We start from the raw sequence: 72,089 nt of genomic DNA, 5'->3' as shown, positions 1-72,089 counted from the left end.
CACACACACACACACACACACACACACACACACACACACACACACACACACACACACACACACACACACACACACACACACACACACAGTTTAACAATGTATTTATGTTCACACACAGGGAAAGCGTACAGGGACACAAATATTTTAGGTGCAGTAAAGGACACAAACTCATGGATATGCCCTCATCATACAACACGCATGTCACTCAGCACTCCAAGTAGCGGCGGCTCCGCCACATATGGCAGCAGAGACAGCACAATACTTTGCCAGCCTATCTGCATCGTCTTTGGGCATCCCAAGTTGTTTGAAACCCTCCAACAACCAGTCCATGGGTATAATGGCCTTGGCTGGATCACCAGAGGAAACAAACTTGCACTGCTGCTTGGTGTTAAAGCGCCCTCTGTAGTTGTTCTCATGGGCCTGGAAGTCCACCCGTTGCTATTCCGACAGCGGACGGACATACCGCTGGAAGGCCGCCGGGTATATTGTAGTCTCGCGTTACCAGACTGTTGCCTCCCACAATTTTCAAATGTTTCCGGCATACAGTCTGGGACTCGGAAGCTCTGATCATGCATGATTTATAAACCGGATGTGGAGCCTCCTCTCCATTTCCGTTTCGTCTTTACAGTCGCGCAAATGTATCCTAATATAAATACAAATCATCTAAGTATACATAGCTTGCTGCTTAGCAGAAATGGAAATGAAAAAGTAAAGTGTAAAGATATCTTAAAATATATTTTCGTGAACGGAAGTGCCAGTTTCCTCTCTCGGATTTTGGGAGTTGTAGTTCCAGACTCTATATAGCATTCAGAGATTGTGGAATAGTTGTCTGGCTACGCGAGACTAGGTCTATTGCCTCTCTTCCCGGTAGCTGTTCACGGGAAGGATGGGCCGTCAGGTAGCGTCGGCTGTTGGTAGATTCCACCGGTGAGAAGTGCCTTCTTGTATGCAAGCTACATAGTCCACAGAAATTGCAAATGCATCCACTGCACCTACTACATTGACGATGGTAGTTACAACGGGGCGGTTTAACGTCATGCCCAGGACACACACACACACACACGCGCGCGCGCACACACGCACGCCCTCACGCGCACACACACACATGCAACTCAGTAGTAAGTGAAACATATAAATGAATTAGGTGAGCAACAGCTAATCAAACCGGTGGTGTCAATTCAGAAAGAAGTATGTAGGTATGGCAAGGTCACCTGAAGGCATCAATACCAATGGCCAACAAACACACATTTCAATGGGCTTTACATAAAGGCTCAAATGTAACATGACAAATGTGTATAAATGCCTTGAGACAACTTAACCACTTGAACCCCAGCATCCATATTCTGGCCGGAGCATTAGCCAAAAATAGCCAGACAACGTGTTGTCAGCTTGTAGATTGGCTATTTTTGTCAAAGAGATTTGGTGTAGAGGGGAAAAAAAGTGATTAGAATACAACTCATGTCCGTTTGAGCCAACTCATGTCCGTTTTACGGAGCCAACTCATGTCCGTTTTACCAAGTATCCAGGGTTTAGGTGGTTAAGCTGTCAAATGCAGTCTCATATCCCTCTGCTGTGAATAGTTCATACATGATGTTGGCCTGCACAGTGTGTTGATCAATATTGTCCTTTTCTCTGACATGCGCCGTTCCGTTTTCAGCACCACGGACAGAGAGCTGCAGGGTCAGAGAGCAGAAGAGAGAAATAAGCCACGGATCTTTGTGGGTTTAATCATTCTGATGAATCTATCATTCTGATGGATTTATCATTCTGATGAATTTATCATTCTGATGAATGATAAAGTCATTCATCAGATGCGATGCCCGTTTCAGTTGAAATGAATGAAACATATCAAGGGCTGCCTGTCTTGACAATTAAGCAACTTAATTGCTTTGACTGATTCCTCTCATTCACCATGCAACGACAATATCACATTAACAGACTAGATCACCAGGTTAAAACGCCACAAATAGAAACTGAAGAGCATAATAAGCCCCAGTAGTAACCGAGGGCCTATAGGTTACTACTGGGGCTTATGCTCTTCAGTTTCTATTTGTTGCGTTTTAACCTGGTGATCTTGTCTGTTAGGCCTCTGTTAGGCCTATAGGACCTAGGCCTACTAATGCCTAAAAAACACAAGACGACACCTGGAGGAAACTTCGCATCACGACACATCTCTATGCCTATATACTCCGTGGTACGACGGAGTTGCTTGACAAAAAGAACACATACAACCTTCATTGTATTGTTCCTTTTCATTTTCAATCTTTCATATCGTTACTGTCGGGCAGAAACCTCTTATCTCCATAATTATTCTAACTTTCTGTTTATTTTTTGTTGTAAATTAACGTCCTACTTGATCATATTACAGCGTAACACAAAAGCATCAAAAGTAGCAGATCCACAAGCTTGTAGATCTGCTACTTTTGCTTTTTTTTTCATTTGAATCCTGAAAAGTAACAGTTTTGGACATATGAGGTTTCCATCCGACAGAGAAGATATACAAGCATTTTTTTGTTATTTCGCAATAATTTAATAACACAATAATCAATACAGATTATTGAATTACATTTTTGACCAGGAAGCCAAGGTATGGCAGCAGCCATACCTTGCCGTACCCAATTGACGCCCTTGAATCAAACTAATCAATTTGCTGTTGCCACATAATCATTGATAATCATTTGTGGTGTGGTCCATTCAGGCGATGTGTGATGAGGACCAGCCCACACCACTGATGGAGGCCTGCCAGAACGACCACATAGAGACAGCTGTAGCCAGCTCCACACACAGGGTAAGGAAGGTCTTTAACTTCACTGTCCAACAACTATATACTCTTAAATGGATTCATTATTGGAAATATGTATAATAAATATATTTCAAGGCAGCTAGAGTAGTTTAGAACAAATAATCAATTTCACAGAAGTTTGTGTTTTTATGGATACAACTTTAGTGAGGTTTCCTATGATTTGTTTTCCTCAGGATGTAGAACTGAGCATGTGTCTCCACCTAGAGGCAAAGTGTAGTCATTAAAACATTGTTGAGAACCTTCTTTCTGGACTGGTAGAGCTGATGCTCCACTGCTCTGTCATTGACCCATGTGACAGAGCTCCAAATGAGATTAGAATGCACACTAAAACATTTCATTGAGGTATCTAAAGAGCACAGATTAAGTTTCTGACTTTGTATGACGTGCCTCTTGGAGCACTAGGGTTCATGTGGTTAATTTGGGTTGTTGTTGTTGTTGTGATGTCTCCAGGAGGAGGCAGTGTTTGGTGACAGTGGTGACATGGCACGGTGGCTCCTGGATGCACGTTGTGACCTTCAGGCCACCGTCCACGGTGACTTTCCTCTTCACATCGCTGCACCAGAGGATAGGCTGGAATGTGTCATCATGTGAGTGCTGGATATTGGGACACACACACACACACACACACACACACACACACACTCACTCACTCACTCACTCACTCACTCACTCACTCACTCACTCACTCACTCACTCACTCACTCACTCACTCACTCACTCACTTTAGGGAATTAACAGACACTTTTATCCAGAGCGATTTATACAGTACGTGTAAGAACAGAGTCAATTACATGAACCCTAGTATCAACAAATGACAGGGTAAATGATCACTCAAATAAAGTCAAGTGCAACGAACAATTAAGAGCTTCAAAGTAACTAGTAAAGAGTAAAGAGGGTCATTTTAAGTGGGCGAGTTTCTCCTTTTGTTTTCAGGCTCTTCTTGTCTGGCGGTTTGGACGTCAACCTGAAGAACGGAGTGTTAGCGACGCCTCCAGACTCCACCGTCTGGTGGGCCGTCCTGCAAGCTAACCGGAGGGAGAGGGAAGCCAAGTACCTCACGTGCCCTAAGAATGCAGAGAGACTCCTTCACAGGTCAGTTTTATGTTTAACTGTCCAGGAGTGTGTATCAGAGAAACAGGAAGTTGAGTGTATAGAATGGCAAGGCTATTACAGGTCTCTCTGGTCGATATCGAACCCGGGATGTTGCAGTCGCGTGGTCGAACCGCTTCCTTTGATAACCGTTTGGTGCTTTTGCAGTTTGGTCTAATTTGTGCTTCTGTTTCCTTTATACAGAGACATAGCTCGGGGGCAGGAGAGAGTTCCAGTCCCCTGTGTCAACTCTGTGGACAACGACAGTTATCCAGACGACTACCAATATATCTCTGAGTGTTGTGTCACGTCCCCCATAAATATCGATAGAGACATCACTCACTTACAGGTGAGTGGAGTAGGACACATCACAACTGTGTCCATGCAGGGAAACTAACTGCTTGTGAATTTGTGTTGTTGACATTTGTGCAGCGAGATAGAGTATCGTATTGCCTTTAACAGAGATAAAATGTAACTCAGTTCAAATTCTCAGTTATAAAGGGATAGTTCACCCAAAACATTATTTTTTTTCCTATCGATTAGTCACCCCATGGAGACTTGAATTTGTGGATACTTTTTAGTTTTTGTCCCATTCCTAAGCCAATAATTTGATGACCAGCGGTTCCGGTAGGAGACACAAAGGAGACTCTTTGTGTCTCCTACCGGAACCGCTGCCGGTCATCAAATCATTAGCTTAGGAATGCGGGGAAAAAAGAAATAAATCCATAAATTCTAAGTCTCCATGGGGTGACTAATCAATAGAAAAAAAGTAATTTTGGGGGTGAACTACCTCTTTAAGGTACAACGATATCGTACGCTGAAAATAATCGATGCCTTGTAAGCTTGTAGATTGGCTATTTTCGGTGTGCAACACTGTTTAAAATCCATAGCAGCGTGAGATTAACGTTTTATTTATTTCTTTGGCCCACAGCACTGTGTGTGTGAAGAAAACTGCTCAGCTAGTATCTGTTTGTATGATGAAGAAATCAGTCTACGGTGTTGGTACGACAAGGTAAGGCTTGTGTGCTCAGAAAATAAATGAAAAAGTGAACTGTTGTGTAGTGTCGGTTTTGCAGAGATCAAGTATATGAGGAAATGATTCAAATGTTTGTTATTGTTTCTCATTATGTATGTATTTTATATGTTGTTATCAGGGCGACCTTGAAAAAGAGAGCTTGCTCTCAATGGGCTTCCCTGAATAAATAAAGGAAAAAGAAAAGAAAGAAATGAATGTTTTTCTGTTGTTATTTGCCCCTCAGGGAGGGCGCTTGCTACCAGAGTTCTACCTTGAAGACCCTCCGTTCGTCTTCGAGTGTAACCATGCCTGTTCCTGTGGGAGGGGCTGTAAGAACCGTGTAGTGCAACATGGACTAAGGTAACTGCATCATGATGTGGTTCTTAATGGCACTGGTTCTCACAGTGTGGTCTGTGGACCCGCAGGGGTCCTTCAGGGGGTGCCAGGGGGTCCACAGCTTATTTAATATAGCATCAAAATTTAGTTTAACCACTTTAACCCTACATACATCCGCCATTTGCGCCAAAATAGCCAATCTCTTTTAAACAACTTGGAATATTACTTAAATATTGTAACAACACAAATCTTGTCGGTCCCTGGCACAAAATCTTTTTAGATGGTGGGGTCCGCATGTCGTTGACATGGAAATTTGAGAACCACTGCTCAATGGAATCCAAAGATCAACCCCGTCTTCTAACTCCAAATCTTACAACTTTGATTTGGAGCAAGATGCAAGAATAATCTTTGGCTTCCATCCCATGTTATTTGCCATACTTTTACCATACTTACCTAATGCACTTTGTGTATTCCTGAGTATTCCTTTGCTGGTACACACTTGCCGGTGAGCAAGGATTGGACATCACAAACTACACAACGACATTCAGATGTGTCGTAAAAATCAACATACATTTGATGTAATGGTTACAACTCCTAGTGGTCTGAGGCTGGATCAGGATGTGACAGATTTCACTGACGGTGATTTACTTTAAATTTGTGCAGATTTTGAATATTTAGTCATCATGGTCAAAATAGGGTTATGATTTAAATTAGGTTTAAAATCTTCATGCGTGTCCTCTGTATTATCTAAGACTAGATACTTTGGCGTCTGTTGTTTATTTGTGACCTTAGAAAACAAATGATATACAATGAGACTACTCATATATCATATAATACTAATGAGAATGTTCATCCTCAGGACCAGACTTCAGCTCTTCAAGACCAATACGAAGGGCTGGGGTGTTCGAGCATTGGAAGACATACCCCAATGGACCTTTGTATGCCAGTAAGTACTAAATACATATTAGAAGACATACCCCAATGGACCTTTGTATGCCAGTAAGTACTAAATACGTATGTTTATTGTTAAGTTCAAGACTAGCGCGGAAAACGGTTTCATGTGTGACACAGATTCCTGGCAGTGTTTGTGTTCTGTCCAGCATTGGTCCTCCCTATTAGCATCCCTGCTCTTGGATGACCATGGCGAACAGAGGGAAATGACTGACCTTACAGAGTCAGACATTTGTCTTAATGAAAACATCATTTGTGGACCTTTAATATTTGTATTTGAGTACTCCTGCTCTAGTTCATATAAAGCTCAATGAAATAAACATACCAAAGCGCCGCTCATTTAACAGAAGATAATACAATTGCTTAAGATTTTTCTAATGGGAATTTGTGCCGAGTCTGTCAGATCGTTTTTCTTTCCTCGATACGTTTTAGAGCTAATTTGAAGCATTAAAAAAGTTGTAAGCCCTGTTGATAATCATGTCTTTGCATAGGTACGTGGGGGAGATCATCTCAGAGACAGAGGCATTGATGAGGGAAGATGATACCTACATTCTCAGCTTGGACTGTCATAGAGACCAGGTAATGCAGTGGTGTAACTAACTTTTACTCAAGTACTGTACATCAAAAAAGTGTTAGTTTTCAGGATTCAAATTAAAAAAAATATCAAAAGTAGCAGGTTGTTTTCTGCGGTGTTGCTTTTCGATGTGTACACTGTATAATTTTATAGAGGTATCTAAAGGGCACAAAGTATGTTTCTGAACGGCCAAAGTATCGCGAGACTGTCCACCATTTCCTGTCTGGCAGCCAAATCTCGCGATATCCCAGAGACAGAAACGATACCTGCCGCTGTTCAGATGCCTGTGCTTTGCACATCGAAAAGCAAGTGATTAGAAAACAACCTGTGACGTGTCTTCTTTTATATTCCTGAACCGATTATATGACAAAGGTCGCAATCGTTCAGAAATAATGGTTGTTCATGAGCTGGTCCAGCCGGCTCCATCCACTGCAATGTATTTCATCAAACTTCCGGTGTGAGGTTTGCCGCCCATGAGTGTCATCTAGAGAACGGACGGACGGAACGTCTTATACTTTCAAAACTTTCCTTGATTCCATTCTTACAATGGGAGTCTATGCTATAGTGTCGTCACTCTCATACTAGATCTCGTTGCTTCTTCCCCCCTCTCTCTCTCTCTCTCTCTCTCTCTCTCTCTCTCTCTCTCTCTCTCTCTCTCTCTCTCAGCTGGAGGAGTCGTACTGCGTCGACTCTCTTTTCTACGGCAACATCAGCCGATTCTTCAACCACATGTGTGAGGCCAACCTGTTTCCATGCAGAGTGTTCACCTCCCACCAGGACCTGCGCTTCCCTCACATCGCCTTCTTCACCTGCGACAACGTTAAGGCCGGGGAGGAGCTGGGGTACGTTAGGGATTCCTTTTTCCTGTTGTTGTTTTTTAAGAGACACACGCGCACGCACGCCCAAAATGGTGTCTTTCAATGATGAGTACTGTACATAATACTCTATGTTTGAATATGGTTTGAATATGTGCAGGTTTAAAAGCTTTTGGTTTAAAGGCTTTTATTTGGGGCCCGACACATAAAGGACGATGTAAGATCTTTGACTCAAATAAGAACAGCAAACTTTTAGTTACAACATGGTACATGAATCAAACCTAGGACGGGGCAATTAAAAACGTAATATATTATCATCACAATGTGATTGTCACAATATCGATATTGAGGTCTTTGGTAAAGAAATATTGTGATATTTGATTTTGTCCATAATGGGCCTAGCCCTAATAAAAGGTACATTTGAATGAAGGCTAACATAGTTTAGCAATCTAATCATTCCTCTTCCTCTCATCCTGCTGTGTTAGATTTGACTACGGCGATGCCTACTGGCAGGATAAAGGCAGATATTTCAGCTGTGAGTGCGGCTCCCCAAAGTGCAAGCATTCAGCGTCGGCCATGATGACCCAGCTACAGGCAGACAACACTCCAGAGGAATGACCCAGAATATTTGAATGATCTTTTTCTTTTTTTTATGTTTGCTACTAGAGAAGACTTGAGTTATCAGAATGAAATCTAATCTAATTTACTAATTCCAATCTGGTTTCAGAACATCCCACTCCACTGACACATGCCTCCTTTACCTGAACGACTATATCAAACAAGGAGTCTACAAGGGCAAATATTGCGGCATGGTCATGCTGGACCTCCAAAAGGCCTTTGACACCGTTAATCACCCAATTATGATCAATAAGCTAAAAGCAATAGGTTTTGATGATACGTCAGCGAGCTGGATGAGATCCTATCTGGAGGGGAGGGAACAAGTGGTTGAAGTAAACGGAACCCAGTCCCCCCCTCCCAGTGACTTGTGGAGTTCTGCAAGGAAGCATACTAGGACCTTTATTGTTCCTGATATATGTGAACGATATGTCTTCAGCTTGCAACTGCAAACTGTTCCCGTTCGCAGATGACTCAGCTCTGCTGGTCTCGGACAGGGACAAGCTGCAGGTTGAGAAAACTCTCAGCTCTGAACTCGACACGATCCGCATCTGGCTCGCTGACAAAAAAACTATCATTACACCTGGGAAAAACTGAATCCATTCTCTTTGGGTCTAGTGCTAACCTTAGCAAGGCTGAGAGCTTGAGACCTGGGTTCCATCTTGGAGGCAAACCTCTCCGGTGACAAAATGGCCGAAAGAGTGGTCAAAAAGGTCAACCCAAAGAACACACGTTTTGTATAGGATCTTCCCTCTAGTCAGTAAGAATACTTTGAAGATTCTTGCAGGGGCCCTCATACAAGGTCATTTCGATTATGTATGCTCCTCATGGTATCACAACACCACCAAGGCCTTAAAAACAAGGCTCCAAACATCCCAAAACAAACTAGTAAGGCTACTTCTTGGCCTCAACCGCACAACCCATCTAACCCTGCTCATTTTGCTAGGGTTGGATGGCTTAGGGTTGAGGACAGAGTACAGCAGTCTACAAGATACGACACAACATTGGGATACCCTAGTACCAGTGTCAAAATACTTAAAAAAAACGTAAATGAAGTCCTCGATCACAACACCAGAGCTCCACGGATCATGTTCAACCCAGATTTGGCAAAACAAAGGGAATGAACTTGTTCTCATGCTATACAACAACAATGTGGAATGCCCTTCCAAAAGGAGCACCCCCCCCCCCCCGAACTCTTTTCTTATACATATTTCTTATGTTTCATACCAGTAAGCTGTGAACTGATTGTATGACGTTCTGTACAGTAGTGTATATCTGTTCTCTTATATGTCATCATGATCATATGTGTCATGTGTGAGTTGGAACTCATTTTAAACAAGCTCAGTGCTTTACGAGTTATCCAATTTAGTAGACCTTGTATTGTGAATTGTACTTTCATGTACTGTTTCTCATGTCTTAATAAATAAAGTACATCAGTCAACTAGAGTTATCAGAATGAAACCTAGACTGTCTGCAGTGTATCAGACTCACCAGTAGATGGCATCACTACCTCAGGTCTTTGAATGAAAGACCACTATAACCTACATTTAAATGAGTCCTAAGCTTCTTTCATCAAATGAAAACAAACAGACATCTACCCTACACACACTATTATTATTATTATTATTATTATTATTATTATTATTATTATTATTATTATTATTATTATTATTATTATTATTATTATTATTATTATTATTTGCTAATAGAATAACATTACACTTCACATAAGTCAGATGTGGTATATGGACACCCATGTTTAAAAATATGTGTAATAACTGAATACCTACAGCAGGGGGCAACGTTTTACAGGCCAAGGACCCTTAGCTGAGAGACAGATGAAGCAGGGATCCCCACTGCATAGTGTAAAAAAAATGTGTTGTAGATTAAACTTTTTTCATAGACTCCATAGATTGTATTGTATTGAATTAATGCATTGAATTAATGTTTTTTTTGTGTGTGTTTTTTTAGACATTTAACCACTTTTAACAACTTGACCTTTGGCTAGATACTACTTGGTTTGCTATTCTGCTATTTTCAGCTATAATGTTCATTCATTTTCAGAGCATTTCAATAATCAATCAAATCAATTGTGTTCCAGCTTGGATCAATGGAACTAACGTGGTAAAAGTTCTTATTTATCGGTATCACAAGAAAAACTCAGATCGTTGTAGAGTTCACTACATGTCGCTATGTGACATGTTGTGAGCTTGTAGATCTGCTATTTTTGAAGCAAACATTTATCAAAATCTTGAACATTTTTGAAAGATTTGAAATAATTTCTAAACAAAATGTAATACAAATCTTCTCGTATGGGGTACCTGGTACACAATCTTTTCAGGTGGGGGTCCTCTGCCAAATGCATATCAATTTGGGGGTCCTTGACATGAATGTTTTTGAGAAGCACAGGTCTAGACTCTAGACTATAGTGGCCGTGGGCCCCCACCTGAAAATATGTTGTGCCAGGGACCCCCAGAAGCAAAGATTTGTGTTCAAAATGTTTGCCTTTTAAATAAAATATTTAAAGATTCTCACACGCTTTCAAGATTTTTCAAAAATAGCAGATCTACAAGCTTGTAGCGCAGCACTCGGTGCCGCGCTATGAGCTTGTAGATCTGCTATTTTTGAATAGCCAAAGTATAAAATATGGTAAAAGTGGTTAAAATGCTTGTGACGCTATATTGACTTATTTTGCTGGGACCCCCTGGTCCCCCCCCCCCCCCCCCCCCAAGGACCCCACTTTGAGAACCAATGCTCTAGACTAGTACGCCTGGCCAGGGTGACATCATGTAATGGGGAACCTGACACAGGTAGTGTCATATCAGATGGAGCGTGTTCAGGAAGGTGTCACCAAGATTAACTCCAAACCCTGTCACTAGTCACTAGTCACCCTTCAAGTCAGACGAAAGTGTGTGGACTTGATACCTAGGCAGCCAGGTTCTGAAGAGGACTCCAGATGACCTATATCTGGAGTCCTCTTCAGAACCATGGCTGCCCGCCACCAGAGCCACAATCGGCAAACCAGAACTGGCACTCTGACTTCTTTTTATTGAGTGGAGTAAAAGTAAAAGTATTTAAAATTGGAAATACTCAAGTAAAGTAAAAAATTATATCTCAAATATGTACTTAAGTACAGTACTTGAGTAAATGTACTATAGTTACTTGCCACCACTGAGGATAGGGGTTCTCAAACATGTTCCGGTCATGACCTTTGACCTACCTGTGTGGGTACTTTTGACCTATAGGACCCAGCAAATATTCTGTGCAGTAAAATAAGTGATAGATTATACCATGTAAAAAAGATGCAACAGACAAGGCATGTCAAGATACTGTATTTTAATACAAATAATTTACAATAACAGAATATATAGTGCTTTAACCTTTTAACAAAAGAAAAACAAATATTTTGACGAAAAAATAACCCTATATCCTTTAATGTAACCTTTTGAAAAAAACAGCATGCCCTCTCTGTCGGGTGGAAACCTCAGGTCCAAAACAGTTACTTTTCAGGATTCAAATTATAAAAAAGTAGCAGATTCTGCCCGACAACAACGATAGGCAGATTATAAGGAAGAAAATCACACAAAGGCTCTGGTTTAGGTGCCCTCTGAGGTCTTGGGCCCCTTGGCCTGGGCCTGGGGCCCTAGCTGGGCCCGGTTGGCCAGTTCGGTATTCCACCCCTGAAAAACAGGTACTTATTCATAAAGAATGTTCCCAACCAGGTGTAATGTGTACATAACCAAAAATAGCTTTAAAAAAGCCGATTTTGTTGCTGTCGGATGGAAAGCTATTATGTCAAATGCTGTTACTTTTCAGGGTTCAAATAAAAAAATAGCAAAGAATAGCCGATCTACAAGCTCTTTGAGCTCTTTGAGCTTGTAGATCTGCTAGTATCTGAAATACTTTTGTGTGACACTGTTTTATGATCAAGTATGGCATTAATTTACGAAGAAACATGAAAAGTAAAAATTTGGAGCCTTTCACTATTTTTTCACTGTTTTTGAAAAAAACATTTGAAAACAAATGTTCGCCATGCCCACTGACAGGTGACCTGCCCAAAATAGGGACTCCGAGTCCCAACACTTGTAAATGCTTGTAGTGTAATGGCCCTGAGGGCCTGTGGATGTGAGCAGGTGCTGCCAGTGGGGGGGGGGGCACAGATGTTGATTGATTACCATCAACTGTCATAATAGCTGTGATTTTTCTCACCCCTTACCCCCTCCCCCCTCTTTCTGTCTCTCTCAATTCAATTCAATGGGCCTTCATTGGCACGAGAATCAATGTATGTACAATTAAATGGGAATAAATAAATGTGTAAACAGACCTGTGTTACATTGCAACTTAGACGGAAGACTATCTTGATATGTTGAAATGTTTGCATTTTCTATCAGAAATATATATATATATATATATATATATATATATTGTAAAAAAGGTAAAAGACCTTCAAGGAAGGGACTGCACGCTCCAGGGAACAGATGGACAACTTACTACTGCATTATAGTATTTTATTAGCACGACGCGTTTCGCCGTGAGCTTGTCAGGTGCTATACAAAATACAAAATACACTTTTGTATAGCACCTGACGAAGCTCACGGCGAAACGCGTCGTGCTAATAAAATACTATAATGCAGTAGTAAGTTGTCCATCTGTTCCCTGGAGCGTGCAGTCCCTTCCTTGAAGGTCTTTTACCTTTTTTACAATTTATATGCCTGCTGACTAGACTTGCACCTCCAACAGGGTTTTTTGGATGTGCAGGAGTCCCCCTTTTTCGTTATATATATATATATATATATATATATATATCCATACACAGTAGGAAAGGTTAGCTTCGGATACACTTTTGAAACAGCTGACAGCAGTATTTCCGTGTTTTGCACTTTGATTGATTGATTGAATACTTTATTAACAGTTTACAAATGGTACGATTATGCAATGATGCTAAAAAGGTTAACACAAAAAGCCCTAAGGGCTTGTTTCCATTGTGGTCCTGTGTATTCAATTCATCAATTCACTTGGTATAAAACCTTTGCGACAAACAGCAGCAATTTATTCAAATGTAATTAAAGGTAGGTCTCTCTCTCTCTCTCTCTCTCTCTCTCTCTCTCTCTCTCTCTCTGTGTGTGTGTGTGTGTGTGTGTGTGTGTGTGTGTGTGTGTGTGTGTGTGTGTGTGTGTGTGTGTCTCTCTCTCTCTCTCTCTCTCTCTCTCTCTCTCTCTCTCTCTCTCTCTCTCTCTCTCTCTCTCTCTCTCTCCCTCTCTCGGTGTGTCTTCAGTTACAACATTATAAAAGTGAACACACAGTGATATGCTGATACTGTAGCATATACATCATTTTTACATGCAGACACTGATGGGTAATCACAGCTGAAGGTAATAATAACATTAATTGAGGGCGTGTTCATTTAGGAGTTACTGTGTGCCAGCATGGATAGATAGATAGCTTCTCTACAGTACACTTCATCATGTAGGCACACAGAAACACCTAAAGGAAACTCAATTAATGTCATGACCTTTACAGATTTACTACTTAAAGGGATATTTCACTTTAAAAAAAACGTATCATCTACTCAGGCCTTTGTGAGCCCCCCAGACAGTTTTTAAGTTGCTCGATTCAGTATTTATATATTTGATATTAATTTTATCAGACACGCCCCCTTCCTATACAAACCCATTGTAACTTCAAACTCCATTTTAACCAGGTTAGATTCGTCGAAAACACCCGTCCTTGGTTCTGGTGACTCACCGGGCCATCCTAATGCGTGGGGGGGGGGCGTGTTTTTCCGATAATCTTTTTTTTATTTTTTTATTATATATATTTTTTTATTATCAAAAATAAATGAAATAAATGAAAAAAGTAATTGAAAAAACACGGCCCCTCGCGTATTAGGGGGGCAGGGTGAGTCACCAGAACCAAGGACGGGTGTTTTTGATGAATCTAACCTGGTTAAAATGGAGTTTGAAGTTACAATGGGTTTGTATAGGAAGGGGGCGTGTCTGATAAAATGAATATCAAATATCTAAATACTGAATCAAGCAACTTAAAAACTGTCTGGGGGGCTCACAAAGGCCTGAGTAGACGATAAAATGACCAAACGTTTTTTTGAAAGTGAAATATCCCTTTAAGTTCTATTTCATACTTTGCTATATTTTTACATTTTTATAAATGTGGACTATTTTTGGACAACCTTTTGGCTGTAATGACATGCCTAAAATAGGGATGCCAGGTTGAAAGTGGCATGTCTGCTGTGAAAAGGGTCCATTAACCATAAACTTAACAGAAATGGGAATTAAATGGAGACACTTTGACACTGCTGATGTGAATTTCAGTTAATTGTTGATGATCATCATAGTCTATAGAGCCGAGAACTCCCCTTTCTGTCTATTTCAGCCATTCTGCTCCTATACCATACATGGGCAACTGACGGCCCGGGGGCCACATGCGGCCCCCACCTTCACTTAATGCGGCCGGCAGGTTAATATGGGAATACTGATATATTATTGATTTCAGCTGTTACAATTCCAAACATGCAAACATGACCCGCTTTAATTACTTCAGTAGCTCAATGACTATAGTATTAAAATTCTATTGTCTTTTTTATGTCCAATGTATTTGTATTTAAGTTCACATAAGTATAACTAAATGCATTTGAAATTAAAAAAAAATGTAACTTTTCAGGATTCCAATTCAAAAATAGCAAAAATAGCAGATCTACAAGCTCTCGCAGTGCGACGCGTTTTGAGCTTGTAGGTCGGCTATTTTTGCTACTTTTGTGTGACATAGAATGGCGACATACGCATTCATTTACAAAAAAAGTTAAAATACGGAGCTAAGAGGTTTCTGTACAGTGTATGCAATGTGGCCCTCTGGAGTGAGAGTGGAAATATAGTGGCCCTCTCCATCATCAAAGTTGCCCACCCCTGTCCTACACATTTCCCATCATGCATTATATCACAGGCATAAGCATTGGCATGGGACACACATGCCACACAGTCCATGGCCGCCATTACATAATCTAAATCATAAGTGATGTGATCGCTATGTTGCCGAAAACGGCGAACAAGGATGATGTCACTTCCACTGACGGTACAGCCGCTAAGAATCAGGAAGTAGTAAGGATTGTAGTTTTAACACTCACAGATTTGACTCCAATAACATCACTGTTGTTGTAAACCTTTCAGCACAACTTCAGCAGCGTTTCAGAGACACAGAAAAGACTGTCCATCAAGTCTTCTAATGGTAGCCTACAATATAGTCCTACAAGAATCACATCGAGAAGAAAATAACTTCATGTTCTGTACTAAAACATTAGCATTTTGAAACAAATAAGAGTGTACAATGAAAGGCCTTTACGCTGGAGTATGACGATCAATCAGAAAACGAATAATTTTCATCAATCTGTTCAGCATAATGTTGATGCCTCATTTATACAGGTTGATGCTTTTATTTGCAGTGAAAAATTTGCCAGTTTTTTTTTTTATTATTATTATTACGTCACTTTATCACTGTGTGGACACAAACAGAAGTTTAAAATGAAAAATATATATATTTTCAGGCGAATTAATCTTAAAAAAAGCTCCTGGTGTGTAAGAACCTGTCCTGTTATTTTCACCAGAAGATCAGACAGAAGACCATTTAAAATCCCCAGGAAGGTGTAGGCTACTTTCCACTCTCCTTTAAGTCTCCAGCTGCCCCTGGGAATGAATTAAGAGCTGTCAGCTGTGCCCGGCCTGCTCAGTCGGTAGGACCGCTGCAGGTCCTGCATGGGTTCGATCCCGGGCATGCACCGCCAACTCAGCGAATCAATCAGTATACAACGTTCAGTAAGTACGGAGAGCTGATGGTATAGGTGTGGCGCTCCACCTCAGCAATCCATCAGCCAGGGGTCTAATGCATCGTAAAAAAATAGACGGCCTCGTTGCTCGATTGATACTGACAATAAACCATTCAGACCTATACTTACTTACTTAGTTTGATTAAGAAAAACATCTACCCTGCCATGTCCCACTCTCTCTCCACACTTCTGCAGCCCTGCAATGGTTCAAGCATTCGCGCAAAAAAAAACATCTAGGAAAACTGGCTGAAAAAGACTCGCTCGCTGCATAGAAATTAAGGAAAACTCTCTAGACAGACTTAAGAAAATATAATGTCTTTATTTTAAATGCTCATAATGTGCTCTGTGCTCATAGTGAGGGGTGAATTAAAATGAATTTATGTTTTTTTTAAATTCACCCCTCACTATGAGCACAGAGCACATTATGAGCATTGAAAATAAAGAAATTATATTTTCTCATGTCTCTGTCGAAGGAGTCTTCCTTAATTTCTATGCAGCGAGCGAGTCTTTTTCTGCCAGTTTTCCTTTATGTTTTTGAGACCACCGCAACCTGGCTGCAGTCAACCGTGACTAAAGGACAAAAAAAGGTGCAACAGTTTTCCCTGTTCTTCAAAAAAAAAACATCTAAAAATAAAAATAAAAAGTGTAGCCAGGTGGACAAACACTCCTTTGAGAAAGCGTTGGTGCCGTCCGTCAGTCTGTCTCTACTTCCAGCTGGCTCGAATGTGAGTCTTCTTACAACTACTACACCTGCTTCACCCCCCCCCCCCCCCCCCGCCCCCCCCCCCCCCTCCACCACCACCACCACACCCACCCACGTTAGCCCCTCAGTCTGACCTCCTCTCACCTCCCCCGCCTCCCCCCCTTCCCTTCCCTCCTCCTCTCTCCTCAACAACTGCCTGCCAACCCTCATCCATTTACATTTTAGGCGTTGTGCAGACGGACTCTTCTCTGCTCTGCAGCGACTAACAACAAGTGCTTAAAAGTAGCTTACCACTCTGGCACCCCCCACACTCCCTTTCACACACACACACACACACACACACACACACACACACACACACACACACACACGCACACGCACACGCACACGCACACGCACACGCACACACACACACACACACACACACACACACACACACACACACACACACATTCTCTACTTCGCTCTACTCCTTACCCCCACCTTTACTCTCTCTCTCTCTCTCTCTCTCTCTTTCTAACCCGTCTCAATTTCTCTCTACTCCTCTTACGGAGTGCCCCCCCCCCTCTTACGGCGTGCCAGTGCCCCCCACCCCCCCACCTTCTTACAGTGTCCCCCCCGTCCCACCTCCTCTTACGGAGTGTCCCACACCCCCCACCCCGACTCCTTACGGAGTGCCAGTACCCCCCCACCCCCACCCTTACGGAGTGCGTAGTGCGAGTGCCCCCACCACACACCCACCCCCTTCTTACAGTGTGTCCCCTGTCCCACCTCCTCTTACGGAGTGTCCCACACCCCCCACCCCGACTCCTTACGGAGTGCGTAGTGCGAGTGCCCCCACCGCACACCCACCCCCTTCTTACAGTGTGTCCCCTGTCCCACCTCCTCTTACGGAGCTGCGGAGTCCCCATGACCCTAGATGGGTTAAGCTGGTTGACACATTTTGTGTGTCTTCAGATTCAGAATCACTTCATTTGTCAACTTCCCTCTATGCACATATTCATAAAGAATATGAAATACCGTTCCCCCTGTGGAAGAAATGGCTGCTTATATCTAACCTTTATATTTTACCATCACTATTTTACCATAATACTTCTACAATACATCATGATATTTGGCTTGTAAGAGCCTAGATGTCTCCACTATAGGCCTAATAGCTATTGTTGGTACAGCCTATCTTGTTATGGTTCAGTTTGTCCTTGAAGCAGCTACAGTATAACTATGATCTCTGCCCTGTGCTGCATGGCAGAACTACCGTACCAATGACATGAGTGTTATTGTACTTTTCCCCCCATGATATCATAAAGCATTAATCATCACCACCTAGAATATTGTCTCGACTCCTACATACTGTAGGAGTCGAGACAATATTCTAGGTGGTGATGATTAATGCTTTATGATATCATGGGGGGAAAAGTACAATAACACTCATGTCTCATCTCATCGATTGCTGATTGATCCAGAATTCCACAACACCCCTCAGCCACTTGCAGTGCAACATAAAACAGTGGTGTGGTGTAGAGTACATTTACTCAAGTACTGTACTTAAGTACAATTTTGAGGTACTTTTACTTTACTGGAGTATTTCCAATTGTCTATACTTTTACTTCTACTCCACTACATCTCAGAGGCAAATATTGTACTTTTACTCCGCTACAACTATTTTAACACTTTAGTTTGCAGATATACATTATTATATTGTAAAACATACATTAACCACTTTAGCCCTATAGCCGATCTACAAGCTCACAACACGTCGCATCGCAACGTGTTGTGAGCGTGTAGATCTGCTATTTTCAAACATCTTAGTACTTTTACTTTTGGTACTTTAAGTATATTTTGATGCCAATACTTTTGTACTTTTACTCAAGTAACATTTTGAACACAGGCCTTGTAACCGAGTATTTCTATATTGCAGTTTCTACTTAAGTAGAAAATGTGAGTACTTTTTCCACCACTGCCTAGAATATTGTCTCTACTCATATGTGCCTCATCGATTGCTGATTGATCCAGAATTCCACAACACCCCTCAGCCACTTGCAGTGCAACATAAAACATCAAACCATCGAAGAAACATAAAAAGACCGAAGCTAAAACACAAACATGTTCTCTTTTTACTCTGAGAAAAAAAATGGCGTTTTGCTTTGTTAGATAGTAGAGTTACAAGGAAACAGAGGTCAGAGAGAGGAGAAGGGAGACATCGGCGGGAGTCGGATTCGAACTCGGGTTCAAAGTGCACTCTAACTGGCTGAGTCACCATGCAGGCACCCAGTTGATTAGAGACTGTTAATGTCACACATGGTTCCTCTACGAATTTCATTTGTTTTTTTCATCCAAACAACAAACTGTGGCAAATGGCTCCTGAATATCTACAGAGGTGCACTTCCATTGATTTATATAAAATATGATTTGATGTTTAAGATCTTAAATCCTTAGCCTACCCGGCCTACCCTATACCCTCCTTTAACACCGCAGTAATTGAATCCTGACTGATTCTTTATGTTACAATATAAAAAGAATGTGGGTCCTGTAGCATATTGAACATCTTCATTTCTCTCCTCCTGCATGTGTGAAACCTCCTTAACAGCAATTAGGCTCTTTAACTGCAGGACCAGCCACTGGGCCTATGAACTGGACTAATGGTCTTAGTTTTAGATATTTATGGGTCTATGTGCAATGACAAAGGATTATTATTATTCCCAGTGACACCTTTTTAATGCTTTTTAGGCTTATTCATAATATAATTTATAATATAATTTGTCTTCTCTTAGTTTTAACCTGTGCCCCCCCCCCCTCTTTTTGTGATGTGTTTTTAACTAACCTTGTTGTATGCCACCGAGGATCTCACTGAGTGTGTGCCCATGTAGATGGCTGATTTCCCCTATACAGTTCTCAACTACAGTATATTTTTCATTCATTTTAATTTCAGATAATTGTTGTTTTGTTTAGTTTTTTTGCACAAATTTTCTCAGCTTTTTTCTTGCTTTCTAGTACATATTGTCTCGATTTCTTTCATGTTTATCTCATATCCTGTCTTTAGCCAAATCATTTGCACCGCAAAATCCTGATTGTCAATCAGATTGTAAACATGGTGTAGTGACAACTCTAGCCACTTGACAGGAGACCCCCCATGGGCTGTATATTAGCAGTGGTGGAAAGTAACTAAGTACATGTACTCAAGTAGGCTACTGTACTTAAGTACAATTTTGAGGTATTTGTACTTTACTTTAGTATTTCCAATTTCAAGTACTTTTACTTCTACTCCACTACATCTCAGAGGCAAAAATTTTACTTTTACTCCACTACAATTATTTGAAAACTTGAGTTAGTTACTTTGTAGATTTTGATTATTATTACGAAACATACATTAACCACTTCAGCCCTATCGGCCAAAATAACCGATCTACAAGGTCACAATGCGTTGCATTGTGAGCTTGTGGATCTGCTATTTTCAAAAGATTCTAATACATTTGAAAACTTGAAATGGGACATTCTGCATAATGAGTACTTTTACTTTTGGTACTGTAAGTACATTTTGATGCCAATACTTCTGTACTCAAGTACATTTTGAATTCCGGACGTTTACTTGTAACAGAGTATTTCTACGTTGCAGAATCTCTTCTCCGAAAAGGGCCAATCTACAGGCTTATAGATCAGCAATTTTTTTTGCTGAACCCCATGAATTGGGACGCTGGGATTCAAGTAACTTTTGCTGTTGATTAACAGAGTTGCTAATAATCACACTTTGACTTTGCAGATATTCATCAGCTGTCTCTCTCACTCTTGTTTTGCCTCTATAGAAAACATGAATTTGCATGTTGTGTCACTATTACCCCATATGTCACTGGTTCAACACCTCTGTCTCTCTCTTCCTCAGTCAGTCCCTCCCTCTCCTCTCTCTCTCTCTCTCTCTGTGAACATGTGTCATCGTCACTTCCTTGGAGTTTATTCTGAGCTGCCTTGCACCTCCCTCGCCCCTCACGCCCCAAGTTAGGAACCAACACACACCTACACACACACACACACACACACACACACACACACACACACACACACACACTCCCACAAACATATGCTGTTATACATGCTGTATTTTCGTCTTTGTCTCTGCCTGTCTGCCTCTCTCTCTCCCTCTCTCCCTCTCTCTCTCTCTCTCTCTCTCTCTCTCTCTCTCTCTCTTTCTCTCTCTCTCTCTCATGCACACACACACACACACACACACACACACACACACACACACACACACACACACACACACACACACACACACACACACACACACACACACACACACACACACACACACACACACACACACACACACACACACGCTCCCATCCACCACTCCAGTTAAATTTAATCTGTCTGCCTCACAGATACAGTTTCAGTAGTTGGCCATGTTTCTTTTAATGATTATTTTCCCACCTTATTCATAATCATACTCATACATGACACGTTTACTATGATCAGAATTTTGCACTTTAGTCAATGTCCCTTTCTGCAATAAAGGCATTGGAAAGAAAAATGCCAGAATACCAGGATTAACTCTGAATGGATTTGTAATGGTTGCATAATAAACAACGGCATTGATTAGTTAATAAAAAAAAAGACATTCCACCCTACAAAATGCCCATGCATGGTCAAATATATTTTTGCAAGCCTTTGGCAAAATTGTAAGGAATGGCATTGTAATGTATTTTGGGTCCAATATTGCACTATTAAAATATTACAATAGTCTTGTATCACTGCTTTCTTTCATGGCTTTATAAGTGCCATTAATGTCAGCCTTGTGAATTTAATTAAATCACGTGATGATATTAACATTTTTTTAAATTATTTTTTAAAATAAATTTGCTTTCATAATCATGTGCACAAAAATGTGTTTCTGAAATTACATTTCACTTCCTGTGTATTTGTGAACCTGCCTGCAGTGGTGTAAAGTAACGAAGTACATTTACTGTATGTGAGTAAAAGTATTTTTACTTTACTGGAGTATTTCCAATTTTCAGTACTTTTACTTCTACTCCACTACATCTCTGAGGCAAATATTATACTTTTACTCCACTACAATTGTTTGATAACTTTAATTACTAGTTACTTTGTAGATTGTTATTATTATTACATAACATACATTACTCACTTCAGCCCTATATACATTTTGGCCATTTGAAAATCTACAAGTTCACAATGCATGCATTGTTAGCTTGTAGATCTGCTATTTTCAAAAGATTTGTATACATTTGAAAACTTGTGAAATGTGACATTCTGCACAATGAGTAATTTCTACTTTTGGTACTTTAAGTAGGCCTACTTTTGTACTTTTACTCAAGTAAATTTTTTATTCCGGACTTTTACTTGTAACAGAGTATTTTTTTACATTGCAGTATTGATACTTTCAGTTAAATAAAAAATGTGAGTGCTTTTTTCCACCACTGCCAGCCTGCCTGTTACTTTCTGTCTTAACCGATAAAACACTTTACGCACAGACCAACACGTCAATCAGTGACGTCCAGGCCAGGCTGGCCGGCTTGCCCTGCATGGAAGCGATGAGGGCAGCATATTGTCCCGGGTTTGAGGCTCGATGTGGGCCCGTTAAGCACCAAATCTACCCCCTCTATCTGTCCCTCCTCGGTACAAAGCTCCATATACGGCCCTCGAGGGGGGAACACCACCCCGACGAGGTGCAGGAGAGGGAGGGGGGGGGACACCAACACAGTACGCACACACACACGGAGAGGGAGGTCAAAGCGACAGTTCCATATATGGCGCGCGCTCGTCTCTCCCTCCTGGAGAGCCGGCGGGGTCTCGGGAGCGCGCAGCGTCCCCAGCTCTGTGTCTAACCTCTTCCGTCTCCCCCCGCCCCCCCAGATGTCGCCCCCAGACCTGTCAACGGCCTAATATGGCTTGAGGGCCGGGATGAGGGCCAGTGAATGGTAGGAGGTCGGGTATATAAGCCAGAGCAGGATTACTGAAGAACGTAGCTGGTTCAAGAATCAAGCAGCAGCACTACCTTGGGTCTTTTCTCCTCTCCTCGAGCAACAACAACCCCCTAAGGTAAGACTGAGACCACCAGAGACCACCACCAGGGACAAGCTAAACAGGATCCAGGGACCTATACACAGCTAATAGGAGCAGATAAGACCAGGACCAGGCAAGCTTTCCTCTGAAGCTATATGCAGGAGACCCATGGCATAGACTATGGAGCCAAACACTGAAGACTTCTAGCGGAGTCTGAAGTCTGAAGTTAGCCTGATATAAGAGTTGATCTGGGACCAGTTACCACTGGGAATAACACCGGGAACTCTTTGTGGAGGATATCACTGTGAAATGCTGAGTGTTCATTTAACTCTTTGAGTGTGCGCAAATGTAACCAAAATGTGTCCATTTGGTTACATTTGTGCAACATCTTGAGTTCCACATGGGTTTTTGGGTACATGTGGCTCCACGGGTCCATTTTTGGTCCATTTGTACATTTTCTGAGTGTACAAATGGACACACGTGGTTCCATTTGTACAACTCTCATCAGAGTTACATTGACACTCAGGAGTTCAGTGCTCTCTTTGGTCTGACAGTGTAGTTTGGATATACAGTAGATGCTGATGCTGGGAGACGCCATGCGCCCTCAGCCAAATAACTTTACCTAAAGAGCAGACTTAATATTATGTCTAATAGAGAGAGAATAATTTACCTAAAGAGCAGCCTTAATATTATTTATAGAGAGAATAGCTTTTACCTAAAGAGCAGCCTTGATATTCTCTCTGATAGAGAGATAATAATTTACCTAAAGAGCAGCCTTAATATTCTTTCTAGTAGAGAGAGAATAATTTACCTAAAGAGTAGCCTTAATATTCTTTATAGAGAGAATAGCTTTTACTTAAAGAGCAGCCTTAATGCTCTTTCTAATAGAGAACTTTACCTAAAGAGCAGACTTAATATTATTTCTAATAGAGAGAGAATAACTTAGAGCAGACTTCATATTCTTTCTAATAGAGAGAGAATAACTTTACCTAAAGAGCAGACTTCATATTATTTCTAATAGAGAGAGAATAACTTTACCTAAAGAGCAGACTTAATATAACTTTCTAATATAAAGAGAATAACAAAGAGCAGACTTAATATTATTTCTAATAGAGAGAGAATAACTTTACCTATAAAGAGCAGACTTAATATTCCTACTAATAGAGAAGATAGAGAGAACAACTTGTTTACTATTACATAATAATATTGTAATAATAATTATTGTTATTATATATTCATATTATAAATATAACAATGCAATCACCACTTAATTGGCATTTCGAGTGCATTAGAATAATGTAAGCTTTAGGCTTAAACTTCGGCAGATCAGATCCAGGTGATAAAGTAGCCTTTATAGGTTCGTTAACATGTTATTACATTTATAATAGATTGTCAAAGGAAAACGAATGAAATGCCCATTATTCCATGTTGAGTGATTTGTGTTGTGTAGGCCAGGCGATGTGTGACTGGCCACTGCCATGCGTAACGGCATGTTGTCAGTGGTTCATTCACCCAAACAAACCTAGACAAACGCTGAGATTAATTTGATTTTAACTACTACAACAGCTAAAAGCAAACGCGAGTGTATTTAAGACATGTGTAAAGTCAGAGTATAGGCTAGAAGAACAAACAGCAGGGCAAGTAGAGGTATCATCATCATCATTCTTGAGTGTCACTTTATGTCACCATTACGCATGCAGCGCTGACAACAGGTGACAGCTGATCTCATTGTTTGTTTCACCTCTTCTCCACCCATACAGAAGCCATCATGTGTGACGACGATGAAACTACCGCCCTTGTGTGCGACAACGGCTCCGGCCTTGTGAAGGCTGGCTTCGCCGGAGACGATGCCCCCAGGGCCGTCTTCCCTTCCATCGTTGGACGCCCCCGTCATCAGGTATAATAAACCCAAAGGATGAAAAGAAACACCGACATAGCCTATACATACATTACATAGAGGACATCTTTAGGAAAGAATAACTGCTTCCTCCAAGGATAAATAAACCTATAACTGGAACCATATTTGAGATAATATAGCGGGATCATTACCCGATATTGAATTAATATATATAAACTTCAATTCAAACTAATATTCGTTTGACCAAAATCGTTTGCTCCAAATTGACTATTTTTAGTGGACTGACAGTTCTCTGGAAACTATGCAGTTTATTGTTAGAATGTATCACACACTAGTATGCAGGCCTCCTGTATCTTATTCGGAGACATTACACAGCTATTACACAGTAATAGCTCTCCTTATAGTCTTAATTTAACTTTGAGCTCTCTTACGGGTCCATTTGGTTAAATCACTACTCTCTCGGAGTTAAATTGACACCCAGGACTTTACAGTCTGACTGTCAGTAATGCTTTGGTCTGTAATATATGGCCCTTTGACTCCCTCCTGTCATGTGTCACGATCTTTATGTGAGACGTTGGCAGCCGCACAATTTTTAGCTTCTCCTCCCAGATGCCTTCATGACATGCCAAGCATGTCCATGTCCTTTCTGACATAGAGATGACATAGATACATATTACGCAACCAAACAACGCGATGGTAAAGACTTTAAGCTCGGCTACAAGGTCACTTTTATCTGCGCGCTTTGGATTGTTGGCAGTGGTGTAAAATAACTAAGTACATTTACTCAAATATTGTACTTAAGTACAATGTTGAGGTATTTTTTTTTTACTTCTACTCCATACAAAATATTTTTATACAATTTATACCTTTGAAAACCTGTGAAATGGGACATTCTGCACATTGATTACTTTCAACTTTTGGTACTTTAAGTATACATTTTGATACCAATACTTTTGTACTTTTACTCGAGTAAATTTTGTATTCTGGACTTTTACTTGTAACAGAGTAGTTTTACATTGCAGTGTTGATACTTTCACTTAAGTAAAATATGTACTTTTTCCACCACCGATTGTTGGACATGCCTCGACTGACCACCTCTCTCTCTTCTCTCTCTTCCAGGGTGTCATGGTCGGTATGGGTCAGAAGGACTCCTATGTAGGAGACGAGGCCCAGAGCAAGAGAGGTATCCTGACTCTGAAGTACCCCATCGAGCACGGCATCATCACCAACTGGGATGATATGGAGAAGATCTGGCATCACACCTTCTACAACGAGCTGAGAGTGGCACCCGAGGAGCACCCTACCCTGCTCACTGAAGCCCCACTGAACCCCAAGGCCAACAGGGAGAAGATGACCCAGATCATGTTTGAGACCTTCAACGTCCCAGCCATGTATGTGGCCATCCAGGCTGTCCTGTCCCTGTACGCTTCCGGTCGTACCACCGGTGAGAAACTGACACACAACAACCACAACACGACAACACAACAACCCAACAACAACAACAACAACAACAACAACAACACCCGATAGAAACAATACAATATACTGACAAAACAAACAGATACAACTTACCCACAGAGGACTTAAACTTAAAACATAATCACATAAAAAAAACACAAGGGCTACAACTCACACATAGTCAGCAGATTTAGATGGCAAATGTTTTTGATTGAATATACTTTTGATTTAATACTTTATTAGCATTTTGCAACAAAAAAACAAGCACAGATTAGTACAGTTCAATACAAGGTCTGCTAAGAGGATTTTAAACCCAATTGGGTGTTTCCATTGGGGTCCTTTGTACTCAATTCATGGCAACATTTAATGACAGACAGACAAATATACAGATGAAAGAACAAAACTAGTATTGAGCTGATGTTACTAGAGCACTGATCTTTCATCATCCGTGCCAGCACAGAAGCTAATTGATTTAATGAATCAGATAAGCGCTGCGATGCATCATCATCACACATGTATTTTACGCACGAGTTTTACGCACAGATCTGAGTGACGCCGGGCCGCTGACATAACTCCATCCTTGCCTTGTTTCTCTCTCTCAGGTATTGTGCTGGATGCTGGTGATGGTGTCACCCACAACGTCCCAGTTTATGAGGGTTATGCTCTTCCCCATGCCATCATGCGTCTGGATCTGGCTGGTCGCGACTTGACCGATTACCTGATGAAGATCCTCACAGAGCGTGGCTACTCTTTCGTCACCACCGGTACGGGAATAATAACAATAATAATAATGACAATAATAATGACAATAATAATAGCAACAACAACAATAATAATAATAATAGATGACTGGATAACTGAATAAATAATAAATACACTGGCATCAAGTAGCCTACAACTCTGCAACACAGTTTATTGGGCACACAATTGTTGTTGATTATTACTATTAATTAAGTAATATAATTAGTAGTTTAGGCTATTGGTCTATAACAACATAGACACATTATTTGTCACCTTTATTATTATCTAAGATTTAACCACATATGGTCCAAGATAGGCTATAGCTATACTTTGATTACTGATTCTGTATTATGGCCTAATTGCATTCATAGTTTAAGTGTATACAGGCCTAATTAATTGGCCTAATCGACTTTTTAAGCAGATGTAGCTATTCGTGAAAAATACAATTTGTTTCAGAGCTTCACTTTATATTCCATCACGTTTGATAGGGTGTCGCGTTGTCGAGCTTGTATCTCTGATGTTCTTTTTTTGGAAATCAGGATTAAATCAGGCTTGGCTTCGCAGTCGCTGCTGAACTTGTCTAACTTGAACGCTAACTTGTCTCCAAACAGCTGAGCGTGAGATCGTGCGCGACATCAAGGAGAAGTTGTGCTATGTGGCTCTGGACTTCGAGAACGAGATGGCCACCGCTGCCTCCTCCAGCTCTCTGGAGAAGAGCTACGAGCTTCCCGACGGTCAGGTCATCACCATCGGAAACGAGAGATTCCGTTGCCCCGAGACCCTCTTCCAGCCTTCCTTCATTGGTACGAGAAAAAAAAAAGACAACAAAGCTATATTTACCCAAAACATGACACATTATTTCTGAAATGGAACATTATAATGAATGAATGCTTTGCTTTGCTTTACTCAATGATCTCTTGATCTTCTCACCTGACCAGGTATGGAGTCTGCTGGTATTCATGAGACTGCCTACAACAGCATCATGAAGTGCGACATTGATATCCGCAAGGACTTGTACGCCAACAATGTGCTTTCCGGTGGTACCACCATGTACCCTGGTATCGCTGACAGGATGCAGAAGGAAATCACTGCCCTGGCCCCATCCACCATGAAGATCAAGGTAAATATACAACCATCAAGAGGCTTCTCATAGTGATAGGCAATGAGTGGTCATAGAAGAAATACAGGAATCAAGTGGATCAACTAAATAATAACAATAATAATAACAACAACAATCATAATAATAATAATAATAATAATAGGATAATTATTAACTTTATGCAAAACATATCATAGCATTTTGAAACTCTAGATCACTGGTTCTCAAAGTGGGGTTCGGGGACCCCCAGGGGTCCTTGGGGGGGGGGGGGGGGGGTCCTAAGCTAAATGAGGAACAGTTAAGCCATCAGCTATTCAAAAATAGCTGATGGGCTTGTAGATCAGCTTTTTTTGAAAAATAGCTTTTTTGACAATTGTTCTCTTATGTGGGTCCCTCCCACAAATAATTTTCAAATTGGGGGTCCGCACCCAAATGCATATCAATTTCCGGGGTCCTTGACATGAACATATTTGAGAACCACTGTACTATTAGTACTGTCATAGACAGATATACTGTCATGCTGTGCCATTATGGAAGCTGATAGATGCCCAGGTGTTTTGCTGTATGAACCACCCCACTGATCCTCCTCCTCCTCCTCTCTAGATCATTGCTCCCCCTGAGAGGAAGTACTCTGTCTGGATCGGTGGCTCCATCCTGGCTTCCCTGTCCACCTTCCAGCAGATGTGGATCAGCAAGCAGGAATACGATGAGGCAGGCCCCAGCATTGTGCACAGGAAGTGCTTCTAAATACCACTTCACCTTCATCTTTCCCTCATCTCCAAATCCCATCTACCCAGCTATCCTGGAGATTCTTTTTATGGAGGACGACCCTTGCTGTGGCACAGCAACAACTTGCTTGTCAATGGACATTTTGCAATTTTTAAAATCTGCATAATTTATTTTATTGCTGCCATGTTGTCTGTGTTGCACTTGAGAACAAGCTGTGAATACCAACCTTGAACCATGCAACCAACCACAAAATATTTAATAAAAAAAGTTCAATAACATCGACATGTAGCCCAACACATGTGAATGTAAGTGTATATACATGACTATTAATAATTTATTAAAGTCCATTATTTGGTATTTTTCCATCCTGGTCTTGTCTTTATAATAGACTCGGGGGAAACATCATTAGCTCATAATGCTTAAACCTCAAGGAATTCTCACTGAGAAATGTCTCTTGGTCAAAAGGTGACCCTCAGTGGCCATCCTTAGCATAGCAGCATAACGGTCTAAATGTCACCTGAAGTGACAGTCAAATATAGACATTAGCCGACCACAAACCATGTCGTCATGACAGGTATGAGCTGAGGAGGGACATTGAATGTCTCTGGGGGAATAATTCCAATGCCAATATCAATTTGAAACATTTATCATCACCTATATAGGCCGGGATATGAGTGACTGGGGCTTTTAAGCCAAATTGTCATAGTGATAGGCCTATAGGCCTACATTTCTATCCTGACTCAACCCAGACAAAAGGAGATCTTAGGGAAATGTCAGGAGAGGTTGACAACCATCGGGATGTGAATGAATGGGTGGCCTCTCTGGCCTCTCGCATGCACCCGTCTGAGGGGTCTGAGAGGGTCTGAAGAAGACCCCCGCCCCCTTCCTCCATCAGCTGCTGGCCGCCTTCTCTCCCTCGGGTGGGGTGGGTGGGAGACGCTGTGAAAGGCGACCCGTCAAGCCCCCCCAACAGTTGAAGCTTGACTTGCCAGGAATGTGCCCCGGCAGCAACATGCTAGGTCTACTTTAGAACCGGCCGGGCTCAGTAGAGCACTGGACACCCGACACCCGGCTCTGAATCCCCGTTGAGCTCCCCTCCATGCCCGCCTGCCCTGCCCCTGCCCGGCTGCATTCAGCCTCCGGACCCCCCTACTACAACCCAACCCGCCACCAGACCATCTTTAGACAAAACCAGACCCCCATGTCACTGCGGGACATCTCAGTCAGTCAGCCTTGCCTTATATGCATGGGAATGGCCCGGGGGAACATATGATTGGCCTGGCGGTGGAGTTGTACACCATTAAACTCATGAAATGGCCTCAATTGGACGTATGTGGAGCGGCAGCCTGGTAGCCATACATATGTAGGCCCTAATAATGTTATAGGCCCTGTCTTGGCTTTGAATGTGAAAACAATTAACTTCATAATTGAACTTTATGATTGCATAAAGGGCCGGCGACCTTGTCTGCCAGTCTGATAGATAGGCCTACTTATTTTCTCCCAGACATTAAAGCAATTAATCCATCCAATTAGGCTATTATTGGCAAGTGAAGGCCCGTGCTCGTACTTGAAGATGATGAGAACCTTGATAGCATTTACAATTAAAAGTACAATATTAGTTTGTTCAATTAAAGGAAGCAACAAGTGAATATAGGCTGTGTGATCGACCACTGTAAATCAGTGGTTCTCAATGTGGGCACTGTGGACCCCTGGGGGGTCCTTAAGGGGGTTCCAGGGGGTCCCCAGCAAAATGAGGAACAGTTTAACCACATTAAACTAAAATTTATATACTTCGGCTATTCAAAAGTATCTCCAATTCGAAGCTTTGTGAGCTTGTAGATTGGCTATTTTCAAAAGGTTTTAGAAAAAGTTTTTTATCAACACAACACAAATCTTCTTTTATGGCAGTCCCTCCTGGCACAACATCTTGTTCAGGTGGGGGTTAATGGCCAAGAACGTCTCATCTTGATAGGCTAACTGTGAGGTGCTGATAGGAGCCATTGTGAAGCACATAATAAAACATCATCTGCCTCCTGTTAATGTAGTAGTCTGATTTCAATTATGTGCATTCCTCACGTCTCTCGACCTCCACTGTCTGCCGCCACCTGTCAGTGGTGTAAAGTAGCTAAGTACATTTACTGAAGTACATTTACTCAAGTACTGTAGCCTACTTAAGTACAATGTTGAGGTATTTTTTACTTTCTTCAGTATTTGCAATACTTTTTACTTCTACTACATCTCAGAGGCAAATATTGTACTTTTACTCCACTACAATTATTTGAAAATGGAATTACTTTAGTAAATTATTATTATTACAAAACTTACATTAACCACTTCAGCCCTGTATATAGCCTACTTGAGCTATTTGAAAATAGCCGATCTACAAGCTCACAATGCCTCGCTTTGCGACATATTGTGAGCTTGTAGATCTGCTATTTTCAAAGGATTTTTGTACATTTTATACATTTGAAAACTTTTTTGTATGTTAAGTATATTTTTATACCAATGCTTTTGTACTTTTACTCAAGTACATTTTTAATTCCGGACTTTTACTTGCAGAGTATTTCTACATTACAGTATTGATACTTTTACTTAAGTAAAAAAAAATTGAGTACTTCTTCCATTACTGACTGTCTGTCTGCTGCCACCTGTTGAGGGTATGTTGGGCTTTTTAAATATACTGTAGCCTACGTCCTGAGCGGGCGGAGCTAAGGAGAAGACAGCCGAGCTGGTGTAACGGTGTAAGTATTATTAATGTATTGTGTAGCCTATTAATTAATACTACACCAAATTATGAATATTGTTTCAGCCTCGGGCAAAGCTTGTACGAGTTTCTGTTGACATTTCTTGCAACTGTCAAAATAAATCCTAAATGAACGCGAGTTATAGATTGATAGATGCATCCACATTTTGAGGCGATGCATGTCAACTAGCCCTAAAACTGTCATATCATGACAGTCATGGATGAACTTCAACCTGGTGTTTACACTTTCTCCATTTACAAACCGTCTACATCTACATGAACGTTCATATTTCAAATATAAAGTGTTGAACCATGGCCACGGATGTTCCAATTATGTACGGGCCCTTAAAGGTACCCGTATCTTCCGTGTTGTTCAATAAAAAGCATTTTAATACGATCGGTGGCCATTTTCTCATAGAGTTATAACGTATCAGAGTGCAATACACCCCTCCAACCGATAGGGTCGCGTAGTTGAAAGCATGTGGAGGAAATACGAAGAAAATGGCCACCGATCGAATTACAATGCTTTTTATTGAACAATACGGAAGATACGGGTATTTCTGAGGGCTTGTACATAATTTTAACATCCGTGGCCATGAGGTAAGCACTTTATATTTGAAATTTGAACGTTTATGTAGATGTACGGGGCTGTAAATGGAAAAAGTGCAAACACTATGTTTAAGTTCATCCATCACGGTCGTGAGAAACTACCGTCGTATGATCCATGGTTGGCTAGTAGTCCACAGACCTCTGAAAATAAACATATAAACAGTCCACAGACCTGTAAACCTTTAAATACGGTAAACATACAAACAAACAAATAATTAGAGTACTAATAGGCTGTGTGTGACATGATATAGTATTTTATTGCGAGGCCATTTGTGTTGTTATGTCAACTGTTGACTATCCTCACTATTTCTGTAAGTGTTTAGTTCAAAACAAACATTATTATAGCCTATGTGTGCAATAGAAACATTATTACATGCTATAACGTGTATGGTGCTGATATTACCAGTCTACGATATGGTATTTAAACCAGATTTGTTTATTTATTGCAGTACAAATTTAACATGAGTATAATATAACGTTTCTCCTCCTAGATGCTAGAAACTAATGATGGAAGCCAATAAACCTGCGTCAGTCTGCAGTGTTGCCAGGTTTTTGTGAGAGAAATAAGCAACCAGGTCTATGAAAACAAGCCCAAAAGAAGGGACTATTATATAGACCACACGAGCACTTTAAACCTATATTCATTTGCTATTTCAAAAGAATCTTGGGGAAAACATTGAAAAATTGGGAATATTTAACAACACAAACAAAATATTCTCAGTCCACAGACAAACAATGTGGGGGTCCGTCCTTGTCCTTGACATGAAAATGTTAGAAAAACAGCTGGTTTAAACAACATCAGGAAACGAGCCCAAATTAACTGCACTTTAGAAACAAGCCTAAATAAACAACTACACTTTAGAAACAAGCCTAAATAAACAACTACACTTTAGAAACAAGCCCAAATAAACAACTACACTTTAGAAACAAGCCCAAATAAACAACTACACTTGTTTAGAAACAAGCCCAAATAAACAACTTTGATTGATTGATTGGTGTACTTTATTTAGTAAGACATGAGAACATCAGTACAAATTCACAATATACAAGAAGGTCTACTAAACTGGGAGACTCATTAAGCACTAAGCAGATGAGATCCCCATGCACACAAATCATGATGACATAGAGACAGACAGATATACACACTACTATACAGAATGTCATACTTATAGCTTATTAGCTTATAGATTACTGGTATGAAGGGTGAAAAAAAAATACAAGAGAAGAAAAAGAAATAGGGGGGGGGGGGGTAGGTTAAGACTTAGACAGGGGCCATTTTCGAATTGCAGCCTCCTGAAGGTGTATCTTTAGGGCAGTTTTTGAAAGTGATTTTAGAAACAAGCCCAAAAAAACGCAACTCACCTACAAATATTTACAAGGCATTTACAGAAAAACAAGCCCAAAGTCGCTTGCAGACATAAGCAGACATGGCAACACTGTCAGTCAGCCGGGTCGCTGTCACCCTGCTGTCACCCTGGCTTAAAGCCTGATCTCTATTTACTGCTCAGTGCTCAGATCTGGTCTAGAGCCCGCCTACTGTATCCGGTCATTTACACAGGCTCATTACATGCACTTACGCAGGCGGTTTCCGTATCCTGTTAAGACCGGAACTGCAATCTGCAAAGTGAATTGATCCGTTCATCCCCTGTCTTCAGAAGGCGAAGGCTTCTAGATCCCATAGCCCGGATGGGCAGCCCGTTATTACTATAATACTTAGTATTATTACTAAGTAGCTGGTTGCTAGGCAGCGCTCTTTTGTACAAGTAAAAGAAAATATAATATAAAATAAAATGTAAAAGCCGTAATATGAATATAAAACTCTTATAATCTTTGAATAATACTTCAGTACACACACACAGAGTAAAGAGCAAATATATTGATTAATTAATTTAGCTAATAAAATAAATGAGTTGATGAATAGGCTACATCATCCTAGTAGATTACATGTACAATTCATCATTACATTTACATGTGACTGCCTTGTCACATTTTCTAGAGTTAACAATATATTAAAACTTTATGTACATTCTAAAAACAAAACATACTTCACAAAGACAGACCTGCGCAAAATTTTAAAAAAAATGTGATCTTTTCTTTGTGAGATCTCTTACTGTAACTGAATCGTTTACTTGAATTTAAAACCCTCATTGATTAAAGTTTAAGAAGGTAACTAACTAGCCAATCAAAAGGCTTAAAACCAACCCGTGCTTCTGGGCTATGGTATCTATTCACGACTATCACGACACCGGCGACGGCTTTGTGGTAGAGGGGGCGTGTCCTTTGCTCGCTCTTGCTCGCCACGCTATTGGTTGAAGTCGGCTGAGAGTTTGGTTTAAATGTCTGGGGGGTGGAGTCGACGAGTCGAGTGTTCAGTGTTGTGAACGGATTTATCGTTATTTATCGTCACGACACGCATGCTTTGTTTTTGTTGTTAAAATAATCTGTATATATATCTGTATTTAAATAAAGAAGAAAGAAGGAGACTCTACTAAGTAAAACGATGGTGAGCAGGAGGATTCGGACGGAGTACATGAAGAAGTTCAAGGATCCCAAATGGGAGACATACAGCCGCTGCTACGAGGAACTGCACAACTACAGGTAAAAGTACTCACATATCTATAAAGTATCAATACTATACTGCAATGTTAGCCTTAGATAAAGACTATCGTAGATGTATTTAATCGAGTCTTACCTTTACTTTCGTATCTACGAGTCTTAGCGACTACCCCCCCCCCCCAGTTTTCCCTGAAATGTCACCAGTAAAGCCCGCATTTCTCCAAACATGTACAAATGCAAAATATAAGGATTTTACCCGATTGCCCTAAATGTTAAATAGGTGTCCGGGCGTGTTTGTGCAATAATTAGTCCATATTGTTCAATAAAGAAGTGTTTTAATTCCGTCTATGGCCGAACGCCATTCCCCCCCTCGTTTACTTCCTGTTTACATTGAGTGTAGTTCTGGTTTTCACCGGATGCGCCCCGTCATTACCGCCCATTGTCAACTTCCGACAGAATCGGCCACAGACGGGATTAAAACACTCCTTTATTGAAAAATATGGACTAATACATTGCACAAACACACCGGACACCTAGTTAACATTTGGGGCAAGCGGGTAAGCACCTTATATTTAGCATTTGTACATGTTTGGAGAAATACGGGCTTTACTGGTCACATTCGAGGGCAAACTGGGGGGTCTGTCTTTAAGACTCGATATATGAAAGTAAAAGTCCGAAAATACATCTACGATAGTCTTGATCTAAGGCTATTACGTAAGTAAAAGTATCAATACTGCAATGTAGAAATACTCTGTTACAAGTATAAGTCTGGAATTAAAAATGTAAAAAAGTATTGGCATCAACATGTATATTATGTCCCATTTCACAACTTTTCAAATGTATAAAATGTATCAAATGTTTTGAAAATAGCAGATCTACAAGCTCACAATGCTTCGCATCGCGACGTATTGTGAGCTTGTAGATCTGCTATTTTCAAATGGCCGATCTATACGGTACAGCATAGGTTTAAAGTGCTTATGTGGCCTTTAGTTGCTTCTTTTGGGCTTGTTTTCATAAACCTGGTTGCTTATTATTCCTCACACTGCTACAGGCTGAGCCGCAGGATGCTGGAACACTCCCACAAGCCTTGGTTCTGGAGCGGCTCCGACACAGACTCAGACATAAGTCCTCCTCCTCCTCATCCACGGAGCAACCAAGTGGACCCACTGAGGGAGGACAGGGACACACGGCAGGAGGACAACCAGTGTGGAGGAGGAGAAGGAGATCCAGCCGGAACCACCACCACGGGGGTGCTAGTACCCAAGATCTGCCTCCCAGAGGAAGAGGAGGAGGATGATGGTGAAGATGGTGCGGGTTTTTATTTTATTGAATGAATCATAAAAAAAGACTGAGTTTGGGGAAATTGTACAGTATTATACAGTATAATGTTAATGTATTATTATTGTGTTATTACCCAACAAATTTGTATTAACCAGTGGTGGAATAAGTAATCAGACTTTATTAACAGCGGTAGTAATACCACAGGGTTGTTGTAGTAAAAGACCTGCCTTCAAAATCTTAAGTGAAAGTACTGGTAAAAGTATTGGTATCAAAATATGCTTAAAGTAGCAAAAGTAAAAGTACTCATTACGTAGACTGGCCTATTTCAGATTCATCATTAGCCTTGGATCAAGACTTATCGAGTCTGACTTTTACTCTTGTATATATCGCAGATAAGGAAGTAAAAATTAGACCCGAAAAAAATACATCTATGATCATCTTGATCCCACGTTTTTGAACTATAATTATTGATCCATAACATATTAAGCTCTATTTAATAATTCATCTATATTTGAAAAGATCTTGTGACAGGGACCCCATAAGAGAAGACTTGTTTGTTGATTAGATTTAGTAGCCTATAGAATTATTCAAGGTTGTTATTATTGTACGGTATAGGCTACAAAAGAATAGCATTAGTATGACGGGATAACATGAAGTTTGTATGTTGGTCCTCCTAGCACAGTGGAGGTGTTACTGTTTGAAGGAGCTGTGTGCAACGTTCCTACTCCTATAAAGTTATAAATATCTATTTTACATGTATCTCTATAAAGTTATAAATACCTATTTTACATGTATCTCTGTAACAGGCAGCTGCAAGCTACAACTGTCTAGTAGAGATGTACCGATATACAATTTTTTCCTTCCCGATACCCAGAACGTGTGATAAATAACATGGTATCGAAATGGCATAGACATAGACTGAAATACTCGCCGATACTGATGCCAGCATTTTAGGCTGTATCGGTAGCTTTTCTGATACTGGTATCAGTATCATAACAACTCTATTGTCTTTAGGTGGAGAAATATGCTAATGGTGGAGAGAGTGAAACCTCTATGATCAGAATAGTGTTCTCTTTTCATTTTGCTTGGGAATCCCCTGAAACCCCCTCAATGATCCCTGTGGGTCCCTGTGGGTTCTAGAAGATCACTTCGTTCGGTTTAGTAGCTTTCAAGAAAAATAGTATGCTAATGATTAATGTAATGACGTTAACCATGTGCTGAATGTCTTTTTAATCTACAATTCTATGAAGCCGGTACGTTTCATTATGTTGTCGTTTGATGTTTAAGCTATATTTGACACACCTTGGTGGCTTGGTGTGACGATGCAAGGTTTCAAGGGTTTTGTTGTTACGTGCACATAACCCATTTAGGGCGGGAAGCCCTATTTGTAACTATACCTTTCAGGACGGGGCTATGTACAGTATATACATAGCAACATACATTCGTTGTAATTTTTTAATAAATATTTGAAGTGTTTCAGAAAACTTAGGTCAGGATTTAGAAGGCGTTTTTAGAATCAGCCTCAGGTCTAAATCGACAGCTGTGGCAACACAGCAGAGTCATTCTTGTACTTGTACTAGAGCCTCCTTGGTGTGGACAGTAGATTCCAAATGATATTTTCATGAATTAAAGTCCCCACGACTGATTTCAGTCATTTGGTTCATTCCATAGAAGTCGGCATGTCTTCTATGGAATCATGTTGCGCAGCGAAAATAGCCGATCTACAAGCTCTCAATGCGTCGCCCTGTGACGCATTGAGAGCTTGTAGATCGGCTATTTTTGGTTGTTATTTTAAGACATGTTCAGAAGCATCTTCCATAAAACCCTAATGTCTCAGATATTTTATTATTATTTAATTGTTAAAGCCTCAATCTGTTATTTCTTCACCCGGTTGGTTGGCAGTATGCAGAGCAGCAGGAACGATATTACTAAAACATGATAATTCTACTTATTGTGCGAATTGTTTAGGAAACGGCTCTCTAGTGTGTGTGTGTGTGTGTGTGTGTGTGTGTGTGTGTGTGTGTGTGTGTGTGTGTGTGTGTGTGTGTGTGTGTGTGTGTGTGTGTGTGTGTGTGTGTGTGTGTGTGTGTGTGTGTGTGTGTGTGTGTGTGTGTGTGTGTGTGTGTGTGTGTGTGTGTGTGTGTGTGTGTGTGTGTGTGTGTGTGTGTGAGGACTCCTTTCATGCTGTTTCACAAATGTCAGATTAGAACGTGTCCTGACAAAGACTCTCAGTCGTGAGATTATATTTTGCTTTAATAATCCATGTATTATTTTCCTTTCTCCTCTCAGGAGGTCAGAGTGCAGCAGCAGGAGTTCATCTAGAGCAGAACGCAGAGCAGAGAACCAGCTGTAGAGGAACTAAACATCCAGGTACCGTAATTCATTATCATGTGAGGCTTTCTACATGGGACACTCACAGTCACAACTACATGACCAGTCACTGTCAGAGGACTGTCCAGATAGGGAACAGAATTAGGCAAACAATCTTTTTAAATATGCTGCCCCTTCTTTGGAATGATTTGCAGAAGGATCCGAACCTATCACTATACATTTAAATCTATTTGAACCCGTTTTAGACCTGAGGCCGATTCTAAAAACGGCTTCTAAATCCTGATCCTGAACTTTTCTGAAAAGCTAAAACATGTATGTTGCTATATACTGGCTGCTATTATTATATCGTTGCTGTCGGGCAGAAACCTCTTCTCCATATTCTAACCTTTTTCGTGTTTTTTTTTCTCTACTTGATCATACTACAGACACACAAAAGTAGCAGATCCACAGTTTTGAGCTTGTGGATCTGCTAATTTTGCTATTTTTGAACAACAATGTGATGTTTAGTTCTACACAGCTGATCTCATGGACACAAACCGGTGTAGTACACTAGGAAACATATCGTTGCTGTCCGGCAGAAACCTTTTATCTCCATATTCAAACTTTTTGTGCTTTTTCTGTAAATGAACGCCCTACTTGATCACACTACAGCGTCGCACAAAACGACAAAAGTATCATGAAACTGAAACTGGTATAAAAACGTGTCTAGGTGTTCCAGGTCTAAATGAGTTAAAGGATAGAGACTGGTACTGTTGGCAAATATGATTGGTTTTACATTTTTGTCAACTGCCGCACCTTAAGTTGTTTGTAAAACCATCATCGGGTGTCGTAACCAACTTACTTCCTGATCCTGTTTTGCACTTTAACCGGATAATGTGTTCACTTGTGTGTGTGTGTGTGTGTGTGTGTGTGTGTGATATATGCATTGTTTGTGTATTGTTGTAATAATGCTGCCTCTTGGCCAGGTCACTCCGGGGAAAGAGATTGTAATCTCAATGAGTATTTTAACCTGGTTAAATAAAAGGATGATGATGATTGGACAGCAATCCACATTCTAACAGTGGAAAAACTGACATGACTGTCATGTCAAATATGCTGAATGTAACAGGACAAGTTCAGCCACTTAAAGGGATATATTTCACTTTCAAACATGTTTGAAAGTGAAATATATCCTTTAAGTCTTAACCCCTATACTTTCTTTTGACTGCAGTCCCCCAGGGCTCCATAGTAGGCCCCTCAGTTTTTTTGCTCTGCACAAAATATCTTCAGCGAAAATAGCTGATCTACAAACTCACAACGCATCGTGTTGCCATGTGTTCTTAGCTTGTAGATTTGCATGCGACCCCATTTTATGATGAACTGTGTGTAAGCAATACGGAGAGAAAAATAATAATAGCATTGCAAAACCAATGCAAATACTTTAGGGCGGTCTTTCATATTGGGAAAGAGATATGATTGTTTTTCAAAGCAGTAGGTTCATTCTCGGCCATTCTCGCCGCTGTTTTAGCAACTCCATTGAATTTAGATATCAGGCGGAGATCTCTGATCGCCTGGCTAAGCGAGACCGCTTCACCCCTAGCTGTAATGTCAGGCACAGATGTGCTGCATGTCACGATAGGCAAACATTCTGCAAAAATAGCAGATCTACAAGGCATTGACTACTAGACCCCAATGGCAGCAACAGGAGCTTGACAAAGCTGTGAAGTTAGACACTCTACAGTCCATATTCAATTAGATGCAACATGAATTATTTTGAATAAATTGGCATTCTATAAATTCCCCAACAGAGCTTGTAGATCTGTTATTTTTGGCGAAGGGATATGGTGAAGAAGACCAACAAAAGGAGGGGACCAAGTATAGACCCATGGGGGACCCCGGTCATCGACGTATTTAGGGTTTAGGTAGTTGAATTATTTATCTGTGTATTCATGTGTTATAATGAAGCTTGTATCCTTCTTCTTGCTTCCTGTTCCTAGACAAACCTGTGGGTTCTCATGTGCAGCAGGCGAAAGCCTCCCAACCCCGTAAATCGTGTCTGCGTGCCTCGCGGGTCAGGCCCGCCTCGCCCCTACAGAAGCCCAGAGAGGACGCCAAAGAGAACAGGCATCCGTTCGCTCTGTACGGCTCAGGAGAGCAGCAGGCAGAGATGTCCGGCAGGAAAACGCACAACGTTTGCCCCGCGGCCTCGACCAAAGAGGTAAATGTTCTGTCCATTAGTTTTTTCTATGCGTTAGGTTTTTATACTTCATGCAGTTTTTGCTTTATTTACTGTAGTCTAGAGCAGGGCAGCAACTATCAATTACGTTTTTGATTAATCGAGAAGCGTGTAACTTATTATATATTTTTATTGTTCTATATTATATCAATGAATCGATTAATAATCACTTAAGCTCTATTTTATACTTCACACGTCACACAGCGGTGTCTTATTTTCTTCAAATTACAGCTGATCTACAAGCTCACAACAACGCGTCGCGAAACCACTGCTAGAGTTCTAGAGTAGATGTGTGACCTATAGACTGGATCATCACACTGGGCCCTATTCCACGAAAGGTGAATTAGAGCTAAAGCCTGGCTTTAACACCTATCCTGGCTTAATTTAGCCAGGATAAGGGATGAATCGGTTCCATGAAAGCTGAATTATCTTGAAGATCAGTTTAGCCAGTTCACCCTGGCTAAGTTTAGCCATGACTCGATTCCACGAAAGAGAATTGAAGCAAGCCTAGCTTAGTTACCATGGCAATTTAGCTGTGAAGTTAGCCTGGTCAGGAGCAGGCTAACAGCCAAGCTTACTTAATCCAGTGCCTTGTTTTTCCACAGTTAATTCAGCACATGTGTTTGTATATGGACTCATTTTAATGACCCTGCATTCAAATAAAATGAAATAAATACAATAAGATATAATCAAATTAATTATATTACTGAAATAGTGTGTGACCATGAATCATAATTGTTTCACAATGACTCATGTGATATGTCATTGTCACTCTGTTAACACTATAGTTCATATTGTTGTTAGATGTTTGATAATATATTACAGATTTTTTTTAATATTATAAAAAATGTCTTATTAGTTACGGGTTTAAAAGAGCCTCCTCACTGAATGTAAGTCAATGTAAGTCAATGAGGAGTCAATGAGGAGCATATTTTAAATGATCAATTTCTAGTCAATGGAGAAATTATTTTTAATTTCTTGTCCACCTTTGGAGTTACATCATGATGGCAAGGTAACTACACAACCCAAACCTCTACCAAAGTGGTCTTGCAAATGTGGGGTTATTGCGTGTCAACCCCACACTGTGTGTGCTTGCAATACTTTGCCACGCTTTCTCCCTGGATCTATTTATTGCGGTCGCGTTTCCTTTCTTGCTTAAATACATTTTACTTCCTTGTATGGTTTCATGAGCTGCTGCAGTGCTGCTATTCAGCCACAGAGAAGAACGCCGCTCTGGTTTTGGACTCCATGATTGGTCAAGTTCAAGGATTCTGCTATCGACTTTCATGGTCTTTTATAGGAATACGTGAAGCCTGGCTTCATTATCCTGGCTCGACGCAGCCTGGCTTGACAAGGTCTAGCTCGACAAAGTCGCTCCTTTTCAGCCTGGCTTGGCGTTCATGGAACCGAATAAACCAGGCTATACGGACCCGACTTTGTCAAGCCTGGATTTGACTTAAGGCCAGGCTTATTTTAATTCACCTTTCGTGGAATAGGGCCCTGGTCAGTTAGGAATGAAAACCAGGCTTACCGCTGTGTGTAAAGCCTGGTGACGCCAGGCTACGGAATGACAAGGTGACACACGGTCTCCAGCTGAGATAGAATCAGGAGAGTTGCAATTTTCTGGTTGGACACACTCTACAGTCAGCCTCCAGTGCTCCCTGTGATGTGTCTGTTTGTCTGTGTCAGCCTGCCTCTTTATTTGACCAGAAGTCATTCTTTTGTCATCTGTGTCTTTTGTTCTATAATTTTCTTGTTATTCTGTCCACCAGGGACAAATCTATACTACGTTTTTCCCTCTACACCAAATCTCCTCGCTCACATAAAATATCGTTTGTTGGCTAAATATGACCAGGAATGTTATGTTTTCAGCATAGGCAAGTGTTTTATATCGGTTAACAGAAAATGTGATTTTGACAAGTTGTTGGCATTCAATGGATCTCACTGTGTGTGTGTGTGTGTGTGTGTGTGTGTGTGTGTGTGTGTGTGTGTGTGTGTGTGTGTGTGTGTGTGTGTGTGTGTGTGTGTGTGTGTGTGTGTGTGTGTGTGTGTGTGTGTGTGTGTGTGTGTGTGTGTGTGTGTGTGTGTGTGTGTGTGTGTGTGTGTGTGTGTGTGTGTGTGTGTGTGTGTGTGGCGCCTCCTTCCTTTGGCAGATCCACGAGTCGGCGCTCCGAGCTAAAACCAGACGCGAGGTGGATCGACAGATCCAGGCTCAGCGAGCCGAGCGCCGGAAAACCAAATCTGCCGATCTGGCAAAGAACAAAACTAGACTGTCTGAACCTGAGTTCAACCCCTGGCTCACAGAGTACATGAGATGCTTCTCTTCCAGCTCCCGATAGGATGCACACGCACACTCACTCTGACTCACTCACTCACACTGTAAAATCCTCAGTGTTAATTTAACTATGAGTGTGTACTAATGGAACCAAATGTAACCTTACAAATGGACAAATCAACACTGAGGACTTCAAGAAACAATAACATAATTTCACAATTATTGCCTATTAATTCAAAGCGTGTTTACCTACAGATGTATTATGATGTGTCAGGGACCAGGGTAAGAGCTTTGTAATAATAATTGATAAATAATATTTTGTTAAGGTAATAGAGCCATCCGTCTAAATGCTTTTAGAGACTAGACCAGCATGTAGTACATATATATATAAGTCTCTAAAGTGACAATTTAAGGACTTTTAAGACATTGTTAATACCTCTAAAATGAAAAGACCATTACTGCGTCAAAAGTAATCAACAAACTATACAATAGAAAATTGTCAAACATTGGCCAAAGTGTCAAATCTTACCTAAGAAAGAGGCATACATTGTGAATATAAATAGATCTACAAGCTCACTGAGGCGTTGTGACCTTTATAGATCAGCTATTTTCACAATATTTATCTGTGGAAATGAGTCAAACTAAATGTAATGCCTCAACAATTCCAAGTGCTTGTCAGGGGGGGATGGGGGCCCCCAGTTCAAATATGATTATTTAGGGGGGTCGCAGCCTGAAAAGTTTGGGAACCCTTGGTCTAGCGGTCTAGCCCATACATGGACATTTTGATGTCCCCAGACATACCAGTACTAGGCGGATATCTCTGATCATCTGGCTGCGTGAGACTGGATCAACCATCGGTAAATAACATTGCAGTTGCATTTTGGCAAAGTATAACTAACAGAATTCACTTCACATTCCAATGTTGTTCATCTTTATTTTGTTTACAAGATGCGTGCAATAATGTTGTTAAGCTGGTGCTAAACAATCCTTGAATGAAAATGAAAGATGTGTGAAAGATGTGTGATATTACAGGCTGTTTAACCCATTAAAACAGAAGAAGAAGCATCTGTCCTTTTAGATTTCTTTGGCTATTCAAAAATAGCAGATATACAAGCTCATAGCGCGGCACCGAGTGCCGCGCTATGAGCTTGTATATCTGCTATTTTTGAAAAATCGTGAAAATGAAAAATGTATATTTTTTTCCGAAAAACTGTTAGGATTTAGAAAATGTTTAGAAGCGGCCTCAGGTCTTAATGGGTTAATGTGTGTGTGATTAAGCTGATGATTCTACTGTAGATACCTCTGTGATTTCCTCCTGACCCATTCAGTGGTTGTAGGCTGACACGGTAACTTTGGCATATTGATTTTAATATCATTTTTGTCGGGGCAGAAACCTCTTATCTCCATATTCAAACGTTTTGTGTTTTTTCGTAAATTAATTCTCTACTTGATCATACTACAGCGGCACTCAAAAGTAGCAGATCTACAAGCTCGAAACGCGGCGCGAAGCGACGCGTTTCGAGCTTGTAGATCTGCTACTTTTGATGCTTTTAAATTTGAATCCTGAAAAGTAACCGTTTTCCACCCGACAGACGATATATCGTCGCTGTCGGGTGGAAACCTCATATGTCCAAAACTGTTACTTTTCAGGAAATGGAAAAAAAAAGAACCTGTGTTGCAATGGATCCAATGTAGTTATTATATAGTCACAAGCTCTTGTTAATACTTTTCATTGATATTTCTAAAACCACTTTCACTTTTCACTGCCCGACAGTGAAAATATACGTCATTCAGACATTTACTCTGAAATGAATATACATAATAGCAAATTTACAAGCTCACATTGTGAGCTTTCTCAGAATTGAATTAACACAACATTTTGCGGTGTAGTTTTCTGTAGTTTTCAAACGTGTGGAAATTCTGTATCAAAGCTTTAAAAACTGTAGAAGGCGACATTGGAGTACATGTTACTTATTGCAATGCTTTCTGTAGTAGTTATTGCCAAAACAACCATTTCCAAATTGTGATCGAAATGGCACTTTGCCTTTAGAACTGTCACTTTACTGAAATATTGGTTCATACAGTAATATGAACAATCAGCATTTTATGTGTATTATTGTCATGTTTTGGGATGCTTCAGGAGTGTTGATAAAACCCAGAGAGTGTAGGTTTGGGTCAACTTTGGTCAATTGTTAAACTATGTTCATATGTATGTATTTCAACAATGACATGTTCCTATTCAGACAGCATATCGTCTCTGTCGGGTGGAAAACTCATATGTCCAAAACTATTACTTTTCAGGATTCAAAAATAGTACTTTTTATGCTTTTGTGTGATGCTGTATAGTATGATCAAGTAGGTTTCTGCCCGGACAGCAGCGATATGTTTTCTAGTGTACCGTCTACACAGGATTGTGTCCATGAGATCAGATGTATTGTGTAGAACTAAACATCACATTGTTGTGTTACTTTTGACCACTGATTGTAAAGCATAAAATACCTGCTGGAGGCCTCTGCTTCACAGAGGAACACTTTTCATTTACATACAAACGTTTCCTGCGTGTTTTTTGTTTGGCTGTTTACAAGTTTGGTTTCAGTATATATGTCTCTGATTTTGGCACTGGTCGAAATGTTAGTTCCATCATGAGAATACGCACGCACACGCACACACAGTAAGTCCAGTAAGGGAAAAAACACTCAAACAACAAAAGGTACATTTACAATACTTTTATCTTAAAAACATCTGCTTTTATCATACACAATAAATAAAAATCTATGCGATTGATAATGATTTAAAAAAAAGAAAATATACACTAACAGATAAAAGAAGTGATGATAAAGTCTAAAGCACAGTTGAGCGTCAGTCAGTGGTCAAACCTGGAGAGTAAAAACGATAACTGAGAATCATTACAGATACAGTATTTATTTAACCACTCGAACCGTAAAAGTCTCCATTCTGGGGTGAACATTCGGTCGAAAATAGCAGATCTACACACGCCCGTAGAGCGTGTGTAGATCTTTACAGATATTTAGTGTAGAGTAAGGTGACCATAATATTCAGACCGGGACCCTTAAATCGATGCGCACGTTTGCCCATTCACACACGTTCATGCACGCGCACAAATATATGCACCATAGGTGTTGCATACAGGCAACGACTGATTGACAAAAAGCTGCCTCAGCGTTGAATTCAAACACGCAATGCATTTGCTCTGTGTTTTCTGATTGGTTTAGGTGAGCATGTTTACATGAACAGGACACGATAAACGTCTATATGCAACCACTGAAAACAACAATTATTAGTTTAATTTTGGCAAAAACCGTGACAATTTTGTAGTGAATGTTGAAAACCGGCACGTATTAGTGTTTTAGAGATATTTGTCGGGACTCGAGGACACGCAGGTTAATCCCGGCCAAACCGGGACCTCTGGAAAAAAGTAGGAGGCCTTGTATAGCACCCCTGGGGGACTCCGGTCAAACTAAGTACATACTGCAAGGTTTAAAAGGGATAGTTCACCCACAAAATGTATTTTTTTCCTATCGATTAGTCACCCCATGGAGACTTGAATTCATGGATATTATTTTGGTTTTTGTCGCATTCCTAAGCCAATAATTTCATGACCAGCGGTAGGCAGCGGTTCCGGTAAGAGACACAAAGGAGACAAAGGAGAAAATATCCATGAATTCAAGTCTCCATGGGGTGACTAATCGATAGCAAAAAAATCTATTTGGGGTGAACTATCCCTTTAAGTGGTTAAAGTGCGCTTCAATCCATATAAACCAGTCAAATTAACAAGAGTGACATTTTGCTTCTCAGAATGACAAAAGGCAGTGTTTGTAAACACATTTCCCCCCACTGTAACAATGGATTGAAAAGGTTTCTATAATGTTCATTTTATAATCTATAAAGGACGTTTTCTAGTTCATTTTCTATAGTGACAATGTTTCATTTTCCATAGGTTATTTTCCATAGATTATATATCTATATGTATAGTAAATACACATTCAAAATGGGAAAATGTGACAGCTTACGAGATGATAAATAATGCATTCTTTTGTTTCTAATAGTTAAACTGTGTTCATTTATGCATTTATTTATATATGTAATAATGTAATAAATATAATATAATATATAACAGTGTCAAAACAACCACCATAAAGAACATAATGTTATTTCTAATGAATCCATTTAACCACATGAACCCTAGAATCTGTATTCTGGACATTATGTCATAAATAGGTGAAAATAGCAGCTATTTTTTTTATAAGAGATTTGGTGGGGGGGGGGGGGGGGGGCTGATTGTAAATGAAAGATGACAGAGGTCATGTGACAATAACAGTCTGAAGTAAATGCCACCATATATACCTGTAGATGTCATCACCGGACAAGTAGGAGGAGATCTACAAGTTCACAACGTGTAGCAATGTGAGCTTGTAGATGCGAGATTTTCAAAAATGTTTTAAAGGAGTAGTCCACCCAAAAAAGTACTTATTTTCTATCAATTACACACCCCATGAAGGCTTGCATTCATGGATTTTCTTTAGTTTTTGTCGCATTCCTAAACCAATAATTTGATGACCGGATACATTAGCCGGTAGGAGACGGTAATCAAATTATTGGATTAGGAATGTGACAAAAAAATATATAATCCAGGAATTCAAGGCTTGATGGGTTGTGCAATTGATAGAAAATAAGTCATTTTTTGGGTGAACTACTCCTTTAAAATTTGAATAAAAAATAAATACTTCTTTGACACATTTTGAAAATGTACCCAATATAGGTATACCATGGTTAATGTGGTTAACATAGATTTATAAATAAATTGTTAAAGTGTGATGTTATAAATATCAGTGTTTACATGGTCTACATTACCTAGAAGGAAATGCATGTATTTAATTCAGTCAGACCAGAAGCAGGGACTGGTCTTAAAAATGAATGACCCAGATGGGGGGATATCAAAAACAGAGGCATAGATCCCCCCCAATAACCCCTCAGTTAATCCAACCCTGGGCATATGATGGTTTAGTAGATATGGGTAGGTACTGTATGGTGAGGAGGAAGGATTGGTTAGTTGGTAAGAAGATAATTTATGTAGATCAGTGATTCTCAAATATTCAGGGGACCCGAATAACCCCCCCCCCCCCCCCCCCCCCCCGCGGACCCCCTTTTGAAAATATGTTGTGCCAGGGACCCCCATAAGAAAAGATTTGTGTCATTAGATTTAGCACGGAATTCTACAATTGTCTCTATACTGTAGTTATAACAGTGAAACCTATGATCCAGTGGTGTAAAGTAACTAAGTACATTTACTCTATTACTGTACTTAAGTACAATTTTGACATATTTGTATTTGACTTGAGTATTTCCAAATTTCAATACTTTTACTTCAACTCCACTACAAAATATTTAAAAACTTTAGTTTCTAGTTACTTTGCAGATTTGGATTATTATTATAAAACATACATTAACCATTTCAGCCTTATATACAATTCGGCCATTTGAAAATAGCCGATTTACAAGCACACAATGCGTCGCATCGCGACGCATTGTGAGCTTGTAGATCTGCTATTTTCAAAGGATTTTTATTACTTTTATACATTTGAGACCAATACTTTTGTACTTTTACTCAAGTACATTTTTTATTCGTAACATTTACTTGTAACAGGGTATTTCTACATTGCAGTATTGGTACTTTTACTTAAGTAAAATATTTGAGTACTTTTTCCACTACTGCCATGATCTGAATAAATAGTCATTCTTATACATTATCTCATTAATTTAACTTCTACTGAGTGAAATAATAGTGAAATTAAACTGTTCCCTTCATTTTATTGGGGACCCCCTGAGAACCACTGATTTATTTATTGTGTTATGAATGTTGAGTGGATGAGCTGAATTAATTTGACGTGAAGGTAAAACAGACAAAGACGGTTATTTTTTGGTAGATAGACATTATTCCTTATTCCTAGCAGAAAGGTTAGAATGCAGGTCAGGGTGGGTAGGGTGACATGTAGAACAGTTAGTAGTTATGTGGGTAAAAACATTGATAACACCGTACATGGGAAGTGAGAGAGAAGGCAGGTAGGTTTGTGGCATAGTGGCTCGTAACTCAATTTAGAATGTTCTTTTTGTTCAGCAGCAGGCAAAAAAAGGGAACAACGCTTTGGGAGAGCATCTGTCATTTTAGATTTTTAGCTCAAATGAAACGGTTAGGATTTAGGAGACATTTTGTAGAATTAGCCTCAAGAAAGAACAGGAAATTAGTCTTCATTGAGCACCAAAGGTGTGGACAAATTGGTCACCAGCCCCACCTAGTGGCCAGAGGGCGGTACCAAAGATGACATAATTTAAAAAACAATTAGACTATTTAAGCAAAACTCCATAGTTACATAGTTACATAGTGACATTCACCATCTCAAATTATTTTACTGCTGCTGAATAAAAAGACCTGGAGCATTCTGAAGTGAGCAGTGTTGGGCAATATTACTCAGGAGAGTAATATGTTACTTATTACATATTACTCCTTAAAAAAGTAATGATATTACAGTACTTATTACTTGGAATCAAGAGTAATTTATTATATTATATTATAATACATATTACTTTTGCCCCCCCCCCGCCCCCCAGCTCCTTTTAGAACCGAGTCCAATTTTTTGGAATAATAATAATAGTCACAAATCAGCCAAATAAAGCAGCAAAAGTCAGCCAACAAAACCTGAGTAATATGTATTATTAGGGGTGGGACGATATATCGATATATCGCGATACTTTCTCCCGCGATAAATAATCGATATCCTCCCGAAAAATATCGATATAAAAAAATAAAAATATATATATTTTTTTTTTTAAGTTTGTGATACGTTGTTTTTCCTACTCTGTATTTGTGTAATGATGATTTTGAACTGTTTGGGGCTATTTTATGTGTTTATGAATTGAATACAAGGACTATCGTGATATATCGTTGGTGAATTTTCATGCAATATATCGTGATATCGCAATATATCGATATTTTCAGATATCGTGATATATCGTTGGTGAAATTTCATGCAATATATCGTGATATCGCAATATATCGGCATTTTCAGATATCGTGATATATATTGTTATCGTGGGCCTAATATCGTGATACATATCGTATCGTGAGGTACCCATATCGTCCCACCCCTATGTAATATGTACTAATTTTTACATAGTAATATGGTATAATATGGTATAATATCACTGTTTTGGCAGAGTAATACCTTACACTACTCGTTACTGGGTAAAATAATAATATTACAGTAATATATTAAAAGTAACTCGTTACTGCCCAACACTGGTTGCGAGCCACCTTGACTTTTGTCATGATTTTGCTGTTTGCATTTTGGCTCAGTCAGCACCAAAGACTTGTGTCTTTGCAGGTTTCGTGGCATCATAGACATAATGTACGTAGACGCCCGCATTGGCCACTGGATTGCAATGTCAACGTCGCTGCCATATTGGGTACAAGCAACTCGCCATAACTCCACTCCACAAGAAATATGCCATATTAACCCATTGATACCTGGAACGCATCTGTGTCACTTTAGATGTCTTTGGCTATTCAAAAATAGCAGATATACAAGCTCATAGCGCGGCACCGAGTGCCGCGCTACGAGCTTGTATATCTGCTATTTTTGAAAAATCGTGAAAAAATTTTTTTTATATTTTTTTCCGATTTCTTTTTTAGGATTTTGATTTTTTTTAGACGCGGCCTCAGGTCTTAATGGGTTAAGTACCTCGACTCGTGGTAAAAGTATCTGCCCACCACCGCGGATGTTGTGGGTTCGAATCCAACCGCGGTGCATCCGGCTTGGGTCGAGCATCTATACCAGCGGTGGGCAACTTTGACGGTGGACACAGGGCCACTCACTATATTTCCACACTCACTCCAGAGGGCCACATTGCATATGCTGTCGGGCAGACACCTCTTATCTCCGTATATTAACTTTTTTGGTAAATTAATGCTGTACTTCGCCATTCTATGTCGCACAAAAGTAGCAAAAATAGCCGATCTACAAGCTCAAAACGCGTCGCAGTGCGACGCGTTTTGAGCTTGTAGATTGGCTATAGATTGGCCAACAAAGCTTGTTGGATGCGTGACTTTGAGGACATTAACTCATTCCCTGCCTAGAACGACTAAAACGACTTTTGTCCTTTAACCCCCTCTGCCAAGAACGACTAAAACGACTTTTAGTCGTTTTAGTTTTTTTTCTTATTTATTTATTTCTTTTTAAACCCAAAGACCAAGGAGATATGATTTTTTGAAGATCTAGACTCCCATCCACTTCCTTGTTAACTTAAAACTTAAACATTTTGTATCTCGGCTCCTGAGTACTTTTTTTTTCAATGAAAAATCTCTGGCAGTGGGCAAACGCAAAAGAAAAGAAGTTCTGGCAGTGAATGAGTTAAGCACACTATGACACTTTTTCGGGTTTTCGGGCCTAGAATTATGGTAATTGTTCGGGCCGGCCCAGTTAGGGCCGGGCCTTAATTTTCAGGCCCGTTGAGAACTCTAATCATAACTAACTACATGTCTTAAGGTCGTAACACACGGCAAGCGGTTCACGCGGGCGGTACCGCTCGGATCAGCGGTGATCGCGCCGCGATCATTGTTGTTGTTTTTTTCCTCCTGCGCAGTGCGGTGAAAAGAAAAGCTCACCACAATCCAGCTCTTGCCGCCCGTGCGTGCGTGCACAAGCGAGCATGCGCGCGAGAATTTCACGGGCCGCGCCCGCACGCCTCACCGCCCCTCAACTTCTCCGCACGTCCCATATAATCGCCCGCCTCTCATTGAAAATGAATTACATAGGCGCGTTGGCCGCTTGCCGTGTGAAAGGACCTTAACATTTGTTAAAGAGGTGGTGCCATGGTTTTGCACTTTTTCTGTTTTTCATGTGTCTATGAGGTTGATAGAACTTCATTAAGCCCCCTGGTGGTGTTTTTATGGTGTTTTATGTCTTCTCTGACTATTTTGAGTTTCTACCTGGAGGCTGAAACCTTGAGGGTCAAACGTGCCAATAGAGAAACAGCGCTTTAGTGACATAGTAAAAACATACCCTCCCCCTCATTATCATAACACAACAGGTGTGGGCATGAGGAGGAGGAGGGACTAGGACAGGTGGGTGGTGCTAAGGTGGTGGAGGAGGGGCTACGGTGAGAACCAGGTATACTTAATGAACTGGAGGCGTGTCCACATAAAAACATAATTTTAACAATTTCTGTACACTTTTTTGAAAAAAATCTTCCTCCTAGTATAACCATAATACCTGATGATTATGTTTTAGGGGGGGGGGGGGATCACTGAAAATCACGGCACCCCGTCTTTAACAAACCAAACCGCTTTAAAATGGGTTGGGAATTCAGTGAGCTATGATGATTGTAATACAGTGGAGAGACCTCCTGCTTCGATAGACGTCCATGCAATAGGAGGCACGGATTGCCATAACCAATATGGCGGCCGCGTTCATTCCTACGAACAGCATCGGGCCAATGAGGTACCTACGTCTATCTATCTATGTGTTTGTGGCTGGGGGGGGGGGGTGGGAGAGAGAGGAAGTGACAACATACTGTATCAGCAACATACATCCTGATTGGCGGGATGGGAATAAAGGTTTGGTCCAATAGCGGAGCAGGCTGTGTTAGGAGGTGAACAGTCTCTGGCTGTGTTGTTGACCAGGGTTGCTATGGCGACGATGCTGCTCAAGACTTCTGGGGAAAAAAAGAGGGCGTAGCCAAGAGGTGGTGGTTTCTCTGCAGCCAATGACAACGAAGGACGAAGGTTCAAAACACTGAAGGTTCCGTGCAAAAGGTCAAAAGTTCAAAAGGAGAGTTGCCACTGTTGCAGCCTGAAGCCAACGTTTGTTTTTTTTGGGTCCCCGACATCTGTCCTCCTCCTGGTCCTCACAAACCTGCCTGGAACACGCACACACGCACGCACACACACGGGCATGTGATCACACACACGTGCACATACACGCACACACACACACACACAACTTAATCACTTTCAACCTGGCATCCTTGTGCATGTCACTAAATTGTCAGAAATGCCGAAAATGGCAGATCTACAAGCTAACAACACGCTAACATCACATACGAAGCGTTGTGAGATTGTAGATCTGCTATCTTTGTCATTTGTTGAACGGCCAAATATATAGGGGTTTAAATTGGGGGGGGGTCAGTGGGGGTAAATTTCTTTGTTTTTGCCTAAGCCAATAATTTGATGACCAGCGGACCGGTAGGAGACACAAAGAGTCTCCTTTGTCTCTCCTACCGGAACCGCAGCCTACCGGTCCGCTGGTCATCAAATTATTGTCTTAGGAATGCGACAAAAACAAAACAATATCCATGAATTCAAGTCTCCATGGGGTGACTAATCGATAGGAAAAAAGTATTTTTTTGGGTGAACTATCCCTAGGATAGGGATAGTCCATAGGGATATAGGATAGTCCATAGGGATAGGGATAGGATCTACACCATGAATTTAAAAAAAATATTTGATATTTAATATCATATGGTGTATGTCCCTCAAACCTTTTTCAAAGGTTTGAGCCTAAATCATCACTCAGATATACTCATCCCAAGTCAATTGTCTCTGGCTTATACAGCACTTTCAGCTGCAATACCAAAACGTCCTCTTGGGCAGGGGGGGGGGCTACTGAGCAATTCTGTCTGTTAATAAAAAAATATATTTAAAAAAATTATTTAAAAAATTATTTAAAAAAAAGGAAAAATTCTGCATAAAAAGAAGCATCTAAGAAAAATACAAAATCGAAAAAAAAACACTTTGAAATTTTTTGAACAATTCCACCAAGTGTTTGAGGTGCCTGTTTCACCCACTTCCGGGGGGCGGAAGAGGGTATTTGTTCGTAGACCCCCACTTAGGGGGGGTAGAAAAAGTTTCGGAGCGATTCGGGCACTTTTCATTTAACATTGGGTTTGCCATCATTAATGTTTGTGACATCATAAACATTTCCATTCTGAGATCGCCTGTTCAGACACGCCCATTCTGGAAATCCATGAGAAGGAATGACTGAATTAAAAAAAAAAACATTTTTTTGGGTACAAGAGACACTGGGGACCCCAAAAAATACAAAAAAACAAGAAAAAAGTGATTTTCATGGTGTAGTGGTTACCCAGTGTTTTGGAATGTGAGTCAAACTTTCACATAACAGTATACTCGCTCACAAACACACACATACACACACACACACACACACACACACACACACACGTACACGAATTTGTCCTCTTACCTTTGATCCTGTGTGTGTGTGCACAGCGTTGTGCACGTGACAGAGGTGTGCGTGCCGTGCACTAGCAGCCACATTCCTGCGCGCCCTGCGCCTGAGCGCGGCGCGGGGAGCGCAGCTGTCTCAGCGCGGCGTCGCCGTACTGGATCCCTGAACCCATCCTCTCTGGGTCCAGCTCTCCTGGAGGACGGATGGGTAAGTATACATTTTCCTTTTATTTTAATCTTAGCATTTTTTTTTACCCCCTTTTTCTTCCCAATTTAACCCATTAAACTACAACTGCCAAAGACGTTTATAAACGTCTTTGAGAAATTAGCTGTTGCCTGCCAAAGACGTATAAAAACGTCTTGAAAAAAAAAAAAAAAAAAACTTTTCAAAAAAAAAAAATGTCTAAAAAGATTCTCTAATTATTTAGTATTGACACCTTTTCGATATTCCAAACGAATAAGGAGATAACAATTTCCAAAGATTTGCTGCTCCATCCACTTCAATGTTAAAATTGAAACGGACAAACAATTCACAATGTTTTTTGGTTTGAAACCACTGGTTTTGAGCTATTTTCAAACATCAAACAACACATGACAACAAGGTCAAATTGACCTCGTTGACATTTGTGAAACCACACCTGAATCTCATCTGTGATTAGAAATTTTCTGGGGATCAATCATACTTGAGAAAAATATTTTGTGGCTATGCGAAAAGGTACCAAAATCGGTCAAAACCCTGGCAGAGGCTACAGACTGTTCTGAAAAAACTCTGGCAGGGTAAGAGTTACCGGACAGGGAAAGCATCTCTGTGTCATTTTAAGATTTATTTGGGCTATTCAAAAATAGCAGATATACAAGCTCATAGCGCGGCACCGAGTGCCGCCCTATGAGCTTGTAGATCTGCTATTTTTGAATAATCGTGAAAGTTTGTGCAAATCTTTGAATATATATTTTTTAAAGCGAACATTTGTAACTCCAATCTTTGCTTCTGGGGGATTCTACAAAAGTCTTCTAAATCCTAACAGTTTTTTTTTTTTAAAACGTATGTTGCTATAATCAGTGGTGCGTGCTCAAACTTTTTCATGTCAAGGACCCCCAAAATGATATGTATTTGGCTGCGGACCCCTCCATCTCAAAATATTTAGTTCCAGGGACCCCCCAGAAGCAAAGATTTGAGTTAAAAAAAAGATATACTCAAAGATTTGCACCAATTTTCACGATTTTTCAAAAAATAGCAGATCTACAAGGTCATCATAGTGCCTGCTATTTTTTGAATAGCCCAAAGAAATCCATAAAATGACACAGATCTAACAGATCTAATTGGGTTAAGGCAGCTCTCCACCGCACCTTTCTAAAGAGTAGTTGCTTATTTAGGTTTGTTTCCAAAAGTTTTAATTATCATTTAAACAAGTAGTTCGCAAATATTTTCATGAATTATTTTTGTGCATTTGTGTTGTTAGAATGTTTCAAAAAAATATTCCAAATATATAAGAGTTTCTGAAAATAGCCGAACTTGTAGATCTGTTATTTTCAAATAGCCGATGCATATGGGTTTAAAGTGCTCATGTGGCCTAAGTTGCTTCTTTTGGGCTCGATTTCCTTTTTCGGATGGGGGGTCCGCGGCCAAATACAGACCAAACTGGGGGTCCTTGACTTGAACAAGTTTTGAGAACTACTGATTTAGACCCTGGTGTCTGGTAGGACACCTACTGGTTGACTAGCAGTACTGCTGCCTGAAGCTCACTCATCCAGAGAGATTCCCTCTTGTGAGAGCGGTTAGAAGTTCGGTCTCTTCACACAGGAGGACACCCAGGGTTTGAATCCCGGGTATAGGACATGAAACTTATGGATTTGCAGCTTTAATCCATTCAATCCGGGAACGCATCTGTGTCATTTTTTGATTTCTTTGGCTTTTCAAAAATAGCAGATCTACAAGCTCATAGCGCGGCACTCCTCTGGTCATCCCGAGCAAATACAGCGAGCAAATACCTCGGCGATCAAAGCCCCATCTGCGTCAGATCGAGCGCCAAAAAAAAGGTCCCCGACAGCATAATCGGAGCAAATATCCTACAGTGTGTACTAACTAGCCCTAAGGGAGCGACCATGATCTGGTACCGATCAAACATAGAACAAACATGGGAAAGTTCTCATTCTACTGCTCTGCCACCACAATGTGGAACGCCCATCCATTAACCCATTAAGACCTGAGATACGATTCTACAAATGTCTTCTAAATCCTAACAGTTTTCTGAAACACTTATGTCGCTATAATATCAGTGGTGCTCAAACTTTTACATGTCAAGGACCCCCCAAAATTATATGTATTTGGCCGCAGACCCCCATTTCAAAATATGTTGTTCCAGGGACCCCCCCAGAAGCAAAGATTTGAGTTTTTAAAAATTGCTTTACAAAATATATATATTCAAAGATTTGCACACATTTTCACGATTCTTCAAAAAATTGCAGATCTACAAGCTCATAGCGCGGCACTCGGTGGAGGAAAATGTAAATTCCCATAGAAAGGAGGTGTTCACTGCCGTCGTTTCTCCCTTTTCTCCTTTGTACATATAGTGTTTGTATTTGTTGATGATCTGTATTATGTGTTATTGTGTTGAATTCTAATTGTTTATGCTATATATAGTATGTTAATTAATTAGTGGCCATTAATTGAATGCATAGGACCACAATGGAAACAAGTCCCCAGGACTTTTTTTTTGTGTTATCCTTTTAGCCTTAATATCTTACTGTATCGTGTACATTTCTGACTAATGAAGTCAATCAAAATGGTAGATAGTTGTGTACTCACCTGACTCGATCTTGTTGAGTATTTTTCGGGCACACTGGACGAAGGCCTCCTCAACGTTCTCCCCCGTTAGAGCGCTGGTCTCCAGGAACATCAACTCTGAAACAAACACACACACACACACACACACACACAGTCATTCTCATGCACATACTATTATAGCACACATACATTCCGAGGGCCGGAACTGGCCCATCAGCACAACACCAGAGGGAGCTCCACTGATCTCATTCCCCCCAGATTCGGCACAAACATGGGGATGAATTCATTCTGCTATTATGCCACCAAAATGTGGAATGCACTACCACCACCAGCCATCAAAATGTGTGACTCCCTACACCTCCTTTAAAACCACCATAAAAGAGCACCTAGAAGTCTTCTAGCTTGCCGCCAAAAGAAATGACCACCCACTGTTTTTCTGTAAATATACTTTTACAGCTCCTATTATTGATGATCTCTTGTATAGTATTGTATGTCTTTATATGTCTTGATGAATTGAATACACAGGACCACAATTAAAACAATCCCCCATAGCTTTTTGTGTTATCCTTTTAGCATTATTATATAACTGTACCTCTGTACTTCTTGCTAACTGTTAATAAGGTATTTAATCATTCAATCAATCAAAAGATCATCTCAATCTAAAATTGAAAAGGCCACATTATGTTTATGGACTTTGAGGCAAATTAATTTAACTTGATTCCAATTAACGGTAATTCACATAATTATTTACCATTTAGGTACATACCTGCATTCCAGTAAGGCAGGTATGTACTCAAATAATATATATTTATAAATTGCGAAGTCCATATTTATCTTAGCTATGAAGTGGTGCATTTCAGACAAATGGCAAGATATAAAACAGTAGTTTGATTTAACCCATTGATACCTGGAACGCTTCTGTGTCACTTTAGATGCCTTTGGCTATTCAAAAATAGCAGATATACAAGCCCATAGCGCGGCACCGAGTGCCGCGCTATGAGCTTGTAGATCTGCTATTTTTGAAAAATCTTGAAAACGTTTTTTAATTTTTTTTTCTCCAAAAACTGTTATGATTTAGATTTTTTTTAAAGAATCGCCTCAGGTCTTAATGGGTTAAAATTTTTAAAATTGGACAACACACGTACCTACAGTTGTCTGTAACAGAGAGTGCGCAAGAACAGGCAACACAGAAGATGATCTGTTGTGCTGCGTGTACTTAATCAAATTAACAATCACTGGATTATCATTAGACACGAAGGGAAATGAGGAAATCTATGGCACCCACTGCTGTGTTTATAAAAACAACAACAATTTGAAAAGGTCGGTTCAACCCCAACAACTCTGGCGTCCCTATTTTGTGCACGCATTGTGTGGGCTTGTAGATCTGCTATTCGTTGCACAGCATCGTCTCTGTCGGGTGTGAAATCTCAGTCCAAAACTGTTACTTTTTTCAGGATTTAAAGATTCAAATTCAAAAGTAGCAAAAAGTTGCAGATCTGCTACTTTTGATTGCTTTTGTTTGACGCTGTAGTATGTATGATGAAGTAGGGCGTTAATTTACGAAACAAAAACAAAAAAAAAGTTAAAATACGGAGATAGGAGGTTTCTGCCCCGACAGCGACAATACATAACACTTATCAAAAACAAACTTAAAGGAGGAGTTCACCCAAAAAATTACTTATTTTCTATCAATTGCACACCCTATGAAGCCTTGAATCCATGGATTATTTTTTGTTTTTGTCGCATTCTTAAGCTAATAATTTGATTCCCGTCTCCTACCGGCTAATGTATCCGGTAGGAGACACAAAGTAGATTATTTGTGTCTCCTACCGGAAATACACACGGTCATCAAATTATTGTCTTAGGAATGCCACAAAAACAAAAATAAATCCATGAAATCAAGGCTTCATGGGGTGTGTAATTGATAGAAAATAAGTCATTTTTTGGGTGAACTCCTCCTTTAACCCGCATCACACATACTGTCTCTAAATCATTGTCCCTCCCACACTCAGGCACTCACAATACAAATTAATTCTGATCACCCCCCCCCCCCCACAATAGGGCTGGTAAACGAATATTCAATATTCGAATATGGGGAAAATATGTATATTCGAATATGAACATTTCTAATGTTTATTTGACAGGAACAATACAAAAAACTATGTATCAAGTTATAAAAACAAACAAAATATATGTTTTATTGGATCCGAGCACTTGATATGTTTTCGTATTGTCCCTGTCAAATAAACATAATAAAAAAAAATGATTTTTTTAAATAATAATAATAATAATAATAATAATAATAATAATAATAATAATAATAATAATAATAATAATAATAATAATAATAATAATGATAATAATAATTGTAATAATAATAATAATATTCGAATAGATGCGAATATCTGCCAATTTTTAAGACCAATATTCGAATATAATTTCTGAGGAATGTTACCAACCATACCCCACAATCATCACTTCACATTCAATGCTGCCAAAGTATCAAGCTAGCCAAATGTAAATAAAAAATAAGCCTGGGAAACGAACAATGCCAAGGACGCTGTGGCACAGGTGTCGCTGTGGCATCATGTACACACTGCTCACAATACTGTATGTTTACATTAGATGCTGATAACACAGGAGTAAGTCACTTCACACACACACACAACCTTCAAGCACTAAGCCTCAGCACTTTAATCTTCAAGTTAAGTGCTAAAACAATGGCCAAAACTGTTCTCTTTGTAATAATTCCCCCCTTCTCTTTTTCGTTATTCTTGTTGTTTGCTTTTTATCAAATTATTTTTCAATATGACTAAGGCTGCTGTTACAATGTCTGAGGAGCCGAAAGAATTACACAAGCTTGACAACCTTGGAGAAAAAAAGATGCTTTAGCAGGAGTTTTGTCCACTCTGCCATTAAACAAACTGCTTCGCTGTCAGGAAGTATGGATGTATCTATGGAGAATCTATGTATTGTCTTTACGTGTATGTTGCACTGTTGTACAGTACGTTGCAGTGTTCATGTGTTTCCGTATTAAACGTAATGTGTAAACTAATCTCCCTCTGGCTCAAATAAAGTCTAATCTAATCTAAGTGGTTAAGAACTCCATTTGGTTTGTTTGTTTGTCTGCTAGCTAAATGAGTGGAGAACAGACGGCCGGAGGTTCATGTAACTTGGTTGGAATGATCGTTATAGGTCACTCTGACAACATGATGCACTTTGGGGTCAAAAAGGTCAAAGGACAACGTCACAGAGACATGGTCAAAATGAACCTCTCTGTCGGGGTGGAAACCTCATGTGTCCAAAACGGTTACTTCTCAGGATTCAAATTCAAAAGCACCAAAGTAGCAGATCTACAAGCTCGAAGCGGTTTTCGAGCTTGTAGATCTGCTACTTTTGATGCTTTTGTGTGACGCACAAGTTAGAATATGGAGATAAGAGGTTTCTGTCCAACAGCAACGTCATATAAGTAGCCTATCTCAAGGAGCGATAGACAAATACATAGTGTAATCTTTCTAGGTTCTTGATGTATTTATTTTTATGATGCTAGTCCTTCAGCAGACAATAACATTTGGATTATTTTATATTACAGACATTGTAATATATTATTAATAAATTATTAATAATATTGACTTATTTCTTTGAGGTTTCTTTTAAAAAAAAAAAAAAAATGAAAATTGTAATAATAATTGAAAAAACACACAGAGCCCCTCAAGCATTAGAAGGACAATATCAGTAGATATAGCTAGAGTAGACGTTAAAATGACCCCAAACATGTTCCGACAGGTGAAATATCCCTTTAACTGAAGTGCTGCGACACTCGGTCGGTCGTACCGTTCTCCTGGGCGAAGCGCGAGGCCTCCAGGAAGGTCACCTCCCTGTCAGCGTCCAGGTCCTTCTTGTTCCCACACAGGATGATGACGATGTTCTGACTGGCCAACATCCTGGCATCACTGAGCCATGTGGTCAGAGAGTTGTAGGTCTCACGGCTGAGAGAGAGACAGACAGACAGACAGACAGGCAGACAGACAGACAGACAGACAGACAGACAGACAGACAGACAGACAGACAGACAGACAGACAGGAAGAGAGGAAGATCAGTAAAAAAAAAAGGGGGGAAATATGTTTTTGCCTCTGGGGGGCACCACCTCCTTTTTCGGTTTCTTAGTCCTCCCGGGTGCTTCTGTGTTAGCCCATTGAGGCCTGAGGTTCCGATTCTGCAAAATGTCTTCTAAATCCTTTTCTGAAAAACGTATGTTTCTATATCAGTGGTTTTCAAACTTTTTCATGTCAAGGACCCCCAAAATGATAGGAATTTGGCCGCGGACCCCCATCTCACGATATGTTGTTCCAGGGACCCCCCGAAGCAAAGATTTGAGTTAAAATGTTCGCTTTAAAAGAATATAAATATATTAATTTGCATACATTTCCTCGATTTTTCAAAAATAGCAGATCTACAAGCTCATAGCGCGGCACTCGGTGCCGCGCTATGAGCTTGTATATCTGCTATTTTTGAATAGCTAAAGTGTAAAATAATGCTTTTTAGCTCAAATGAAGAAGTGACACAGATGCGTCCCAGGTCTTAATGGGTTAGGGCAGTGGTGCTGCCAGTGGTCTTGAGAGATTACTATGCTGTAACGTTTCCCAAACAATGGGTCGGGGATTTTTTTTTAATGGGGTAAATATCCCGCTTTTTTTTTTTACGGACAAATTTGTGTCCAATATAACAAAAAAAAAAACTGAGCAAGCGAATGGCGATCTGAAATCAAGCTCTCTGATTGGTTAACATACCTGGTGATGTCATAGACCAGCAGGGCTCCAGCTGCTCCCCTGTAGTAACTTCTTGTAACAGACCTGACACACACGCACACGCATACACACACACACACACACATATACACACACACACACACACACACACACACACACACACACAAGGAGTAGAGACTGTATTATTGCTTGTATGATGGGCATTGTCATACGCCGTTTCACCAAAAATACATAGTAAAACACAGGAGCCGAGATACAGAATATTTCCCAAATACTTTAACCAGGAAGTGAATGGAGCAGTAAATCTTTGGATCGCCTTATCTCCTGGTTCTGTGTGAAAAACGTAGATTTATACAATGGACCCTTCGCTAAACCCCACCCCAAAAGCGATTGTCCAATGCCAGCTTAGCAACCGTTGTTAGCCTGGCATAGGTCTGGCAAGCTCTCGTCACCTGCCATAGCTGTCAATGTTATTTCGCCCACACACACACACACAATCATTTGCAACATAATAGCAAGAATAGGAATACCACGATAACGCAATGGTGACTATGAACCAGCAACAGATTCCACGTACCCAAAACCGTTGGAGGGTTCTTTTCCCCAAGCTGAAATCTGCGCTTAAACTGCAAGGCTGCATGGCTGTGTTGTTGAACACATACACAGCTTAACGTCGGGAAAGTTAAACGACTCACTCGCCCAGGTGGTGTCAATGATACTAATCACCGTAATCGTAAACAAAATTCTGAATCACAGCGCTGCCTGTTTCGGATTCCGCACGTTTAAGTATATTAATTCATTTGTTCGTCTATTTATTAACTGCTACTGCAGTCTTACCCTGCGGTACATGAAAACTCCTGTTACAGTCATGGATCAACTTCAACCTGGTGCTTGCACTTTCTCCTTTTACGGTCCGTACATCTATATAAACGTTCAGATTTCAAATATAAATTGCTTACCCTATGGCCACGGATGATAAAATTATGCACAGGACTCTCAAAAGTACCGGTATATTCTGTATTGTTCAATAAAAAGCATTTTAATCCGATCGGTGGCCATTTTCTCATAGAGTTATAATGTATCAGAGTGCAATACACCTACCAACCGATAGGGTCGCTTAGTTGAAAGCATATGGAGAAAATGGCCACCGATCAGATTAAAATGCTTTTTATTGAACAATACGGATGATACGGGTACTTTTGAGAGCCCGTACATAAATATAACATCCGTGGCCATGGGATAAGCACTTTATATATGAAATATGAACGTTTCTGTACATGTACGGGCCGTAAATGGAGAAAGTGCAAACACCAGGTTGAAGAAAATGATGGTCGAGACAGACGACCGTCGTGTATCCATGGCTATTACTCCCTCTAACATTTCCCGTGTTTTTAGTTTATTGAACTAATGTCATGCACATTTGTCCAGTGCATAGCCTACTGCAGGCCTTGTTGACTAGATTTAGAAGAGATTTTGAAGCTATTGCTGCTGAAATGATCGATTCTTTTTAAGGGGAGAAGCCGTCATTTAACATGCAAGTCAATGGGTGAGAAGCAGAGTTTGCCAGGCCTGGGTGTGACTAACTCGCACCACCAGTCACAGAGTGGAGTGGGTGGGGCTTAGCGAAGGGTCCATTGGCAGTGAACGGTTGTATTTGCATTAACGTAGATCTACGTCAGGGGTACTCAACTACAAATCTTGAGGGTCCACAAATCATTTTTTGAATAAGGCAAAGGTCCGTTTATTTAAGTCGGTCAATCGAGCCAAGCTTATCAAATCGGATCCCCTCCCAACCAACCGACTTAATAAAACTGGGGTGCAGAGCAGCGGCGCAAATCTGGGTTGAGGCTAGAGGGGGTCCAAAAAAATGTGTTTTTAATTTTTCTTATTTTCCTCTAATCTAGCTAATTTGACACTGTGTTATGTTAATTCTTCATTATTAATAACTTACGATGCATAAGTGGGTTCAGGTTCTATTAAATAAGTATTTTTAATTATTTTAACATTTATTTTTATTATTCTAAATGACTTGGGTGGGTCCAATCTGAAGCTAGGGGGAGACAAATCTCCCCCGTAACCCCTGGGATTTCTGCGTCTGGTGCAGAGTATGAAAACATACAGAGTATGAAAAACATGCAGAGTATGAAAACATACATGACAATAAACATGAAAACAACAGAACAACAATTCAAATACTTTTTCACACCCCCTCCAAGAATCCCTAAAAAATATATCTCCAGGGAGGTGTCCCGCGGTCCGGTCCTGGACCGCGGTCCGCCTGTTGAGTACCCCTGATCTACGTGATAGGCAGGGAATGTGTTAATACACAGTGCATTGTCCCATGGTACCTGAACCTCTCCTGACCAGCAGTATCCCAGATCTGTAGTTTGACCATCTTGTTGACCACGCTGATAATCTTGGAACCAAACTCCACTCCAATGGTGTGGTTGGACTCATCTTTAACTGGAAAACAACACATCATTAAACAGCTGCAATCACAGCGCACGCGCACGCACACGCACACACACACACACACACAGAACATGAAGTGTGTGTGAAATGTCTTCTACTTACATCTCTTCTCTATGAACTGATGTAGGAGACAGGATTTGCCCGTCCCTGCGTTCCCGATGACCAGGAACTTAAACAGGAAGTCTGAGGGGGAAAACATAAAAGAGTCATGTTATCATATCTACAGCAAAAAGGTTATCATTAGTTATCGTTGCTGTCGGGCAGAAACCTCCTATCTCCATATTCTAAGTTTTCTAATTGACCATACTACAGCGTCACACAATAGTATTAAAACGTCGATGTCCAGCCGGGACCAGCTAACTCCATTTTCATTATTTATTTATTTTTTCATAAATCAACGCTATTTAACCCCCTCTACATCTGTGTAATTTTTTTTTAAATAATAACATATGAAAAGTATTAAAAAGCGTCTCTGACGAAAACTCCTAACTCCATTGGACCCTCAAACTGTCCGTCAAAAACAAACAACTCCCCCCTCCTCTCAGGCTCTCAGAGAAGCTCTGCTCTGTATGAGGCAGACAGGGAGAAGATTTTTCAATGCTTTTGGGAGAACATAAACTGGGAAGAGAAGAGAATGTATGTGCAAGGTTTGATAGATGTCACCCCAGTAAAGAGGAGAAGGGTGTCTTCACAAAGGTCATCTGCTCGTGTTTTCTTTTTAAATGTTAATGGACAGAGAATGAGTGTGTGCAGGAGTTTGTTTCAAACATCTCCAAGAGCTCAAGGAGATCATGCCAAAAGACTTTCACAGCTTTTATGACAATCTAAAGCACTAAGAAACACCCACCACACACACGCAACACACAACACACAACAGTGTGATAATAAAATGTTGATAGGTATATGATAGGTAAATTCAACTGTGGTTGTTATTGTTAGTGCAGTAGGCTACAGATTTGATAGGCTACAGATTCTATTTTTCATGAATGTATTTTGTATTTATATGCCATTTATTTATTGTTGGTGTGCCATGATTGCTTTTGTTAAATACATGATTGAGTATTGAGGCAGAATTGTTTGTTGCACTCAACTGTAGAAGAACAACAGTGGTAACAGTTAGATCCATGGTTGTTTACAATGCATGTTAAAATAAAAGTTGTTTAAGTACAGAATTCAGCTTGATCTATAGTATATGAGGATGGCGCTCACCATAAATAGCTGATCTCCAAGCTCACAATGCGTTGTGATGTGTTGTGAGCTTTGAGATCCATTGCCAGCTGTTCTTATCAATGATGGACAAAACCTCCTAACTCCACTTGCACTGGATTTGGGTAAAGTGGTGATAATATAATGACACATGCAAGTATCTGATAATATATAAAGTCACAATACCAAGTTTGATGAGGCAGTATTGCTTTGTTTTAAAAATATAAGGTTTTCTTCATTTTCTGAAAAATTGATATTTTGTTTTTCATTTCCAGAACAATTACCATTTTGGATTTAGCTGGTTCCGGCCGAACAGCAGAGAAAAGTAGCAGATCTACAAGCTCGAAACGCGACGCGGTGAGCTTGTAGATCTGCTACTTTTGATACTTTTGAATTTGAACCCTGAGAAGTAACAGTTTTGGACATACCGACAGAGACATTATATTACACAACACTTTTAAATGGATTAGAACTCACCTAGATTTGCATAATTATATCTTAAGGGCTACTAGTACAACAGCACATAAAACAGAATGCAAGTTACAGTAGTTTTAAATGCCGGGGCGGCAGGGGCTCAGGAGGTAAAGTGGCCGCTTGGGGACCGGAAGGTTCCCAGTTCGATCCCGGACAAATTTTCATTAAAAAAAAATGTCATTAAAAAAATGTAATTACAATTTTTCATTAAAAAGAAATTCATTAAAAAAAAAAAATCATTATAGCAACAAAAAGTTGCTAAATAGGTTAATGTATGTATAGTAACAACAACAACACACAGAGGTGTTTCCCGGCTTGAAAGGTATAACAACGTATAGGTGTTCCAGGTCTAAATATATTAAAAAAAAACACGCTTCTCGATTAAACCATTCAATCCGGTAACACATCTGTGTCATTTTAGATTTCTTTGGGCTATTCAAAAATAGCAGATATACAAGCTCATAGCGCGGCACGGAGTGCCGCACTATGAGCTTGTAGATCTGCTATTTTAGAAAAATCGTGAAAATGTGTGCACATCTTTGAATATATATATTTTATAAAGCGAACATTTGCAACTCATATCTTTGCTTCTGGGGGATTCTACGAATGTTTTTTTGAAAAACGTATGTTGCTATATTATCAGGTGGTTCTCAACCTTTTCATGTCAAGGACCCCCAAAATGATATGTATTTGGCCGCGGACCCCCATCTCAAAATATTTAGTTCCAGGGACCCCCCAGAAGCAAAGATTACAAATTACAAATGTTCCCTTTAAATATATATATATATATATATATATATATATATATATATATATATATATATATATATATATATATATATATATATATATATATATATATATATATATATACACACAGTATATATACAAAATGTTCAAGATTTTTCAAAAATAGCCAAAGAAATCTAAAATGACACGGATGCGTTCCCGGATTCAATGGGTTAAACAAAAAAGTAATCGACAGAATAATCGCTAAGAAAGAAAAAAAAATCATGGCTAGTTGCATCTCTAGTCACCAGTCCACCAGCTACAGTTCAAGCCATTATTTAAACGGTCACATGCATTATTGTGTTATTGTCTCCGCCAAGGCCGAAAGGCATGGCGAGAGAGTATGTTTTGCCCCCTGTCCGTCCGGCCGTCCGTCCGTCCGTGTGTTTGTGTCCGTCCGTCCGTGTGTGTACGTCCGTCATTCTGTCTGTGAACAGCTAATCTCCGGCACCGTTGACTTGATCGCAACGAAACTGTGCACACACACTCCCTGGATGCCAATTCAGAACCTCTGCCCCAAATATTTCACATGGGCCTTTTATAGCGCCACCAGGAGGCCGATTTGTGCAAACCACATTTTTTTACAGTACTCCTACAGATTTTGTCCAAAAAAATCCCACAAATCGGTACACAGTATCTCTATGGTCATTAAACAAAACAAGTCTTTCAGATTTTTCATATTACATCCTGATTGGCTAAAATTGGCTTCCAAAGGTTGCAGGAGTGGCCCGTTTTGAACAGAATGCCGCAAGTCATGAACGGCAGCGGTCTGGTCTCACTGTCTGATGGACAACAGCAACAAGGCATCATCTTCAGCCCAGAAACTCTCCTGTGTGTAACAGCAGGGTCACACCTTCAACTAGCCAAACACCAACCATCACACCAATCTGGGAACCCATTCACCATCACAACATTCACCATCACAACATTCACCATCATCATCATCATCATCATCACAACACGAACACAATCATCATCATCATCATCATCACAACATCATCAGCATAATTCACCATCACAACATTCACCATCACATTCACCATCACAACATTCACCATCACATTCACCATCACAACATTCACCATCACAACATTCACCATCACAACATAGGCCTAAACCATCAGCAACATTACAAAATTAACCAGAATCATGTACCATAAACATTCACCATCATCATCAGCTAACATTCCTCAGTGACAGCTCAGCTCCCTGCCCATATTATCAACATCCTTCCTTCTATAGAATATCATGGCAGCAGACATCAATACATTATGACCCATAACAGTCATTATGTATTCTGCATCAACCTCAGGTGTGATATTGTTGTGAGCGTGTTATAATAACCTAGATCAGTCACAGCCAGCAGAGATTAGCCTGTCGGCTGTTTTGTTTACGATGATGATGAGAGAGAGAGAGATGAGGAGAGCCATGTCTCTCTAGCTCTGGTCTACCGTGCGAGGTCTCCAACTTTAGTCAAAATAAACAGAACCATTTCGCTATTCACCGAAACAAAGGCTGTTTTGTGTTGTTGAAAATCTATTCTCCAGGGTGGGAGGCCTCTCAGGACCCCACCTTCTCTTTAAAATACACCTTTTGGGCAGAAAATAAAATATATCCACCAGATGGAAATTATTGTATTTGCTCCACTGCGCTCCCTACAGATCTGGTCAATATAAATTACCATTGACCAGACCTGTAGGGGCGCAGTGGAGTAAATACAATAATTTCCGTTTGGCAAACATTATTTTATTTTCTACCCCAAAAAGTGTATTATACAGAGAAGGTGGGGTGCTGAGCGCCTCCCCACCCTGGAAAAAAGACTTTCAACAACACAAAACAGTCTTTGTTTCTGTGAGTAGCGAAATGGTTTTGTTTATTTGTTTTACTAAAGACGGAGACCTCGCACGGTAGTGGGATTTGGGGTCTATGAGCAGAGCAGAGCGGCTGGCAGAGCGTTAGAGAGAAGTGGACCAGAGCTAGCCTCATTACGAACGAACCTCTCACTCCGCCATACAGAGGTTCCACTGGGATCTCAACCGGAATCGGTGGACCGCCCGCCAAGGGTCCGTGGATTACCCTTTTCGCCACATCGTATCCGAAAACTAATGGTAGTCTCCAAATTCTGCAGATGTTTGAGGATGTTCCGGAACCTTAACTTTTTGGACCGGCGCGAAACAACCGTTTAAATCGCTTATTTAGTCAGCCTGTGGCCATGTTTTCCCATTGTAGCCGAACCGGGAGCAGTACTGGCACCTGACGTAGAGGGTTTTCCCGGGTTGAATGGGAAAACATGGCCATAGGCTGACTAAATAAGCGATTTAAAAGCGGTTGTTTCGCGCCGGTCCAAAAAGTTAGGGTTCCGTAACGTCCTCAAACATCTGTAGAATTTGGAGACAACCGTTAGATTTTGGATACGATGTGGCGAAAAGGGTAATCCACGGACCCTTTCACCGGCGTTCCACCGATTCCGGTGCAGATCCCAGTGGAACCTCTGTGTAGCCGAGTGAGAGGTTCGTAACGGGGCTAGACCAGAGCTAATGTCTCTCCACCACCTGCCTCCCTCCACCCGTCCTGTCCCCGTTCCGTCCCGTTCCGTCCCGCATTGTCCACTCACCGTACGTCTCCGACATGATGATGATGATGGCACCAAATGACTAATAAATCCTCTTGTTTAATCGGATCAGGATGGACGGACACACAGACACACAGACAGACACACAGACATGGACAGATTTATTTCACTCCTGTGATGTTTTTCCTTCCGCGGATTTCCGAGCGGATTGACCCCTCCGACTACCCGTAGCTCTGTCTTCAAAATAAAAGCCATGTCCGGCAACAGGCCACAGGAGGGCGCTGTGGCACAAGGTTTTATCTGTGCTGATACATACAGTAAAACCTTTCCTGTGAAATGTTGTAGTGGTGGAAAAAGGCTACTCAGTCACATTTGTAATAATATTTATCCCAGAATCCATGTTTTATTTGTGTCCCTGTGTTCTCTCTGTGTGTGGTAAATACTACTAATACAACTTTATCAATAGCCTTTCAGCAATTTGTGAGGACAAGCTTGAGGAAGTATTATTTTAGAGGTTATTAAGTCATAATGTGATTAGAACCCATAGCAAATGAGAGAGGGAAATACTAATATCAGCTTAATCAACAAATACAATAAACCCATTTGTGATTGTGTCTTGTGTCTGTTTTTTGCCACTTTGTCTACATAGACACGTTGGAGTTAATGTGGTGGAAAACCATGCAAATCAGAATATTGGAGACATACCATTATGGTTTAAAATATGATGATGTAAGCATTTAGGGGCACAGTAGTAGTGGTAGTAGTAGTAGTTAGCCTAGAAGGCTAGTAGTATTTGATTGATTGATTGAATACTTAGTCAGAAATGTAAACAGCACATGGTACAGTAAGACATTAAAGCTAAAAGGATAGCACAAAAAAAGTCTTGGTGAGTTTCCATTGTGGTCCTAGTAGTAGCCTAGTCATCACACACAATACAATAAGTATGAATACTATTACAATATATAATGTAATATACAATGAATATAGACAGTATAACAAAGCCAAAAATGTATTTAGTAATGACTGAATAGGCAGAAGAATAATGCATAGGCAATTTCACAATATGATACAATACACAATATTTGGATCACAACAACAATACGATGTGATATTTTATTTACATTTACTTTTATTTTTCAATTATCATCAACGTTATCATCAATCCTCTTCAGTTTGCTCCGGTGGAATCTTTAGTTAATAATACATTTTGTGAACTTTGATATTTAAAGCACTTTTCCATGATACCAGGGAAGGTTGCTTGTAAATCCTTGATGCAATCTCAGATATCTATTTGATCATGTAGAAATGCAAAGTATTATTGCCTCTTGCTGGACTTTACACTGAAGTAGTAGGTGAACGAGGCTCATTGAAAGAGTGTCAGCTGTCACTAGTCAGTCTAGTTTCTCCTCAAAAGCCCTTGAATAGGGTGAAAAACAGCTAGTGATAATGAACTAAACAATGCTTATTGTGTTTAATAGTAAGCTTCAATTTAATGTAAACAAAATAAATCTGCACACCGGAAAATAACGTTTTGCAGAATTTATTTGGCCCCCAAGAATAGCTTTACAAACCATTCTTTGGAAAACCAAAAGTGAGTTACACTTTCTTAAATGCATATTAGCACTGTTCCATAATTTAACCACAACAAATAAACACATCTAATTTTAACCATTTTTTAAACACATCTCAAATCATATTTGCACTCCTGAACTGACTAAATAAAATAACCTTTTGTACACACAGACAATTTAGACACACTGTCGTTGCCAAGCTGCCTGTCACGCTTTCTCTTCAATCTGTACGTTACATCTCCAGCTCTCACTCTGCAGTGTCCTATGAGTGTGTGTGTGTGTGTGTGCGTGCGTGCGTGCGTGCGTGCGTGTCAGCCTCGAACCCAGGTCCAGCACTACTAAATAGAGAGAACCTGAGTAGATAATGGAAACACCTGCCCCTCAGTCCCCCCCCCTTCTTCATCTACATAGCACCTTTCTCCAAAAGTGCTTCACAATGTATTTCACATCCACCCATTCACACAGGGTTAGGGTTTAAAGGGAAAGTTCACCCCCATTTCTTTTTGTTTTTGTCACTTTCCTAAGCCAATATTTTGATTACTCTCCATTGAGTCTCCTACCAGAGACTCTGTCGGTCATCAAATAATGAAATTAAAATGTTTGCTGAAAGCACTTCGAAATAATCATATAAATAAGCATACAAAGACAACTTTGTTTCAGTTACAGTCACTACCTTATGGCACAGTCATATGCCTGGTAGAATTCTGGTGGGAATTCTCTGTTGGTTCTGGAACAAGGTGGTTGTTGTGTGAAGCCATTCTGGTGTTGTGTGTTAGCAGGTTCTCCAGGACCACATAACCATGTCTGTTGTAGTCCATCCTGGCCCAGTTCAGTGCATTGCCTGGTCTGAAATCACCTGACTGAAGGAACGAAAACATACATTAATCACCAAACGTATTCATTGAAGTGCAGTCAATTCAAACTTGTCATTTATTTTGTGTGAAAACATACACAGTATAAGAAAAGCCATCAAACCTGCATGTAGGAGTGGATCTCATCAGGAGAGAGGACATAGTCCCACATGTGCACATCTGTTGTCATCCCAACATATGATTCAGCTAAAACAAATCCTCCACCATGGGTGTCTTGCTCCTGTCCTAGGATGATGATGGGAGTAGGGAGAGAGCCACCTGCATGCAGAGACTTCCTAACACTTGCTTTGCCATTTAGCCACACCTGAACCAGTCCTGTACCAGAGTCCCATGTGGCACACATGGAGTTCCACTCGTTTAATTCTACTTTTATCTGCTTAAAAATCACATAGCTATCTCCAACCCAGAGATGTGTTAAATCTGCATTTGGACACATTAGGAAGCCATTGGCATAACTGGGACAGGACAGAGAGAATATACATAGAGGTTGATCTATAAAGAACCGAGAACAGACAGAGACAGCGAAGAATATTTTTTCCTGCTGAGGGTAAAGTCTGATGTAGGAGTCAACACTCTGACGAGGGAACGTAAACATTCTCCCACTCAGATCTGTCAAGACAAAACAATCACAAAGAAATATCACAATTACATGTTATTATATTCTGAGTTG

General features: G+C 40.3%; 4 protein-coding genes across 6 annotated transcripts in view; 3 read left to right on the top strand and 1 right to left on the bottom strand.

Moving 5' to 3' along the window:
* The window catches only part of LOC308078451 (histone-lysine N-methyltransferase EHMT2-like), a 14,673-nt gene extending 5,968 nt beyond the window's left edge, over nucleotides 1-8,705 (top strand). The window contains exons 5-14 of the mRNA XM_080419621.1: nucleotides 2,699-2,788; nucleotides 3,254-3,390; nucleotides 3,737-3,895; nucleotides 4,097-4,241; nucleotides 4,824-4,904; nucleotides 5,152-5,267; nucleotides 6,103-6,189; nucleotides 6,686-6,773; nucleotides 7,435-7,610; nucleotides 8,069-8,705. Coding sequence (XP_080275747.1) covers nucleotides 2,699-2,788; nucleotides 3,254-3,390; nucleotides 3,737-3,895; nucleotides 4,097-4,241; nucleotides 4,824-4,904; nucleotides 5,152-5,267; nucleotides 6,103-6,189; nucleotides 6,686-6,773; nucleotides 7,435-7,610; nucleotides 8,069-8,201 — 1,212 coding nt within the window. The 3' untranslated portion in view covers nucleotides 8,202-8,705. The remainder of the gene's footprint in view (nucleotides 1-2,698; nucleotides 2,789-3,253; nucleotides 3,391-3,736; nucleotides 3,896-4,096; nucleotides 4,242-4,823; nucleotides 4,905-5,151; nucleotides 5,268-6,102; nucleotides 6,190-6,685; nucleotides 6,774-7,434; nucleotides 7,611-8,068) is intronic.
* Nucleotides 8,706-22,653: 13,948 nt separating this feature from the next.
* On the top strand, nucleotides 22,654-29,001 carry LOC308076821 (actin, alpha skeletal muscle A). The gene is made up of 7 exons (XM_080417313.1): nucleotides 22,654-22,789; nucleotides 24,514-24,650; nucleotides 25,731-26,055; nucleotides 26,672-26,833; nucleotides 27,422-27,613; nucleotides 27,749-27,930; nucleotides 28,513-29,001. Exons 2-7 carry the CDS (start codon nucleotides 24,522-24,524, stop codon nucleotides 28,654-28,656), a joined length of 1,134 nt encoding a protein of 377 aa, XP_080273439.1. The 5' UTR covers nucleotides 22,654-22,789; nucleotides 24,514-24,521; the 3' UTR covers nucleotides 28,657-29,001.
* Nucleotides 29,002-34,372: 5,371 nt separating this feature from the next.
* On the top strand, nucleotides 34,373-43,247 carry ccsapb (centriole, cilia and spindle-associated protein b). 2 transcript variants are annotated; one of them, XM_080424834.1, is made up of 5 exons: nucleotides 34,373-34,588; nucleotides 35,598-35,845; nucleotides 38,117-38,197; nucleotides 40,135-40,355; nucleotides 42,527-43,247. In XM_080424834.1, exons 1-5 carry the CDS (start codon nucleotides 34,491-34,493, stop codon nucleotides 42,710-42,712), a joined length of 834 nt encoding a protein of 277 aa, XP_080280960.1. In that variant the 5' UTR covers nucleotides 34,373-34,490; the 3' UTR covers nucleotides 42,713-43,247. The 2 variants fall into 2 exon arrangements, with proteins under 2 accessions (XP_080280960.1, XP_080280959.1); XM_080424833.1 differs by having other exon boundaries at nucleotides 35,598-35,854.
* Nucleotides 43,248-51,959: 8,712 nt separating this feature from the next.
* Nucleotides 51,960-69,162, bottom strand: rab4a (RAB4a, member RAS oncogene family). 2 transcript variants are annotated; one of them, XM_080424376.1, is made up of 8 exons: nucleotides 69,019-69,162; nucleotides 64,038-64,118; nucleotides 63,812-63,926; nucleotides 61,485-61,547; nucleotides 60,528-60,682; nucleotides 56,715-56,810; nucleotides 53,925-54,101; nucleotides 51,960-52,581 (listed from the first exon to the last, which is right to left on the bottom strand). In XM_080424376.1, exons 1-7 carry the CDS (start codon nucleotides 69,032-69,034, stop codon nucleotides 53,986-53,988), a joined length of 642 nt encoding a protein of 213 aa, XP_080280502.1. In that variant the 5' UTR covers nucleotides 69,035-69,162; the 3' UTR covers nucleotides 51,960-52,581; nucleotides 53,925-53,985. The 2 variants fall into 2 exon arrangements, with proteins under 2 accessions (XP_080280502.1, XP_080280503.1); XM_080424377.1 differs by having other exon boundaries at nucleotides 53,925-54,098.
* Between the last annotated feature and the right edge of the window lie 2,927 nt (nucleotides 69,163-72,089).

The sequence above is a fragment of the Gymnoscopelus braueri genome (assembly GCF_963280865.1).
Source record: "Gymnoscopelus braueri genome assembly, chromosome: 1".
Lineage (NCBI taxonomy): Eukaryota > Metazoa > Chordata > Actinopteri > Myctophiformes > Myctophidae > Gymnoscopelus > Gymnoscopelus braueri.
This window is presented reverse-complemented; position numbering and strand designations above follow the sequence as displayed.

Excerpts from the sequence above, each read along its gene's own strand:
- LOC308076821 (XM_080417313.1), top strand. The coding sequence starts at position 24,522 with ATGTGTGACGACGATGAAACTACCGCCCTTGTGTGCGACAACGGCTCC. Across the intron at positions 26,834-27,421 it reads CTACTCTTTCGTCACCACCG|CTGAGCGTGAGATCGTGCGC; the intron begins GTACGGGAATAA and ends GTCTCCAAACAG. Across the intron at positions 27,931-28,512 it reads CATCCACCATGAAGATCAAG|ATCATTGCTCCCCCTGAGAG; the intron begins GTAAATATACAA and ends CCTCCTCTCTAG.
- rab4a (XM_080424376.1), bottom strand. Across the intron at positions 63,927-64,037 it reads TCAGTTCATAGAGAAGAGAT|TTAAAGATGAGTCCAACCAC; the intron begins GTAAGTAGAAGA and ends GTTGTTTTCCAG. Across the intron at positions 54,102-56,714 it reads ACTCAACAAGATCGAGTCAG|GAGAGCTGGACCCAGAGAGG; the intron begins GTGAGTACACAA and ends TCCGTCCTCCAG.
- ccsapb (XM_080424833.1), top strand. The coding sequence starts at position 34,491 with ATGGTGAGCAGGAGGATTCGGACGGAGTACATGAAGAAGTTCAAGGAT. Across the intron at positions 35,855-38,116 it reads GGAGGATGATGGTGAAGATG|GAGGTCAGAGTGCAGCAGCA; the intron begins GTGCGGGTTTTT and ends TTCTCCTCTCAG. Across the intron at positions 40,356-42,526 it reads CCGCGGCCTCGACCAAAGAG|ATCCACGAGTCGGCGCTCCG; the intron begins GTAAATGTTCTG and ends TTCCTTTGGCAG.